Genomic DNA, 68184 nt, shown 5'->3' on the forward strand with positions numbered 1-68184 from the left:
GGGTTCTTGGGAATTCCTCTTTAAAGAATTACACCCTCTTGCACACAAAACTTAGTTAGAACAAGGTGATAGTTTATTTAGGAGCAAGGGAAGGGAAGGGTGGGGGGAGGGAAACCATGAAAGAAATCCTTAGACTTTTCATGGGGAGATTTGGCATAAAGCACATGGCTCAGAGGTACCAAATCTCCTCGAACAGGAGACCGGAAGGTACTTTTATAGAGGACTGATGGGGGTGGACCATCTGCCCGTGAAAAGTTCCTTTAATGAAGGTGGACCATCCCCCACTGGTGGTAGCTGGGGGAATTGGGTGAGGAGTGGAGGACCATCCCCCACTAGTAGTGACTAGAGGAATTGGGTGAGGGGTGGCTACGGATCCCTCTTCAGAACACAAAGGCCGAAGCCACACCCAAACTTATCTCCCCAGGATAAGGAATGAAGGGTAGGAAATCCGAAGCTAGCTCAGTCCGATTTGGTTCCTCTAGGCCTTATCTGTCCTCTGGTTTAGTTTCTCAAGGAGAAGATTCCTCGGTGTGCCCCAGAGAAATTCTGGGGTGCTCTGCGCCCCATGACACCCTCCTAACTCACCAACAGGTTTCAGACCAGTAGGTTACCCTCGACCTGGTTTTGGCTGTCAGCTGAAATGGTTTACTTTGGCATGGCTGGGGTGTATATGCCGCAGCTTCTTGGAACCACAGATGAGAGTTGGGTGACACTTGTACACACCTATTAATAATTCCATACAAACAAGATATATATACAGTAGTATACTAGCAGGTAGGTAGATGGACTTTAGAAGATCTTTATCTTATGGGAGCTTAAAGGGAGGAGGAAGAGAATTCCAGGTAGTCCCCCAGGCAGGGGGGACAAGCCATATCAAAAACTCAAAATTAGGAGATGGAATGTGATATGTGAATAACAGCAAATAGATCAGTGCAACTGTATTGAAGAGTATTGGCCATGCTGCATGTCTAGAATGCTCTCCCTCTTCAACACTACTGCTAAATTTCCCTGGCTTCCTTCAAGATAGCTTAAATCTTATCTTCTGCAGGAGGATTTTCCTTCTCTCCAGAGCTGATAGTGCCTTCCCCATGTGATTACCTTCCATATACTTTGCATTTTTCTTTTATGTACTTATTTACATTGTGTAAATTACTCGATATAATTTTTGGCTTTCTTTTTATTATCATTACTTAATACAGTACTCTATTTGCATACACACAATGTCAAAAGAAGGTTTCCAGGACATTGGCTGGACCTTGTTTGGAGGATTTATGGAGGATATAGACAAGAATTGAACAGACTGGGCAGGTAAAATGTGTTTTGATGTGCATTGTTGTAGGGAGTATCTGTGATAACCAGTACTTAGTATTTCATATCCATCTCTTTTTATGAGGTATCTTTTTTATGTCTTTTTCTAAAGAATCTCAAAGCTGACAACATATCAGATAAATGGTCTTCCAATCTTTGAAGACTTCTATACCTAAAGCATCTCATTCCTTTGAAGACTTCTATGCCTAAAGCATCTCATTCCTCATTAACTCTTTTTTGTTTTTGTTTTTGTGGGGCAATGAGGGCTAAGTGATTTGCCCAGGGTCACACAGTGTCAAAAGTCTGAGGTAAAATTTTAACTCAGATCCTCCTCAGGCTGGTGCCTTATCTATTTGTACCACCTAGCTGCCCCCAATTAACTCTTTTTCCTCCTTTTTTTGGGAGGAGGAGGCAATTGGGGTTAAGTGGCTTGGCCAGGGTCACACAGCTAGTAAGTGTCAAGTGTCTCAGGCCAGATTTGAACTCAGGTCCTCCTGACTCCAGGGCCGGTGCTCTATCCACTGTGCCACCCAGCTGCCCCCCAATTAACTCTTTTTTTTTTTATTTTTTTTTGGTGGGGCAATGAGGGTTAAGTGACTTGGCCAGGGTCACACAGCTAGTAAGTGTCAAGAGTCTGAAGTTGAATTTGAACTCAGGTCCTCCTGAATCCAAGGCCAGTGCTTTATCCACTGCGCCACCTAGCTGCTCCCCCAATTAACTCTTAACTGTAAGCAAGTTTTGTTTTGTTTTTCTTACATCACGAATAACTCCAACTTCATTCTGAGTCCAAGCAGAGCAAGTCTAATCCCACTTCCACATAGTGTCCCTATTCACATATTTTAATGACAGTGAACGTTTCATCCACAGTCCTTATTTTTTCGTTGTACCTGTTTCTGTCTCTGTTGGCCATCCCTTAACATTAGAGGCGCAATTCTCCCCTTACTCTGTTCTCCTTTCCCTTCCCCCACCTTCTTCCCCTTCACTTTTATCATCAAAATCTTTAGTAGATTCATCATTTGAAAGAGGTGGGAAGGCTTATAAATGTAACCAATTGAAAACGAGCTTTTCCACTGGTACTATAAATCAGCCAATCAGAGTGCTCTATTTTCGCGCTCAGTACAGTTTATAAGACGGTCATTTTGTACTTTTGCTGCATTGGTTTGAATTCTCTACTCCAATACTCAGAGCAACTTTCCATTTGTGACCATGTCTGGACGTGGAAAACAAGGCGGCAAGGCTCGAGCTAAGGCAAAGTCGCGCTCCTCCCGGGCTGGTTTGCAGTTCCCAGTGGGCCGTGTACACCGTCTTCTCCGAAAAGGTAGCTATTCGGAGCGGGTTGGAGCTGGAGCACCGGTGTACTTAGCCGCTGTCCTAGAGTATCTGACTGCCGAAATCTTGGAGTTGGCCGGCAATGCAGCTCGGGATAACAAGAAGACGCGTATCATTCCCCGGCATCTTCAACTAGCCATTCGCAACGACGAGGAACTCAACAAGCTACTGGGCAAAGTCACTATTGCTCAGGGTGGCGTCCTGCCTAACATTCAGGCGGTGCTTCTGCCCAAGAAGACCGAGAGCCACCACAAAGTCAAGGGAAAATAAGTCGAGACTGTCTCGTACTTTGTCTTTGATCCTACTGAAAACCAAAGGCTCTTTTGAGAGCCACCCACATTTTCAGAAAAGAGTTGATGCATTTTCAAAGTGATTATGTGATGTATAGCAAAGCAAAATGTACCCCAGTTTTTTTCTCCAGTACTTGAATGGACTTGTCCGCAATTTGTTAGGGTTGAAATCAATTTAAAATCTTAAATTTAAATCCCGTAGGGGATTTCCGAAAGCATTCTGCTTTCCTTTGTTTCTAAATGGCACCCCCCACCCCCAAGTCTTTGTTGAAGCACCAGGTTCAAGTGATGCCAGATAATCTCATGTGGAAAATACATAGTGATAAAGATGCCCATGCCTTAAGACTGGGCCTTGTGCCCGGCAGCCACTGAATTCAGAACCTTGGGTACTTAAGCGGCAAAGCTCTCCTTAGCCCAAATACTCAATTGAACATGAAGGCGCGAGCGATAAAACCACCTGGTTTCCATGAAAGTTAAGGGAAGTTGTAATGAGGGTCATCTGGTTCCACTCGCCATTCTATGTCTCCCCTCTTTGTCTTATAACCTCCCTTTCAGTGCTGGAGGAGGCCAGGGCTAGAGATGAGAACAGGCAAAACCAGCCTGATGACTGCAGCTCTGCTCCTGTAGGCCAGCTCACCCTGAGCAGTTGAGGGTAATCCCAGCTTTCTGTTTTCTCAGGAATTCTAGCTCGCCTTTGTTTCCCCTCCCACTTCCCACTTCCTTTGACTCTCGGGAAAAGAAAGCTATAGGTATTTGGGAAGAAGGGAGTATACAGTTATCTCTATTTCAGGCAGTCAGGCATTCTAGCAAACCAACCCAGTACTGGAAAGGTGGTCTAAAGGAAGAGGGGGAAAGCCGACTCGAAGACCTTTGGAACGTACCTCCATATCAAAGCTCCGCTTAAAGGAACGCGACGGGGGAGAGGAAAGAGGAACGAGAGGGGAGCGAAGGGAGGGGCAGAGGGAGGAGAGAAAAAGGAGGAAGTCCTTTCTTATTCAGCCTCCTTCGCCGGGGTCCACCACCTCCCACACCCAACTCTTCACTCCACTCCACCCCCACCCCCATTCCCATCCCTTCCGCCGCCCAGGGTTCCGGTGAAAATACTCTGGCTCTGTGTGGAGCTTGCAGTTTAGACAAATTGCCGCCTAAATTCCAGCTCCCACAAAGTATAACGCCGAGGATCTTAAAACATTTTCTGTGTGTGATGGACTGCTTTGACAATCTGGTAAAGCTATTATCAGAATGAATGTTTCTTTTTTAATTGAAGAATATGTCGAATTTTAGTTAGAGGTTAATGAAAATAAAGATGTATCTCCCCCACCCCAGTCCCCCACCCGCGTGAGCAAGTTCACTTACCCCCTGAAATCTATGCACGTACCATTTACAAAGTCCGTGAATCACAGACAAACAAGCTCCGATCTGGTGGGAAAGAACCCTGGATTTGTTGGACTGTATTTGACTTCTGGTAATTCGTTTCCTTATCTGGGAGTTAGTTTTCTCTTCTGTTAAATAACAGAGTTGACTTATGGCCACATCGCTAAGCTTCCTTACAGCTCGAGATATAATATTTCAATATAATATTGAAATGACTGAATTCACATAAAGACAATTAGACTTTGAGCTCTGAAATCTCTGGGAAATTCTCATCCAATTCGATACATGTAACTGGTGCTTATAAGAGCTAGGAAAAGTATTTTTTCAAATGTGATTTTATTAACCGTATCCCATTGTGCATCCTTCTCAAAAGCACATTTATGCCCCTCCACCTCCACCTCCACTTCCGGGTTTCCTTCCTACGAGATGTGATTTGGGCAAAAAAAAAAAGAAAGAAAGAAAAAGTAAATACTAAAAATAAAAAAGAATGTTTCTGTCTCCTCTGAGTATTGTTGGTAGTTCAGAGAATCTAATGATTTCTGCTTTAAGAAAGACAAAAAAACGCAAACAAAAGAAAAGACCAATCATAAACCATCGCGGCTTTTAAAAATGTTAAAGGAGGGGGAAGGGAATTAGTTTTATTTGGACGAACATTTTAATTCTAGAGGCAAGGAAAATCTTCAGTATTGATTTTCCTCATTAAACTGGCTTTTTACTCGGTGGACTTGGAGGATTGAATTAAAAGCCAGTTAAAACATAACGCGGGACTTTCGAATGTTGTTTTGTCCAATCAGGAGAGAGTCACTTCTATAAATAGAGCCCGAACCAACTCAATTGTACTTTTCTTACGAACGTCTTGTGTTAGGTGCTCTTTCGCAAAATGGCTCGAACCAAGCAAACTGCTCGCAAGTCTACGGGAGGGAAGGCACCCCGCAAACAACTGGCTACGAAGGCTGCCCGGAAGAGCGCTCCTGCTACTGGTGGTGTGAAGAAGCCTCACCGCTACCGGCCCGGCACCGTGGCGCTGCGAGAAATCCGTCGTTATCAGAAGTCCACCGAGCTGCTGATCCGAAAGCTACCCTTCCAGCGGCTGGTGCGTGAGATCGCGCAGGACTTCAAGACCGACCTGCGCTTCCAGAGCTCGGCTGTGATGGCCTTGCAGGAGGCGAGTGAATCCTATCTCGTGGGCCTGTTTGAGGACACCAACTTGTGCGCCATCCACGCCAAGCGGGTGACCATCATGCCCAAAGACATTCAGCTGGCCCGCCGCATCCGCGGGGAGAGGGCGTAAGCCAGAATGAAGCTCGAAATAATCAAAAGGCTCTTTTAAGAGCCACACGTTCTCACAGAAAGCAGTAATAGCACTTGAGTACGGTTTCTTAAGGGGTTTGGGGAATTTTTTTAATTAACTTAAAAGTTGCTTGAACCCAATTTTGTTGTACGTGTACTACAATGTAATTAGGATTAATTTTACAAAGCCTATTTGGTCTAGAGATTGTAGGTTTTTTTTCTTAAGTCTTGGTTTTCTATGCTAATTTTGAGGTGTAGCTTGTCTAATTTTAATTAACTTTTGGTCAGCATAAACTATCTCGGTTATGTTTTCTTGAAAGCAGCTTCTTGATTCGTTCATTAATTCTTCGGGATTATAATCTCGATTCTCTCCAAGGTTACCCTTTTGCATTTTTTGTGGGGTTTTTATGATACTCTTGAGTTCATACTCCTTTCTTCTTGTAAAAGGTCATTATATCTATCTCTTTCTCCACCTGACTCCTAACATAACTGTCTACACTTTTTGCCTCAATTTTTTTATCCTCTGACTTCAGAGGTTTGCAGTCTGATTTCTGGCCTCAAAACTGATATGAAACTACTCTAGGAGCAGCTAGGTGGTGCACCAGCTAAAGCACCAGCCCTGGATTCAGGAGGACCTGAGTTCAAATCCGACCTCATACTTGATACTAGCTGTATGACCCCGGCAAGTCACTTAACCCGCATTGCCCTGTTACCGCCCCCCCCCCAAAGAAACTAATCTCTACTAAATTACTAATAATCCATTTTAATTGCTGGATCTGATGATCTTTTTCATTCTTCAACCTTCTTGACCTTTCTACAGCATTTGACATTGGTAAATACCTTCTCGCCTGCATAATCTTTTTTTCTCTGGGATTTCATGACAATGCTCTCTCCTGGTTCTTTTCCTGTCTGGCTTATCCTTCACAGTGTCCTTTGCTGGATCAACATCCAGATCATGCCCCCTGACTGTGGGTATGTCAAAGAGCTATACTTTCTCACTTGGCAACTGCATCAGTCTCCATAGGTTTAGTTATCTCTATGTAAATGATTCCCAGATCTATGTATCTATCCCTACCCAGACTGTTTGTTGAGAAGAGAGTGGATGTTATTTTCTCTGAAATGAGTCTTGTCTGTTTTTCCTAACTAGTGAATAAACCTTTTCATGAAAAAGGATAAAGAAGATAATGATGAGAAGAATAATAAGGAAATGATATGAAAGAGACTGAAATGACGTGGGAAGAGATATGAAAGAGGAGGAGGACTCGAAGTCAGAGACTGGTTTATTTTTATATTTTTATCTTAAGCAATTACCATAGTGCAGCCTGGCACATAATAAGATCTGCTTTTTGACTAGTCTGTTTCACAACAGCTCTCCCAGAAACTTTTTTCAGTGTGGACTCTTAAGTGTTCAACATCCCCACAATCCTAGAAACCTAGAAATGAATCTTTAAATCAGGACTACGGGCCTTGAAGGGAGCTAGAGGTTCTAAAAGGCAGAGATGAGGAGGGAAAGCTTTCTAGGCACAGGGGATAGTTTTTGCCTAGGCAGAAGTAGAAGAATTTATGTCTTGTATGTAGGACAATGGGCAGCTAGGTGGCATAGAGCGCTTGACCTGAAGTCAGGAAGACCTGAGTTCAAATGGACATTTGACATACACTAGCTATGTGATCCTGGGCAAGTCAAGTAACCTTATTTGCCTCAGTTTCTTCATCTGTGAAATGAGCTGGAGAAAGAAATCTCCATTATCTTCCCCAAGAAATGTTAAATGGGGTTATGAAGAGTCAGACACAACTGAAATGACTAAACAACAAATGGGACCACAGAGTTTGAGAAGTAATGTGTAATAAACCTGGAAAAGTACCCTAAGGCCAAATTGAATGGGATTTTAAATGCCAATCCATTCGAGGTCTTACAGTTTAAAGGTAATGGGGAAACACTTAAGTTTCTTGAGCAGAGGAGAGACAGGGTCAGGCCTGTGCTTTAATATTCTCACTCTGGTAGCTGTGTGAAAGATGGACTGGAGATAGTGAAATTAGATATAGGGAGGTACTCTTAGAAAGCTATTGCAATATTTAGGGTGACAGGTGATCAGGATCTGGATTCTCAGAATGGTTTTTTCTTTTTTCTTTTGTGTGTGTGAGGCAATTGGGGTTAAGTGACTTGCCCAGGGTCACACAGCTAGTGTTAAGTGTCTGAGGTCAGATTCGAACTCAGGTCCTCCTGAATCCAGGGCTGGTGCTCTATCCACTGCACCATCTTGCTGCCCCTCTCAGGGTGATTTTGGTTGTGAGTAGAGAGAGACAGATGGAAGAGGTGAAGAAGTGGAACCGAAAAGACTCAACTGATTGGATATTCCAGGTTGAGTGGGTACTGGTGACAGAAATATGAAAGTTAGTAGAAGGTGAGTTAGGGATGAAGAATAATGAGTTCAGTAAACATTAAGTCTGAGAAATCTATGGGACATCCAGGTGGAGCTGTCCAGGAGACAGTTGGAGATGTGGGACAAAAATTAAAGAAAGGAGGGCTGAAGGCTTTGAGAGTCATCTGCATGGAGATAATAGCTGAGTCTGTGACCAAAATTTGTCAGATAATCTGCAACTAGGTACTGCTGCCAACCATCATTCAACTACTCAGAGATAAGAGTGAAGGCTTCACTGAATTCTTACCAATCGTTCATCAAACCTTGAGCATCAGGTTCAGCAACTTTATATAGAATGTGAATACGTAAGCAGGATAAGTACAATGGAATTTTGACGAGGGCAGACGGGGAAAGTAAGGGTTTACAAATCAGGAAACAAAAAGAAGGGGAAGATATGCATGTCTGTACCATGAAGGTCAGGGAAACAGTTGGTCAAAACTGGGGCAGTAATTTACTTCTCAAGCTTGATTTTTGCAAACTTCAGCAGAAGACATAACAAAAATGGTATCAGGAAGTTCAAGACTGAGTCTGACGCAGTTTTTTCTTAGCACAGTGGAAGCAAGAAGCCTGAGGCAGAAATTCTCTTATCACAAATCTGAGAGTGTTAGTGAAATCACCAAGAACAAGACTGAGTAGCAAGAAAAGAGGAAAATGAAGGGAATAAGCATTTTAAAAGTGCCTAATAAGTGCCAGGTATTATGCTGCTACTGCTGTTCTTCCTTAATTTTTTAAAGTGGATCAGTGATATCATCATAATTTGATGTCATGATTTCCTTATGAACTAGCTTTAAGTGAGGCAATGTTGCACAAAATCATCAGCCTCAGTCTCTCTTCCAGAGACATCAAAGACCAGCTGCAGGACAACTTGTGATGGCCTGGGATGCAATGGATGACCTTGGCATCTTTGATATCTAATCAAGCTCCACAGTCACCTTCCTGGCCTTTGAAACATAAATTGTTCTCATGCAACCAGTCTGTCGGGGGGAATCTTCCCCTGTGGGGTAGACATCTCCCTAACTCACTGAAGGGTTCGAGTCAATTACCCTCAACCTGGTTTAGGCCATCTGCTAAAAAACAGCTTACTGGAGTGTAGTTGCTGTGCATGCTACAGCTTCTTAGAGCCACAGGAGAGAGATGGGTGATAGGTGGACACCAAAGGTGAATACACAGCCCTAAAAAGGGCTCAGATATTCCTAATTTCAGGCACAGAACTCTATCCAATGCACCATCTAGCTCCCTCGTAAGAGGATACAGACTGGGTCAGTACATGCATGCAAGAGCATTGACACATCTATATAACATTTGCTAAGTACCAGGCATTGCACTAAGCACTTTACAGTTATCTCATTTAAGCCGCACAACAACCCTGGGGAATAGATGTTGTAATTAGCCCTCCCATTTTACAAATGAGGAAACTGAGGCAAGCAGGTTAAGTGACTTGGTCCTAGACTGGATTTGAATTCAGGGCCTCCTGACTCCAACCCCCAAGTTCTAACCCACTCCACCACCTAGCTACTCCAAGGACACAACCACAACGGAGCAGTGTCACGGAACCGCAGGTAGGTGAGAGGACCCCGTAGAAAGGGATGGCCCACAATGATATAGCTGAAGAAAGGTCAAGGAAATTTCTTCCACGCCCTCTGTCTCAAACCGCCCCCGGCAAAGACCCTAAACTTTCATTTCCCAAAACACTGTGACGATGCTGACGTCACCTGAAGAACGTTTTCCAATCCAAAATGCTCCCTTAGCACGCCGAGATCCCGTGATGGGAACCGACCAATCCAGAACGAAGCGGGTTGTTCCAAAAAAAAAAAAAAAAGCCTCGCGTCTTTCTGCTTCCGCCTCCTCCTTCTTTTCCTGCCGCTGCCTCTGCCCGTTGCAACCCGGACTCCCCTCCCGGGCGTTCGCGTGCCCGCCCCTTTGCTTTGGATTGTAGCGGCTGCTGGTCTTTGCGCGTGGCCTCTCCATCTTTCCAGCTGCTGGAAGCCGGTGCCCCCTACCCAGATCTGCTCGGCGGATCGCCCCTCCCATCTACCCCGAGGTTGTCACCCCTTCAATTCCCGGACGAAGTTACCCCTCAGCGGGGAGTTTGGACACTGTCTAGCGTTCCCGGGACGAGACGGGCTCCTCGCCCTTTTTTGCACCTCGGCGTCCTGGCTGGGACGGGCGGGGGGACGCGCCACTCCCTGCGCTCAACCCGGGGCTCGCTTTAGGAAGATTGGGTACTCTCAGCTTTGCCTCTCCGGGGTCGTCCCCATCCGCCGAGCGACGGACGGACTGACGGATTCCCTCCCGCCTCCTTCCCTTTGCAGCAGCCATGGCGGCCCCTGATCTGTCGGCGAACCTCCAGGAAGAAGCCACCTGCGCCATCTGCCTGGACTACTTCACGGATCCGGTGATGACCGACTGCGGCCACAACTTTTGCCGGGAGTGCATCAGCCGCTGCTGGGGACAGGCCGAGGGCCCGTTCCCATGCCCAGAGTGCAGGGAGATGTCCCCCCAAAGGAATCTGCGCCCCAACAGACCGCTGGCCAAGATGGCCGAGATGGCCCGGCAGCTGCACCCGCCGTCGCCTGTGCCCCAGGGCTTGTGCGGGAGGCACCGGGAGCCGCTGCAGCTCTTCTGCGAGGAGGACCAGGCGCTCCTCTGCCTCACGTGCGAGCGCTCCCGGGACCACTGGACCCACCGGATGTCCCCTGTCGAGGAAGCCGCAGAGAACTACAAGGTGAGGCCAAGTCCCAGGGCCGGGACCGAACGGGAAACTGACAGTCCCCTCACCTGAGTCTAAGGCCGGGGCTTAGCACCAGCCCTTTACCCACTCAGGCGCTGAAAGGGGTAAGGAACCCTGGGGCGCGACTTGACAGATTTTAATGGAACCCAGATCTCTGGGTCTGGGGCGCTGCCCTTTCTGTAGGGCTGGGGACGAGAGAACAGCAGATGAAACTTAGTTTTACAGCTCCTTTCCGAGAGTAACTGAAGAGAGTTCATCTTGGATTTCAAGGGCCAGGTTGACTGCACTGTTTTCTGTAGAGCACCACCTGGCTAAGTTCAGAGAGACTTCTCCCAATAGAATGCTAGATTTAGATCTGGAAGGAATCCCAGGAGCCATCAGAGCCAACCCCCTCATTTTCCAGATGAGAAAGCTGAGGCCCAGAGAGATACTGATTTGTCCAGGGGCAAAGAATAAGTGATGTAGGTTTGTTTCCTAAGACAGCGAGTCTGGGGTTTTTGGTTTTCTTTTTTCTCCTACCCTGTACTACTATCGTTTTTGCCTCGGCTTAATATATCTAACTGGCCACTGGAAAGTTCTGCTTGCATGACTAGGATCTTGAGTTGGTGGAGGAAGTGTCCACACCTAGAAGATCCTTGAAGTGTAAGGCGTGATGGGAGAAAAACCTGGGGAATTGGAGCAAGCAGAAGCTTTCAAGCAGAGAGCCTGCAGAAAGACTAAAGGCGCGTTAATCATTTAGTTGTCGGGAGAGCAAGAGACCAATTTATTTAATTCAGGGCAACTCGAAGCTGCTGCTGCTGCTGCTGCCTCCTGTCTTTAAGTTCTGAGTTCCTGTCAGTAAATGCTTTGAGGCCGCTAGGTGGCACCCTGCATAGAACGCTGGACCCCCGAGTCAGGAAGACCCCAGTTCAAATTCAGTTACTCTTACTAGCTGTGTGACTCTGGATAAATCATTTAACCTCTGTCGGCTTCAGTTTTCTTAACTGTACAGTGAAGATCTACCTCAGGATTATTGGAGGATCAAAATGAGATCAAGGGGAATATTTGTAAAATCTTTAGCATGTTCCTGGCACACAGTATTTGATAAATGTTTATTCCTTTCCTTGTTCTGCCCCGTATGTGGAGTGTAATGATGGATTCTTTTGTACTTCCAAAAGGCCCATTCCTGTGCTTAATGCCCACCAGGGGCTATTTTGGGATTATTGGGTAGCCTAAGCCATAAACAGTTAAATAAGATTCTTGAGTTTGTGATAATTTATTGAGCCAATTAGTCATTTCTTTAACAAGATATATTTATCAGCTATCATATAGCTGTACCATACCTAGTATATAGCTAGCTGTACTAGGTGTTACAGGAGAGGAACATTAAAAAAAAAGTGTTTGACAAAGCCTCTGCCCTCAGGGAACCTCAAGTCTTTTGTGAAAAAATGACTTAGGTACTTGAAACTTTGCATCATATACAAGTATATGATAGAGGGCCCAAATAAGTGGTTTGACAAATTGAAGTAGGAGGTCAGAGAAAGGACAAGTTACTATCATTTGGGACTGGAATGCCGAAGTGGAAAGTAGAGAAAGACGGATTTGACTTGAAATGGGCCATGAAGGATGGATAAGGATTTGAAAGCCAAGAGAAAGGAGAAATGAAAGAAACCATACCAGGCCTGACCAAGATAGATTTCAGGGTTGATGTTGGAGAGTGGTGGAAAGTAAAGTTCACTAAGGTGAACTGGAATATGTGGACAATGTCAAAAGCTATAATGAAGAGTTTGGGTAGTAGTCCTGCAAGCAGTGATGGAAATGTTTTAACATCCTTTTCCTATCATAAGCACTCTCAACTACACTCATTCCTCATCATTTCTCAATATTTTCCCCCATTTTCTCCTTCCATTCTGGGAAAGGATACCTATACCCATTAAGGCTAGTTATTAATTGTTCTGCCCATATACTTGATCTCCCCTGCATTCCCTAGAATTTTATTATCCTGCACACACATCCCCCCACTTCCGTTCTATACAAGTTCAGTAGTTCCTTCTCTGTTGGCTTCTTACCCACCTAAAAATATGTCAGTCCTTGGTCATTCTAAAAAACTCTGAACCTTTCAATTCCATTTGCCTGTTGTCCCATCTTTTTTTAAAATTCCCCTTATAATGGACCTTTGAAAAAGTAGTCTGTATTTCCTCACTGTCCTTCCTGTAATCTAGTTTTTGTTCTCCATCACTGTATTTAAGATTGGGGGGTGGGGGGGGAGAGACAAAAGTATTTATCTAGTTCCTTCTATGAGCCACACCTTGTGCTAAGTGCTTTACAAATACTTCATAACAGCTCTGTGAGATAGGTGCTGCTATTTTTACAGTTGAGGAAAGTGAGTCAAATAGTTTAAGTGACTTGCTCAGGCTCACACAGCTAGTGTGTTTAAGGCCTGACCTCTAAGCAGCATTTATACCTTCTTTCTGAATGTAAGCCCCTTGAGATTTTTGACTGTTTTCCTTGGACCTAGCACAGTGCTTGGCACACAATAGGCAACTAAGAAATATTTTTGGATTGGTTGATAAGCCTTCCCTTGATATACTTTCCTGGTACTTCTGCATCTTTGCTGAATGACTGCTTCTCTTTGTCTCAACCCATCAGGTCATGGTTCTCCTTTCTACTGCTTCTTGTATATAATTTCCCTTAGTAATCTCATTTACTTAAAGGATCAGCATTCACCTCCTATCACTCCCCAGTGCAACTTATACAGATTTCTTACCTGGATTACATTTATTGCCATATAAACATCTTCAAAACTAAACATTTTCATAAAAGCTGCTTCTCCTGATGTTACTTTCTGTGAGTGCCATGTTCAAAACAGATACTTGCTTTGGTTGATAATAATGTATAAGATCAAATATCAACTATGCTTGGCATTTAAAGTTGATGAAAAATATTAATACTAGGGGGAGCTAAGTGGTGCAGTGGATAGAGCAGGGGCCCTTGGAATCAGGAGGACCTGAGTTCAAATCTGGTTTCAAACACTTAACACTTACTAGCTGTGTGACCCTGGGCAAGTCACTTAACCCCAATTGACTCACCAAAAAAAAAAAATAATACTATACTTTGTTTTAGGCACAAGTTTAGTGGAAACAGTTTTTTTTTATTAACATTATTTGAAATCCAAATATATCCAGCTTAGAGAGAGGAATGCCCCAATTGATAGTCTCCCTTCTCCATGTCCTCAAACATCTCTCTCCTCCAAAACAACTTGAAGTAACTTGGGAATCTTGAACAAGGAAGGAAGATGTCGCAATTATGATTTAAAAAACAAACACACAACCCCCAAACAGGTTTTTTGAGTGTCCCCATTCTGGAAGAGTTAGTCATTTTCAGGAACTCTGAGATAATCAGAACCACTCATCCTTCTTTGCTTTCCTTAAGGGCATTTCCATCCCCATCCCTCCTGACTCCCAAGCTGGGCACTGGCTATTTTTAGTAATCAAAGGGACCTCTTTCCTCTAATCAATAACCCTGATCCTTTCAGGAAAGAGAAAGAGAGGACACTGCTTAGATTGGCCCTAGTACCCTTCATTTCCAGAGGTGGGGAACAGTGATCTCAACTAGACAATTTTGTTCTTGCCCTCTGTTTTCCTAAGGGCAACAGTCTGGAAAGGATTTTTTAAGTAGAGAACTATTTTGATTTTTTAGTGGAAAAAGGAGGTTTTTAGTATATTTCTCCAAACTTTTCCCCAGCCTACTTTTCCAGCATTATTCATGACTCCCTTCACACATACACTACAGTCCAGCCAAACTGATTCAGACATAAAACTTCATTTCCTGTACCTTTGCACTCACTGCAGCACTCACTGCAGCACTCACTGCTGCTTCTTTGAATACCTAGTTTTTCTTCATGGCTCCCTTCAAGTGCCATTGTCTACATAAAACTTTTCCTGATTTCCCCCTAGCTGCTATGGCATTTCCTTTCAAATTTCCTTCTAATTTTGCTAATACCATATGTATATGTTTACCCAGTCACAGATTCTTGAGGGCAGGAGGCTATTTCTTTTGTCTTTGTGTCCCTAGCACATCTATTAGCATTTATTACATGCCTGATATATATGTGCTTGATACTTAATATATAGTTTTTTTCTTCTTCTTTTTTTTTGTTTTAAGTGAGGCAATTGGGGTTAAGTGACTTGCCCAGGGTCACACAGCTAGTGTTAAGTGTCTGAGGCTGGATTTGAACTCAGGTACTCCTGAATCCAGGGCCAGTGCTTTATCCACTGCACCACCTAGCTGCCCCTCTTAATATATACTTGATTGAATTGTGACAGAGGAATGAAAGGGAAGACTTTAACTTACATCTCTCTCCTCTGTCTTGCTACCACACTCTCTTTACTTGCCTAGACTATTAAAACCTCTTCATACTTCTGCTTTCTTCCTTCTCCAAATCATCCTTTGTCATACTATTGTCATGATTAATCTTGTTGTCATTTATTCTCTTCAGTCGTTTATTGGCTACCTATTTCCTTCCTAGGAAAATCAAACTTTGAATAATCAAGACATTCATCATGTGCCTTCTATTTGTGCCAGACACTATTCTAATAGAGACCATAAAATAGAGGACAGCCCCCCTCCCCCCAAAAAAAAATTTCCACTGGAGGAATGAATAGAGAGAGGGGGAAAAAAATCCTAAACTCTGGTGAGAAAAATGCAAATGACAGTCTTTGCCCACAAGAAGCTTACATTGTAATAGGGGGACACAATACACATAAGAAATGGAAACTAGAGAAGAACACTTTTCTGGAACTTACCAGGATGGTGTGCAGCCACTGGGGAAGAGATTGTCATACCCCTTCCAGGAACAATGGAAGAGATGATCATGTTTCCATAACTATAAGGTCAGACTTCAAAGATGATGAGAGAAGATAACTGGGGAAGAGAATGTTAAATGAACCATGAATGGGGCCTATCTGAAATCATGGACTAAGTGAGGGAGTCACCATTCAGGATCATGAGACCCCAAGGCCGAAGTTCCAGAGATGAAAGAGTTAAAGGAAGGAGATTAAGGAGCTCACATTCTATGGGAGAGACTATACATATATAAATATATAGACTGAATACCAAATAAGTGAAAAGTGGTTAGCAAGAGTATCAGCATTGGGATATCATTGGAAAGGTAACATGTAGAGCTGGGTCTTGAGAGGAATTCTTTGTACATTCCAAGCATGGGGATGGCCATTGCAAAAGAATGGAACAGAGTGTGTCATTGTACATGGAATATAGAAACCAAAGTCTAGTAAGCAGAGATACCAGACTAGACCTTGGGTTAAGAAGTTGGGCCTTAAAACTACAGGGTTATGAGCCATCTGTATAGAGATGAAAAAGGAAAGTATAAAACTGAATGAATTTCCCCTAAGGAACGGGGAAGGATTGGGTGCTCCTGTATTGCTCAGTGGTTAATCAGTCTCATCTCTCCTCTAGGGAAAGTTGGAGAAATCTCTTGAGCGCCTGAGGAAGCAAATGGGAGAAGCCCTGCAGTTTCAGACCCAGGGAGAGGAGACCTGTATTATTTGGCAGGCAAGTGACTGGAACTACAATGGCATCTGTCCTCCTACCTTGTGAGTGACTGGAGGGGAGCAAGGCTGGCCAGGGAACCCCCAGGCACAGGCCCTGGAGTATGTGCCTTTGAGGAATGTGCTTAAGTAGGAAGAACAAATGTGACCATGTTGGAATAAAGAGGGAGAAGTGCAGAGGTGACTTGAGTCAGAGATTTCCTCTCCCCTTCTTGATCTGCAGAAAATGGTGGAGAGCCAGAAACAGAACGTTACAGCTGAGTTTGCTAAGCTTCGACGCTTCCTGGCTGAGGAGGAGCAGAGGCTCCTGCAGAAGCTGGAGGAGGAAGAGAGTGAGACTCTGCCTAGGCTCAGAGAGAACAAGGCTAAGCTGATTCAGCAGAGCCGTTCCTTGGAAGAGCTGATCACAGAGCTAGAGGAAAGACGTCAGCGTCCTGCCTTGGGCTTGTTGCAGGTGAGCCTTAGTTCCTTTTCATTTCAAAGGCACAGAGGTTAGAGATGGCAGAGAGCCTGAGTTGAATGGGTCATTGGTCTCCTGTAGGTAGAAGAGGTAGCTTCATTTAGGTCTCTCTTTTGAACAACCTGTTCTCTTTCCCTTTTTTTTCCCTCCACCTATCACCCACCTTGTTTGGCACTGCTTATTATTCTGATTGGGATCAGTACCACAGGCCTGTCAGAAGTGGAGGGAGGGAGAGAACAGACATGAAAAAAAGGCTGGAGAAGATGAGGTCTGGGGAATGGATTTCAAGTCATATAACCAGGAGAAGTGACTGAGAAAAAGGAAAAACGATTATAGTTATTGCTCCCTCTCCCATATATACATCATGTTCTTTAGCTGTCTTGAACATCATAAATAATTAAGTGTTTGTTGAATTGAATCGAATTTCTTACTCAGCCCCAGTTTCTCAAAAAGAGATTCCCCAGTGATAAGAAAGGAAAGATGTGCAGAGGAGAAAATTTCATTCCAATTTTTGTGTATGTTCTTGTTCATACCCTGATGTCTTATCAGATAATGTGGAGGTTACTGAATAAGTCTGGCCAGAATATACTATTTAGAGCCTGTCATTTAAGAATCAGCTCCAAGGGGCAGCTAGGGGGTACAGTGGATAGAGGACCAGCCCTGGAGTCAGGAGTACCTGAGTTCAAATTCGGCCTCAGACACTTAACACTTACTAGCTGTGTGACCCTTAACCCTAATTGCCTCACTAAAAAAAAGAAAAGAAAAAAAAAAGAATCAGCTCCAGAAGGTAGAGGCATAAGAGAAATGAGAAAGACCTTTCTACCTATCTCCACACTACATAGATATCAGGAAGAATTCTGAACTGGGGGTGTCAAGGGAGCCCAGTATATTAGAAAAGGTAGGGGCGGCTAGGTGGCACAGTGGATAGAGCACCGGCCCTGGAGTCAGGAGTACCTGAGTTCATATCCAGCCTTGGACACTTAACACTTAGTAGCTGTGTGACCCTGAGCAAGTCACTTAACCCCAATTGCCTCACTAAAAAAGTAAAAAGATAGCCCAAGTCTCTTTGTTTCTTGCCCTGCAGGGGGATTATCTTTTCCTAGAAGGTCCACTAGATCAAAGTGTCTTAAACTGGGTCTCAACCCCATATAGGATCACGTAATTGAAAGTGGGGTCACCCAACCAGACTTCCTTATCCTATGCAGCTACTATCTTTATCCTTCAGAAAGACACCAGTGAACACAGGGGCTGGCTATTGGTTTGCTCTCATTCTTGCTCCATGACCAGCCCAGCTCCTTTTCCAGGAATACATTTCTGATGAGCTCCTCTTCTGTGCATCTCTTCATTGATAATTTTTTTAAAAGTATTTTGTTATTTTCCAGTTACATATAAGGATAGTTTTCAACATTTGTTTTCACAGGATTTTTAGTTTCCAATTTTTCTCCCTCCCTCCTCCCCGAGATGGAAAGCAGTCTGATATATATACAATCACATTAAACATATTTCTATACAAGTCATCTTGTGAAAAGAATCAGAGCATAAGGGGAAAACGTAAAAAAAAGAAGGAAAAAAAAACAGTCCAAAAGTAGAAACAATATGGTTCAATCTGCATTCATAATTCACAGTTCTTTTTTCTGGACATTTTCTATCATGAGTTCTTTGAAACTGTTTTGGATCATTGCACTGCTGAGAAGAGCCAAGTCTATCACCATTGTTCTCATTGATAATATTTTATAGTGTACTCACTCCAATGCCTCACCATTGCCCTTCAGGTGTAACTTTAATTCTCCTGAAGCTGTAGTGCTCTATGTCTGACAGCCATACAGTGTCACTAGAAGAATCTTGAAGACAGACATTTGGATGAATATTTGCTTCAGAGAAATGCTTGGAGTTATTGAAAATACAGCTCAACTTCCCAAAGGCAATCCAATCAATAAGTCAGCAAGTATTTTTAAATGCCTGCTATGTGTTAGGTATGGTGTGAGGCAATGGGGACACAAAAACAAAAATGAAACAGTCCCTGCCCTCAAGATGTGTGTGTGTGTGTGTGTGTGTGTGTGTGTGTGTGTGTACACGTGTACACGAAATAAGTACAGGGTACTTTGTGGAGGGTTCTCTCCTGTGCTTTTCTTCTTTTTTCCTCCTTTTCTTTCATTTAGTGATATCATTAACTCATGAATTTAATTACCATCTCTATGTAATGATTTTCAGATCTACCTATCCTGTCCAGATCTCTCTGCTGACCTCCAATCACTCATCTCCAACTGCCTCTGAAACATCTCAAACTGAATGTCCAAAATGGAATTCATTGTCTTCCCTCCCATGCTACCTCCTCCTACTTTCCCTATTACTGTAGTGGCAGAACCACCCTCCCAATCCCTCAGGCTTGCAAGCTAAGCATCATCCTGACTCTTCACTACTTCTTTCCCGAGCTATATCCAATCTGTTGCTAAGGCCTATAAATTTCATTTTGGCAACATCTCTCCAGTATGCCCCCTTCTCTCCTGACACTGTTTTAACACTTTGTGCAGACCTTTATTACCTCATGCCTGGACTGTTGAAATAACCTAATGGTGGGTCTACCTATCTCAAGTCTTTCTATTCCAATCCGTCTTCCATTCAGCCACTAAACTGATTTTCCTAAAAGCTGATTGTGTTCCCCTTCCCTCCCTCCTACTCAGTAAACTCCAATGGCTTCCTATTGCCTCTAAGATCAAATATAACATCCTCTGCCCTTCACAGCCTAACCCCCTCATACCTTTCTAGTCTTTTTACACCTTAAAACCTATTGTTTACTCTTAGATCCAGTGACACTAGTCTGCATGCTGTTTCACCAGCAACACACTCCATGTCTCTGCTCTGGAAGTTTCTCTGACTGTGCCCCTTTCGTGGAATGCTCTCATCTCAAACTGGCCCCCCTGGCTTATGTTAAGATCCAACTAAAATCCAATCTTCTATAGGAAGCCTTTCTCAGCCCTCTTATTTCTAGTGCTTCTCCTGTCTTAATTATTTCCTATTTATCCTGCTTGTTTACACATATTTGTTTGCTTATTGTCTCTTCCATTAGATTGTGAACTCCTTGAGGGCAGGGACTATCTTTTTCCTTTTTGTATCCCCAGTACTTAGCACAGTTCCTGGCACATAATAAGTGTTTAAAAAATGCTATTAATTGACTGACTGGAGAGAAGAAAAAGTACTAGCCACTTGTGGTTAGGGGTTTGGGATTTAGAACGGTTTCATATGGAGAGTGGTGCTTGATCTGAGTTTGAAAAGAATTCTAAGAATTGGAGGTGAGGGGGGTGGAGTTCATTCCAGGCATAGACAGAAGATCAAATGTCATATGTGAGGTACATCAAGTAGGCCTGTTTGGCTGGAGTATAGGAAGGGGAGTATTATATAATGCTGAAAAGGGAGGTTGGAACCAGGTTGTGAGGGGCTTTAAATGGCAAAGAGAGGAGTTCATATGTGAGCCTAGATGCAGTAAGAAACTCTTGTAGTGTTTTTGTGTAGGGGATAACATGACCTAGCCCTTAGATGGAAATTGGTTTGTCAGCTGTGTAGAGAATGAAATAGAGAGGAGAATGAGCCATATTTGAGTCAGATACATCAGTTAAAGGGCTCTTGGAATATTCCTGGGGCCAAACTAGAGTGGTGGCCAAGTGAGTAGAGAGCAGGGAACAGATAAGGGAGATGTAAAGGTAGATATGACAAGATTTGGCAACTGATTAGGTATGTAAAGTCAGGGAGAGAGAAGAGTTGAGGTTGTTGCCAAGGTTGGAAATTTGAGTGATTGGGAAAAGGTGATAGAAATAAGGAAGTTCCTTAAAAGGGAGGGTTTTTTTTTTCTTTTCTTTTTTTTAGTGAGGCAATTGGGGTTAAGTGACTTGCCCAGGGTCACACAGCTAGTAAGTGTTAAGTGTCTGAGGCCGGATTTGAACTCAGGTCCTCCTGACTCCAGGGCTAGTGCTCTATCCACTGTGCCACCTGGCTGCCCCAAAAGGGAGGGTTTTTAAGGAAAGATAACAAGTACTCTCCTGCAGGTGTTGAGTTTGAGATATCTCTGGGAGAGTCTGTTTACAGTATCCAATAGGCTAGATTTAAAGATCATGGGCTAGATGTATAGATCTGGGAAACATCTGCATAGAGATGACAGTTAAACCCATGGTTGTTGATAAGGTCACCAAGTATGAATGTATCTAGAGAGAAGAAAAGAGGTCCTAGGACAGAAACTTGGGGCACACCCACGCTTAGGAGGTATAATATGAATGGTGATGTAGTAAAGGAAACTGAGAAGGAACAGATAGGTAGGAGAACCAATAGAGAACAGTGTCATGAAATCCCAGAAAGGAGAGAGTAATCAGAAGGAGATGCTGCTCTACATTGCCAAATGCTTTAGAGAGGACCAGAAGAATGAGGATTAAAATAAGATCATCACTAAGAAATTTGGACAGAACATTTTCAGTTGGGTGATAAGGCCAGGAATCACATTGCAGAAAATTGAGGAGTGTCTTAGGAATATTAGAGATATTTCTCTCCTGCCTGCTCTTCCTCTCTAATTGAATTCTGGGTCCATCAAAATTCATACAAAGGTGAAAGGAGGGAGAGGAAGAAAAAGCAACTTTTGGAGATAGTATCTTAAAAGTCCAGCCCACCAGGGTGAAAAAGAGATTCACCCAAAATAATTAGTGGAATTTTTTAAATTAGCTTTTGGCTTTATGCTGTTTTTGTATCTCTAAGGAGTTAGATTATGAGCAAAGGTAATTAGCCTCTGATATACTAGTGAGAATAATGGGAGTTCCTGTCCTCCCTGCTCACTGTTGACTTTCTCTTTTTCCCATAGGATGTGAGAGATGTACTGCGTAGGTATGTGGTATCCTTTACTTCTGTTAGAAGGGTGGGTGGGTGGGAGAGTGGGAAAATGCTCATTGGCTGAGCCAGGTGGGACCTATGCTTATCCTAGGAGTCAGGATGTGAAGTTGCAGCTGCCAGAAGTCGTTTCCATGGAATTAAGGACTGTCTGCAGGGTCCCCGGGTTGGTAGAAATGCTGAGGAGATTCCGAGGTAAGTGGGATCCTGAATTGACCAGTTTTTAGGCCTATTAACCTACTTGAACCCATAAACACACACATTTTCTTGAAGACCAAACAGAGGTATGTGGAGGGAAGTGACTGGTTTTCATTAGGCTCAAATTCCTGCTAGATTTCTTCCTGGTCTATTTATTCTCATGCTTCTTCTGGGGTACCATATAGAACATCCTCTGGGCTTTCCGTGATAAATTGTAGGCAGGTGACTCAGCCCTTCAGTTTTCTACACCTACTCCCCTGCTTTGTGTGACGTATTATGCTAGGCACTGCAGTGGGCAGAATACAAAGAACCATATGACAGCATGTAACCAACCCCTTTCTAGGGAACTTACAGTTTAGATGGAGAGATAAGACATGTAAACACTGTAATTGAATAATTAAGTCTAGTGCATGTTAGGGCAGGGATGGGAAAGATCACTTGTTTCTTGTTTTTCATAAGCCTGGAAACTTGCTCATATTCATGTGCTGAATTTCAACCCATCTTTTTTTTTTTTCAAGAATAAAATAATAGTTTATTTAGGTGCAAGGGAAAGGATACCAAGAGAGAAGTCCTTGGACTTTTCATGGGGAGAAGGCATGACACAGAGTCATGGCTCTCTGAGATACCTTTCTCCTCTACCCATCTTTTAAAGCCCAACTCTCCAATGCCACTATTCTACATAACCCTTTCCTAACCTGTCAAGTCAGTGATGACCTTTCTACCTTCAAGAGTTCCCAAAGTACTTGTACCTTTCTAATGTACTTTTATGTTATTCTTTTTATCATTGGATTGTCATTATATATACATTATCTTCTTCTCTTAGACTGTAAGTTTAATAAGGGCAGGAACCGTGTCTTAGGCAAACTTGATCTGTCAGTATCTAGCACAATAATAGAGACACAGTAGTAGGTTCTTAACTAATTTTATCTTAATAGGGGCAAACATGTTTAATCTCTTCCCCCCACACTGCCATTTCTGGTTGGAGAGATCAAAAGGGAATGCTTTGGGGAAGAACTGACATTTATTTAGGGTCTTAAGGAGAGGTAGATATTCAGCTGGTAAGGAAGCCAATTTTAGGTGGAGACAGCAAGGTGAGCAAAGGCACACAGAGTTAAGATACTTCAGGGTATATTTAGGATACAATTATAGCATGAATAAAGTAGTGGAAGATCAGTCAGTCAATGAGCATTTTCTATGTGCCAGGCATTGTGCTAAGTATTGGGATACAAACACAAAGAGACTACCCCTACCCTCAAGAAGTTTATATTCTAATAAAAGACAACATAGATAGACTTGTGGCCATGGAATAGAACTTTGTTCAGGGTAGTCACAGGATGGTGGGTTGACATATAGAAAAGTCGATCGATAGTCCCTTTCCAGAAATTCTGTTGATTTAATTACTGTGTTGCTGCTCAGAACATGAATTGCAAAGGGCCAAAAAGGGGATTATACATCCTGTGGCAGGTGTTAGGTAGAATGATCTAGATGAACAGGTATACGAGATGTGAAGGTGAAGCATTGTCTGAATTCCTAGGTCATCTAGATAGAAGTGGCACTTAGTTTGAACTCACTCAAAACAAAGGTTTAAACTTTTTTTTTGCTAATATTTAGATTTTTGAACAAGGCAACAACTTGATTCTGAGCCATACTTTAGGAAATTAATCTAGCAATGATATGTAGGCAGATTGCCTGTAGGAAAAAAGGCCATTATTAGAAGGCTAATTGTAGTTGTTGTAGCTTTATATCTTGATTAATAAGGTGAACAGAAGACCAAAACTAGTGATGGCAGTGTTAAAAGGATGTCACTTAGTCACTACATGTGGAAGAGAAAGGATAGGGAGTAGGTTTGGGGGGAAGATTATTAGGTCAATTTTGGATGTGTTGAATTTAATTTGTTGATCCATGTGGAAGTATTCAGGAGACAAATGAAGTAATGATCAAACTCGGAAAAGAGATTGGGAGTCATCAGTATAAAATTGATATTTGAAGCAATGGGAATGGTTGAAATAAAAAGCAAATAAAAAAGCAAATAGGGAAAAAATAGATTAAGGATAGGATAATGGGAAATTCCATCATTTAGTGTTTTGGAAAATGAGGCAGTGGAAGAGAAACACAGAGATCAAAGAAAAGGGCTCTTAAGAGTAGAGGGTCTTGGGAACTCAGGATAGAGATTAGTTAAAAGATGGAGAGAGTAAACAGTGTTAAATGAAGCAGGGTAGATGAGAAAATAGCTACTGTATTTGGGAATTGGAAGGTCAAGGAGTTTGAGAGACAGTAGTTGTAACAGAAACAAGATTGGAGTTGCTTAGGGAATGAATCTGTTGGAAGAAAGAGAAAACAGAAGTAGACTATTCCTAAGAAGTTAGGCAGTAAGAGGCAAATGAAAGAGATGGGAGTGAAGGTAAGGGTTGCAAGATGGGGTGGCGGGGGGAGTAGGTTATAAAGACTTAAAGGTTCAATGGGAAATTGGGATCGATGGTACCAAAGACCATGAGAAAGAATATAATTGAGAAGTTATAAATATGATAGCATGTCAGAAAAGGTTCTGAAGACAAGTGGAGAATTAACCTTGGAAGGGAGAAAATTCACTTTCTCTGAATCGGGAGGAAAGAATGGGATGGAAATAGAGAAATTGTCAAGAGGAACATTGAGGAAGTTTACATCTGATGACAAAGCTTTTTTGTCCTCAACTAAAAGGGAATTGCAGAAAGAGAAGGAATGGAGGGAACAACAGTCACAAACCAAGGAATGTAGTACACGGCTATGAAGCAGATGTTTAGGAAGAAAGAGAGGTGATAGTTGGAAGCCTTGGTTAGTGGATTTTAGGTGGAAGAAGGGAAGATTACTGAGTCAGATGCCATGATCCATTTCCTTCTTTAGGGATCTGTTTGATCATATAACTGGGAGAAAATGAGAGCAAGATCGTGACCAACAGCCTAAGAAAGAAAGTAAGGAACAGAACTAGCTTAAGCATCAAAGATTCTGAAGACACTAGCTGTTCACTTGCGGCCCTACAATCTTTCCTTGGCTTATGTAGCTTTTTTTTTTTTTTTTTTTGCGGGGCAGTGAGGGTTAAGTGACTTGCCCAGGGTCACACAGCTAGTAAGTGTCAAGTGTCTGAGGCCGGATTTGAACTCAGGTACTCCTGAATCCAGGGCCGGTGCTCTATCCACTGTGCCACCTAGCTGCTCCGGCTTATGTAGTTTTTAACAGTCCTCTAATCACTATGAATGTCTCATTCTATGTGGTTTCACTACCCAGAATGGAGAACTCCAGAAGCCATTTTTCAATTAACATCTGAAATGGAAGCAGTTTCCCCATGAGGAAAGACATAAACATAAAATTTTAATTATTTAATCTGGGAGGAAAATGACTTCAGAGGCTTATTCTTCTTAGGATTGTGATTTTTATCAGTGTGGACATTCCCTCCAACAGTGTAAATTATAATCACTGCAACTTAATCTTTGTTTTTATCAGTTGCAGTGGCTGAAAAAAATTAATTGCCAATATTACGTGTTTTCTTGTTCTTGAATATAGTTGGATTTTTTCATGATTCCAGGGTTACGTGTAAAATGATAGGATTGGCTTCCTTTCAACCCTAAATTATGTTTCTCTAATCACTATGAATGTCTCATTCGTACCTAGTTTAGTATCTCTACCTCAGCTGATTACCTTAGAGACTGAATTAAGTATATCATTGCAAACACACTGGACTCCAAAGCTTCTCAGTTCTTTTTTTTTTTTTTTTGGTGGGGCAATGAAGGTTAAGTGACTTGCTCAGGGTCACACAGCTAGTAAGTGTCAAGTGTCTGAAGCCGAATTTGAACTCAGGTCCTCCTGAATCCAGGGTCGGTGCTTTATCCACTGTGCCACCCAGCTGGGGGGGGGGGGGGCTCGTTCTTTTTGCGTATGGCTTTTTTGGCGGAGCCATGGTACATTGATTTGGTTAGTACAGAAACTTTTTAATGTTATGTGATCAAACTCATTTTATCTTTTATGATCCTCTTTATCCCTTGTTTGATCATGATCCATGTTAATCCATATGTCAAGGTAATCCCCTGCTTTTCTATTTTTTTTAAGATTACAAATATTTTTATATTTATCTGTTCCCTCCATTTATGCCACCCCCATTGAGCAAATTAGAAAACCAAGCAAAAATCTTTCAGTATGTATCTATATAAAATTCCTACATAGGCCATGTCTGCATGTCTGCCAGTACATCTTTCTTCATTTTAAGTGCACCACTGCTCTCCCAGGAATTGAGTGGTGTGTTTCATCTTCATTCTTTTGGAGTCAGGGTTTATTATTACATTGATCAGAGTTGTAAAGCCTTTCAAAGTTGTCTTATAACTTTGTTATTGTATAAGTTGTTTTTCTAGTTTTTTTAACTTTTCTTTGTATCAGGTCATAAACATCTTTCCAGTTTTCACAAAAGTTGTCTTTTTCATAATTTCACCTACCACGGTTTTGTTTAGGTATTCTATGGTAAGACAGCCCCTTCTTTTCCAATTTATTTTTGTGTGTATATGGGTGTTTTTCTTCTTTCTTTGATTTCTTGGGCTCTAAGCATAGTGGTGATATAGCTGAGTCAAAAGGTATACACAGTTTGGTCATTTTTCTGGCATATTTCCGCATTGTTTTCTAGAATGGCTAGAATGAACTTCACAGCTCCACCTATTGGTGCGTGATTATACCTGTTTTCCCATATCTGAATATTAGTCATTTTCTTCTTTTTTTTTCTGGAGCAGTGAGGGTTAAGTGACTAGCCCAGGGTCACACAGCTAGTGAATGTCAAGTGTCTGAGCCTGGAGTTGAACTCAGGTCCTCCTGAATCCAGGGCTACTGCTTTATCCACTGTGCCACCTAGCTGCCCGTCATTTTCTTCTTTTATCATCTTTGCTAGTTATATCTATCAACTGGGTCTAGGACAGATTCATTATATTTTTCAGTCAGAACCTCAGTGATGCATTTTAATACTTTTATTCTTCCTTAATTGACTTTTCTGTGACAATTGCCACATTCCAGACTTTTGTTTCCCAAGCTCCCTGCAGCATTCCTCCCTCTTCTCCCCTACTCTATACCTCAGAAGCTTTCTACACTGTCCCCAGTTTTGTTCCTGTCTATAACATATGGAAGAAAGGGCCATTCTCCTTGCTGAAGTCACTCTACTTGTATGATTGATCGGATCAGATAATGGATTTAGAGCTAGAATGGATCTTAGAAATCTTTTAGTCCAACTCTCTTTTTACAGATGAGGAACTGAAGCCCAGAGAAGTTAAGACGCTTGCTCAGGGACACACAGTGGTAGAGTTAATATTGAACATAAGTCCTTTGATTCTAAAATGAGCATGCTTTCTATTAGGCCACATTGCCTTCCTATCTTCTTACTTTTCATTTACTTGAGAATCATCCCCTGTCTCCTCATCTTCAGTCTCTCTTTTCCCATGAGCTTCTTGCCTTTTCTCTACAAACATACCCAGATCTTCCCCCTCTCCCATCTTTAAAAAACCTTCACTTGACCCTGACTTCTAATCTACTGATCCACCATTCAACTGAAACTGCTCTCTCTGAAGTTAACAGTCTTCTCTTAGCTTCTAAATCCAATTGCCTTTTGTTTCAACTAGTTGAGGCAATTTTTACATAGTCAGTAGTTAAACCTACTATATGCCAGGCACTGTGCTAAGTGCTGGGGATACAAATCCAGAAAGAGAAAAACACTCTCTGCCCTTACGGACCTCACAGTCTAAATGGGGAATACACAACACAGAAAAGGAAGCTGAAAAGGTAGGGAACTTAGGAGAGGAGGCCCAAAGTAGTGCAGCCAGGTGAGAAATGGCGAAATACCTGAGCTGATCTTCAAAGATGGTTTGGAGTTCATGCCCTGACCCTCCAATCTGAGAGGCAGTGATATGAGGTCTTACAAGTTGAGAAGTCCCAAGGTCTTGCAGTCAGATGAGAAATGTCATCATGACAGTGCTGGTTGGTTTTTGCTTAACTGTTTTTCTTCCAAGGAAGGATTTAGTGTTTGAGTGATAGGTCAGGAAATAACCATGGTTTAAAAAGAAACAAACCAACACCAAGAGCCTTCAAATGAAACTTAAAAAAAAAACCCTAAGAAGCCTTTTGGTGACCCTTTCTCAGTTATAGTCACCATTCTACTTGGTTTCTGTGATACTTCTTTCTCCTGGTTCTCCCACCTTACTGTTAGTTTTCAGTCTTCTTTAATAGGTCAACATCCACTTAGTGTGGGAGTTTCTCTTCTCTTTGGTGATCTCTTTAGCTCCAGGGGGTTCGGCCATCCTTTCAGTGCAGATGACTCTTAAATATCTATCTCCAACCCTAATCTCTTAAACCTTAGTCCCACTTGGCCTGCTGGACAGGCATGTATGATTGACCTATAAACTTCTCAAACTTGGCATATTCAGAACCAAATTGATCCTCTTCCCTCTCCTACCTCCCCCCGCCCCCCCCAAAAAAAAAAACAACAACAAAACATTTCACTCCATTCCGATCTATCTCTCCTCTACATTTCCCTATTTCTGTTTAGGGCATGACTCAAGTTCACAACCTTATTATCATCCTTGATTTCATTTTCATTTAACCCCCTATAACCACTCAGTTGCCAAATCTTGTCAATTTTACCCCCACTGACATCTCCCAAAGATATCTCCTTTCCATTCACATAATACCCTAATTCGTACTCTCATCAACTCTGAACTGCACTTTCAAAAGGATCCCCTAATTGACTCCCACTAAAAGACTTTGATGAGGCTCCTTTTTTGTCTATGCCCCCCACAGTTGTCAAAAAAATCATCCTGAGGCACAGATCTAACCAATGTCATTCCTCTGCTAAGAAATCTTCATTAATATAGCCCTCCCCCCATTCCACCCCTATCCCTAAGTGTCTTTGCCACTTAGGATAAAGTAACAACCTCAGTCCAGCATTGAAAGCCTTCCACAAACTGCTGCACTCATCTCTTCTGACTCACTCTGCTATTACCTCTCTTTGTTTTTGCTTTAGCCAAACAACAAGAAATAGAATCGCGTTCTCCAGAACTCTGTATTTTAACACCTACCTTACGTGAATTCACTCCCTCATCATCTCCAAAATCCCAAGTTTCCTTCAAGGCTCAGTTCAGGTGCCACCTTATACTTGAAGCCTTTCCTGATTCCCTCTGTTGTTAATATTCCCTCTTTCATCAATTTATCTTGTATTCATTTATCTGTGTAGAAGGTTAGCACCGTGAGGGCAGAGACTACTTCATTTTTGTCTTATCTTCAGTGCCTAATAAAGTGCTTTCCTTATATATCACTCTAATAAATGTTTGTTGAATTTTGAGGATATAATGTGGAAGGACTAATGTGATGCCACATTAGACTTGAGTTAGAGGCTTACTCCTACCTATAAATAGGAATCATAATACCTACTCTTCCCTCTATAAAATGAAGATTACAATACCTTCTCTTCCCCCTACCTCATAGGGTTATTATGAGAAAAGAGCATTATAATACTTTTTTTTTTTTTGGTGAGGCAATTGGGGTTAAGTGACTTGTCCAGGGTCACACAGCTAGTAAATGTTAAGTGTCTGAGGCCGCATTTGAACTCAGGTCCTCCTGACTTCAGGGCCAGTGCTCTATCCACTGCGCCACCTAGCTGCCCCAAGAGCATTATAATACTAACATCATCATATTATCCTTCAGTACCCAATAAAATATTCCTGAGTTGAATTTACTTTACGACCTAACCCATTTTAGCGGTTCTTATGTTCTAAGACCTCAGAATGGCTATTGGCTTCTCTCTACAGGAGATGTGACTCTGGACCCAGATACAGCAAATCCTGAACTGGTTCTCTCTGAAGACGGGAGAAGTGTGAGGCGGGGGGACATCCGGCAAGCATTGCCTGACAACCAGGAGAGATTTGATCCTGGTCCTTGTGTGCTTGGTCGTGAAGGCTTCACTTCTGGGAGACACTACTGGGAGGTGGAGGTTGGGGAGAGGGTTGATTGGGCTCTGGGAGTTTGTAAAGAAAATGTGAACAGAAAGGAGACAGGGGAATTGTCCACTGGCAATGGATTCTGGATCCTAGTATTCTTTGGAAACTATTACTATTCTCCTGACCGGACTTGCATTCCGCTTAGAGAGGCTCCTCGGCGAGTGGGGATTTTTCTAGATCATGAGGCTGGACATATCTCATTTTATAGTGTAACTGATGGCTCCCTCTTATTCATGTTCTCCCAAGTAGCCTTCTCTGGGACACTCAGGCCCCTGTTCTCCCCCCTATCCTGTAGCACAGTCCCAATGACCATCTGCCAGGTAATAGGGGGAGCTGGGGAATCTTTTACTTCCTGATTCCCCTGACATTTTAGTTCAACCTACTTTTTGTGATCAGGAATTCTTAAGTTGCCTGGGTGCCTTAAAGTTCCTCCCAGGGCTGGTCCTTTCCATTTGTCTCAGCAGTTCAGAAGGGTGTAGAGATTGTAAAGAAAGATTCGTTTTTGTTTTAAGCTAGTGAATATGGACTGTGATACCACTGAGATAAATAGTTTGGTGCCAAAACATTAAACCTTTCAAATTTGTATGCACTCTACCCAAACCAGTGGTTTCCCCAACAATGTCCTAAGTGGTATGAGGGAAAGATTTTTGATCTGAGTCATATAATCAGGATTCTAATCCTGACTTTAATATGAGGTAGCTGTGTGTCCTTGACAAATCATTCCATCTCTGGATCTTGTGGTGAAACACTTGGGCCAGATAATGTCTGAGGCCCTCAGCATCTTTTTAATGTTCTCATTTTCACACCAAACATCAAAAACTATCTTTAGATGCAGAGAAATCTTGGTTTTAGTGTAAGCATCAGCCAGTGTGGTTGGGGCCTGGGCTACTGAAATGTCTTTTGGGCCCAGGGCTACTACAAGAATGCCAGATGCCCTTGATTTTACCAAACCAGACCTGCCTGTGGAGAAAAGCCAAGGCAGCTAAGCTCTATACAGACACAGTGTCAGCTGCCCCATAACCCAGCTTTGATATAAATGAGTTATCTGGCAAGTCACTTCACCTCCCTGGTACTCAGTTTCCTCACTTATAAGATAGCACTAGATTATTTCAAAGGATACTTTGAGACAACTGAGGATCAAGCATTGTTATGTATCCAAGGAGAACAACTGGGAAAGTGGGGATGTGATCCAAACTTTTGACTTGAAATCTAGGACTTTATACTGTGCCACACATTTTGAGAGCTTGAAGCAGTCTTCCAGTTCACCTAGGCTAGGCAGTCGCCATGCCTATGAGGTTGGTATGAACTTCTAATGTGTTCTTTTGTGATATCCATTGTAAAGCTATGGTGAAGATGGTGATGAATGTGTGATGTAAGTTATACAGGACCTGTTGTCCAGAAAACCAGTTTCAAGTCCTAATTCTGTCACTAATTGACTGATCTTGAAGAGGTCATTTCATTTCTCTGGACTCAGTTTCCTCAGTTCTAAAATGAGAGAATTGGACTCAACAGTATTTGCTCACTCAATCTGCAGCATGGACTGGTAATTCTAATTCTTTAATTCTCTACCGAATCTTCAAAATTATATAGGTGTCTTTGAAGGGGGCAGGTTAGAATGATTTATTCATTGTGGTTCCTCCTTATAATCTTCCTTTGATTTGGTAGGTGGTTGAACTTCTGTGGTTGAAAAATTAGTTTATAGCTGGTATGATGATGAGTTTCTTCAAATTTAACTATACTGGTCTTCATCCAGCAGACATAGAGTCCATGACCAGGCACATAGCTGAAGTCTTGCCACAACTTATATTTTGTAGGCACAGTTTTTAAGAGCCCAGAATCACTTCCATATGATATTATAGTAAGACTTCAGTGAGGGATATATGTTTTTATTAAGGTCTTCTATACAGCAGTGTAAATCTTTTAAATTTGTCATCAGCTATAGACTAAGATATTTCAAAATGTCAGTGTGTATTATGTAGTAAATTTTTAGCTCATGAAGAAACATGTACTCCTGATATTCTAAATGTGAGACCCTTAAGCATCAACCAGTGCCTTATACTGCTAGAGGATGTAAATCATCGTTGACGTTCTTCCTGGCAAAGTAACCAGATGATAAAAGGAACGTAGGTTCTCTTTGGAGAGACAAATAAAGTCTAATGGTAAACAAGAAACACTTAATGGGATACTTGGTCATCTCTCTTCACAATGCTTTTGACATGCATAAACAAAATGAACTTGGTCAAGGTATTTGGGGATAGGAATGGTAAATAATTCTACAAAGAACTTTTCATTCAATATGCTTTTAGTGCTCTGACTTTAACCCAAAGGTAGGTATAGTTTTGGTGATGCTATAAATTGGCATAGCCATTCTAGAAGGTATTTTGGAACTGTGCCTCAAAAAACTTGAGGCCTTTTGACCCAGAAATATCTCTAATAGGCCTATATGCAGAGATAAAAGGAAAAAAAAGGACCCATAAACTGGAAACTATGGGAGTGTCTATAAATTGGAATAGCTAAACAAATTATGATATGTTATTGTAATGTCATACTATTGTGCCACAAGAAATAATGAAAGGTAGTTTTAGGAAGACCTGATAAGGTATGTATGAACTGAGGCAGAAGGAAGTGATAGAACTAGAAGAATAAATTATAACTATATTGTAAAGACAACTTAAAAATTATACATCAATGCAATGACCAAGCATGATTCCATAAGACTGATGATGAACTCTTGCTATCCATCAGCTAAATGAGAAAGATTGAGGATGAATCATAAGACATGAAATTTTGAAGCATGGCTAATGTGGGAATTGTTTTCTTTTTGATTTTTTTTCGTAAGTTGGAGGTGGTATAGAAAAACTGTTAGTTGAGAAAATGTAAAGGATGGTGGTGAAAAACCAAATTAGAAGATAAGGTTTAGGATCAAGAAATGAAAGCAGCTAAATACTTAAAGAACACAGGAACTTAAGCACATGTCATACTTGATCCAAGAGGAGTTACAGTATACTCTACATGACAAATACTGAATATTCCAATGAATTTCTGATCTTACTAATACAGGTATTTCTTCTGTTACTGATCACAATCTACCCAGGCCTGCTCATCTTGTTTGACTCCGTCTTTCCATGAACTTACTAGAAGGGATTTACCTTACTTGCTAGACAAATGGTGATCACTGGGTGTATTGCAGCATTTACTCTGTGTGTGGTCCCACTTCTAACACTTTGTTGTATGACCCTGTAGTTTCAAGCACTCTTGGCAACTCTTTAAGTTGCAAGAGAAGGTGCCAGTCTATATTAGTAACGTAATAAAAAGCCCTAACTAAATTAATTTATGTCCCTGCTGTAAAGACTGACTATATCTTTACATATCTCTACCCCAGGACTCAAGCTCAGGCCAGATAAACTAGCATCAAACCATCCATTCAGGCTTCTCTTGAACTATGGCTCATAATCCTACTTCATGATAGATCTCCAGGAAAAATCATTTAAAGCTTCATATAAAGTTGGTGCATTTCTTGGGTCCATCCCTAAAAGGATTAAGATCTTTTCTAGAAAGTTACTTAAATGTATATAGTAGATAGCAGGGTGAAGATAGCTGCTTGCCTCATACACAGACAAAAAGTAAAGAAATGCTTAATATATTAAAATACTCATGGACATGTGCCTAAAATAAAAAATACATAACAAAAGGCTCATAAAAGCCCATCATCTCCATAATCCTTTCATGAGAGGTAATGAATCCAGGGAAATTTGCTTGACTCTTGTACAGGTGTCACTTTCACCTCGGTCCACACTGAGCAGCAAGTTAGGCATTGTCAGCCAAGCATGTCTAGCAGTGGCCCTCTTCTCAGGGTTGTACAGAATCTGGATCTCAATTACATCAGACGTCTCATGATTGCTGTTAAATCACCTATGCTCTGAGAAAGGCAGCTAGAGACAAGATCTTTTGAGGGTCTTTCAGGCAAAGAAACTCATTGCTATGTGTATACAGCTATCAAAGCTGCCCAACAGGGAACAGGATGGGAGTTCTTAACACAGTTAAAGAGAGGGAGTTGTTAAGTCTGAATGGGTAGCTCCAGACTCTAATTAATTTTCTTTGGCACAGTCCCCACTCTACCCCCTTGACACAGAGGTACCTCTGGTACCTGTACCTCTGGTCTTGCATATTCTTCAGCAGCAGGCCAGATCACGTCATCAGAAGTGGCCACAATGCACGCTCCATGCCTGTCTCCCACCATGGGAACTAAGGAACCAGTCAGGAATCTCTGGTCATGCCTTCCTTTGTTACCAGATGTGGCCTATTTCTTCAGCCCATCACTTTTTTTTTTTTTTGGTGAGGCAATTGGGGTTAAGTGACTTGCTCAGGGTCACACAGCTAGGAAGTGTTAAGTATCTGAGATCGGATTTGAACTCAGGTCCTCCTGACTCCAGGGCCAGTGCTCTATCCACTGCGTCACCTAGCTGCCCCCAGCCCATCACTCTTGACACACCTCTTTCACATGAAAGCCTTTAGATACTTTTGAAGGTACTATCATGTTTCCCCAAGTCTCCCTTCTATAGGTTAAACTTCCCACTTTTTTCTTAATTTTGTCATTTATTTCACCATCACAGTACCAGTAAATTCTTTTTGGGGGGCGGGGGATGGGAGTGAGGCAATTGGGGTTAAGTGACTTGCCCAGGGTCACACAGGTAGTGTCAAGTGTCTGAGGCCAAATTTGAATTCAGGTCCTCCTGACTCCAGGGCCGGTGCTTTATCCACTATAACACCTAGCTGCCCCAGTAAATTCTAAATTGTGTTGCACTCAGAAAAAAAATTTGACATTTACAATAGAGAGAGTGGAATGTTAACCATTTTTAATACACTGCAGATATTTTAAAAATTTTCCATTTTTTTAAAAGCATTGCTGTTAAATGTTTCTACAGCTGATCAACTTGGTTTATAGTCTGTTCTTTCTTTCCTTCTTTTTTTTTGCAGGGCAATGAGGGTTAAGTGACTTGCCCAGGGTCACAACAGCCAGTAAGTGTCAAGTGTCTGAGGCCGAATTTGAACTCAGGTCCTTCTGAATCCAGAGCCAGTGCTTTATCCACTGTGCCACCTAGCTGCCCCTATAGTCCATGATTTCAAGGAAGGCTTTAAGTTGTTCCTTAGCCTTCTGGCCTAGATTAAGAATTGCTGCTTTTGGTGCTGATTTGTTTTCTTTGAGGATCAAGGTTGGTGCTTTCAAACAAAATCTTGGTTTTTTATTCCTTCTTGGACAATTCTTTGCTGGATTCTTTCCTTTGAATATCTACAAGGAAACCAGCATCCTAAAGTTCCCAAAGTAAATACACCCACTGCAACATCACAAGATCTTCTAACTCTACTAGTAAATAAAAATGACAGATCCTAAGGAGCCATAGAGTATAGAGTCTCATGCACAGGGTACATTTTGGACGTCCAGAATTCCTAGAAGCTTAAAGGGCTTCCCCTTCCCAGGTTCCCAGCCTCAGTCTCACTTGCCATGATAACAACATCCCATTTTTTAAGGTGATCTTTATATGGCATGATTTTGAAACCCTTCACTCTCCAATTTGCCTCCCTCTGGATACTCTCCAGCTTGTCAATGCCCTTCCTAAAACATGGAACTCAAAACTGAACACAATTTGACCTTAAGGAAAGTTAGATTTTACTGTAAATTATTAGCTTGCTACCTGCTATCATTCATCCCCATCATAGACAGCAATGACAAAATACAACATAGCCTTCAACAGAAGTGTAAAGCAAACTTGCTAATAACATTCAAAATGAATTTATTTTGAGAAACAAACTTATAAGCCAAACATTCTACTCTCCAGTTTTCTTCTCTGATCCTGTGGCCTTCCAGGTACTTCCAAACTTCTTTTGGACCCTAAAGGAAATAGTATAAGCTAGACCACTATACTTGAGGTTTATGTGTACAACATAAAAAAAAGTAATTTTGGTGGGTGGTGGTGCATGGCTGTTCTTAGTTGGTGGAGCGATTTGTCTGGTTAATTCCGATAACGAACGAGAATCTGGCATGCTAACCAGTTACACGACCCCCGAGCAGTCGGCATCCAAAAAAAAAAAAAAAGGTAATTTTGGTTTCCTCATAAACAAATGTACAGAAGCAGTCAACGTTGATAAATGTTTTATTTCTTCTGTTTTTCTCATCCGATAACAGTACAGGCCCTTTTTATTGCTTTTGTGCATTGTTGGAATACTGGTTTTTTGTGGGGGTTTTTTGGTGAGGCAATTGGGGTTAAGTGACTTGCCTGGGGTCACAGAGTTAGTATTAAGTGTCTGAGGATGGATTTGAACTCAGGTTCTCCTGACTTCGGGGCCAGTGCTCTATCCACTGTGCCACCTAGCTGCCCCTGGAATACTGTTTAATTAATTTGTTTCATTAGTAGAACCCCCACAGATAGTGAAAAAGGTTTTGTTAGCTAATGATTTGGTGTATGAAAAACACTACCATTTCACCTTTAGAAATTCCCTAGCTCTTAAATTGATTAGCCCCACTTTCAACAGTATTTTTGCTGAATTTTGAATTAAAGTTCTTACCATGTCTAAATCCCATGATCCCCACTCTATGCAAATAAAGGACATGGGTTCCCCAACTTTGGACTACGAGTCTTTAGTCTTTTCCAGTACTTAGAAGGCTAGACTTCTACCAGGATATGGTGTGCATTGCTACATCTACTGGTGGAATATGGAGCTGCAATCTGGGTTTATCAATCTTGACCCTGGGTACCACCCCCACTGTAACTATAAGGGCAGTATTTTATTGTGCTACAAGGAATGAAACATCCCAGTTTTTTTTTTTTCAGTGAACCTTATATTTGTTAATAACCATTAAAAATAATTTTAGAGGACTTTACTAGAAGGATTCTACTATTATGGAAAAAGTTGAGAACCACTGCTTTAGGTGATTCTGGGTTCCAAAGGAAGGCTTAGGGAGGAATAACAGGAAAGAAGGGAAAGTTTTTTGTTTTTTTGTTTTGTTTTGTTTTTGTAAGAAGGGAAAGTATTTTGTTAGGAAATTAGAAGAGTCCACAAAACGACATCTTTTATGTAACATTTTATTTTACTCTTTTAAAAAATTAACAAGCATTTATTTTCTCCCACCTGCCATTTCCTCTCTTTGGGGCAGGGGTGGGGGGAGGGTAAAGGGAGATGTGCATAGTCAAGCAAAACAAGTTCCCACATTGTCCATGTCTAGAAATGTATGTTTCATTCTGCATTTTGAGTCCATCGCTACTTCCTGGAATAACAAGGTTTATACCATTTTTCTGGAGTCCTGGTTGGTTATTGCATTGATTAGAGTCAATAATGGACTTTCAAAGTTATCTTTACAATGTTATTATTATATAAATTGTTCTCTTGGTTCTGCTCACTTCACTCCGCATTAGTTCAGAAAAGTCTTCTCAGATTTCCCCAAAACTCTTCCTTTCATCATCTCTTATGCTAAGTATAGTATTCATATACCGTAGTTTGTTCAGCCATTCCCCAACTGATGGACAACTCCTTAGTTTCCAGTTCTTTGCCATGGCATAGCTTTCCATTCTCTAATTGAGGTGCTTTAGCAATAAAACTGCCAAGGCAATATGATTATTGTAACATTATATGACAGAAGAAACAATTGACAGAAAATCAAGATCTGGGTTCACGTTCTTGGTCTGCATATAAGTTCCTTTATGACATTGGGTGAATCAATTTACTTCTATTTCCTTACCTATAAAAGGAGGGGTTTGGACCATATTCGTATCACAAAAACATGTACCCAGAAACTCTAGTGGCTTGAAATAAAGGATTGGCTCAGGCTTCTTTGAGGAAGTCATTCCACAAGATATAGGGCATGAAACCAAAGACAATTCTAATAACTGAGCATAAGGGCACCATAAAAATATATGTGAGATGGGCCTCCACATGCATTTGTATTAGAAAACATGTCATTGCTTTTATGGTCCTCTGACTTTTCTCCACAGTGATTAAAACATTTCAGAGGGCTTTTAGCAAGCAGGGGGAAAGCTGAAAATCATGGTGGGACGCACCCCTCCATATATCCTGGACTTTACAAATTGCACTTTTAGAAAAAGTATTAGAATTCTAGTACAAGGAAAAATAATGTTAATAAGTCTTTCCTAAACCAGAAAGGAAACTGATCTTGGCTCCTCCAGCTAAACTTTCGTCATGCCCCTGGGCAGGATGGATATCGGTTTCTCATCTACTTGATGGGAAGAGAAAACCCACCTTGGTAATAGCTGTGAGGGCAAATAAGATCATCTATTGAATTTCAGGGCTGATCTGCCCCACTGGTACTAGTAAGGTTGAGTTCCATATTCACATGGCGAACCATACATCCCGTCTAGCCCTCTCTTAAATGGATACTGCTGACAAGGCATGGTGCATGAATGGCTTATCTGAACATAAAAGTCCCGTTGATGATCTCTAGGAGGGTCACTGGGCAAGAACAAGGGGCGTGTCTCTTTATTCTGGAGGTTTCTCTGGAAACTCTCTAAAATGAGTCCTCTGATGCTTCAGGAGATATGAGTGGTGCCCAAAACTCTTCCCACACTTGCTACAGCTGAAGGGTTTCTGCCCTGTGTGAGTGGTCTGGTGGATGATGAGGCCAGACCTCTGGTTGAAGCTCTTGCCACAGTCACTGCACTGGTAAGGCTTCTCACCAGTGTGTGTCCTCTGGTGTATGACAAGGTCTGATCTACGCACATAGCTCTTTGCACAAGTCGTGCACTTGAAGGGCTTTTCCTCCCAATGAGATTTCTGGTGTGTACGGAAATTTGAACTATCACTGAAACTCTTGCCACACTCCACACACACATACGGCTTTTCACCTGTGTGGATGCGCTGGTGACGGATGAAGGCTGAGCTGTCATTAAAGCTCTTGCCACATGTACCACACTTGTAGGGACTGGCACCTGTATGGATGCCCTGGTGTCTGGCCAAACCTGAGCTGTCCCGGAACCCCTTGCCACACTCGGGGCACTTATAGGGCTTCTCCCCAAGGTGAGTCCGCTGGTGCAGCTCCAGATGGGAGCTACGGCCAAAGCATTTTCCACACTCCTTACACTTGTAGGGCCTTTCACCTGTGTGGATCCGCTGATGGCGAATAAGGGCAGAACCATCACTGAAGCACCGACCACAATCCCCACACTTGTAGGGCTTTTCACCAGTGTGAGTCCTCCGATGGAGACTGAGATGAGTGCTTCGGCCAAAGCATTTTCCACAGTCTAGGCACTTGAAGGGTTTTTCCTCTGTATCAGGTCTCTCTTGGCCAATTAATTTTCCTTGGCCCTTTATTGGGGTGTTAGATTTACTCATTTTTCCTTCCATTGGTGGGGACTTCAATTGTTCTTCCAACTTAGGCTCCTTGGTCTCACCATCAGCTCTACCCCAGTCACGAAACAGATGTTGGGCCCTGCCTGTGGCAGATTCTGCCAACAACCCACTGGAAGATTCCTTCATTTCTGGAGCCTCTTGCTTCAAGATGCTCTCTGTCCTGTCTCCTGCTGAAGCCGTAAACCTGAAGAAGTGAAGAAATCAACTAAGTCATTCAGCTCAAATTGAGTGGGAAAAGTATGGCTGGGAAGTAGAAAAGGACCAAGGCAATTGTAGGCATTTTAACTTTCTATATGTAAATCAGTTACTTTGAGATTACTTATTTCAGCAGTTTTCAAGACATGGTCTAAAATCCCTTACATGCTTCTCAGCTATGTCCTTATGATGAAGCTAGTTTATGTTTAGGAGATGCAAATATATTCTATGACATAATCAGGAAGGTAGAACCGCTGGCAAAGTAATTCATATATGTATGCCCCCAAAATCTTTAGTGTCTTGCTTGGGAGTCAAGTCCCAACTTCAGGGACAATGCTTTATCCACTACACCACCTAACTTCCCCTGGAGGTTTAATCAAATTGGGAAATATGACAGAAGATGGATTTGGGAAAGAAGGATACTCTGATTTAATGATGGTGGAACTGTGAATTGATTAACCAGTGTATAAAGTGTCTGAGGCTAGATCTGAATCCAGCTCTTCCTAACTGCTTCTACTTTTCTAACCACTGCACCACTTATATTGTTATTTATATGTTGCTTGTGTATGTTTTCTTCAATAGTTCCTAAAGTGCAGGGACTATGAGTTATACCTAGCACTTAGAAATGCCTGGCACAATGCAATAAATACTTGAGTAAACGGGCATGCCCAAAGGAGAGCTAATTAAGGGAGACTTCTTGGAGGGAAATTATGAACCCATGATTGGGAGGACCAAGGATTAAAGAGAGTTACTGCTGAGGTTGTTAAATTCCTATTCATTTTCTCATCCACTTCCCTTTGTAAATGTGCTTAAATCTAGACCTGCTCTAAAGCAAGGCAATACTCCAGACCCAGAAGCATTGGTAATGGGTCTCAACAAAGAAGAGTGATATTGGAAGGGCTTCTCTGGTGAACACTGTTCAACCCCCACCATCCCTCCAGCTGGGACCATCCATCCACTTAGGGTCTAGGGAGGTCTAAGCCAGCTGCCTCTCCCTGAAAGTAAATATTACTCTAACACCTTGGATAGCTCCCACCCAAGCTAAGTCTAGAACTGGGACGTGGCAAGGGGTACAGTGCAGTTTCCAAACTCGAAACAGGGAATGGGAAGTTACTCTGCCACCAAATGGCAGGTTTGAATAGAGCCAAGTCTCTCCCTCCTCAATTCCACCAGCGGTAAACTAGAGGCTAAAGGGTTGGGGACAGAGCCAGAGGCTTGTTGAATGGATGCCTAATGCCTGCTACCCATGAGTTGAAGTGAGAGGGGGGTACCTTATAGTCACCTGATTGAAGTCACTAAGGCATGAGCCTGCTGTTGGCAAGTAAACTCCCTCTCTTACCACAACTAATTTGGAGCCTAGGCCCAATCACCCTGTTCCTTTGCCAATGGGGGGGGGCAGGGAGGGGGTTGGGGAGGCCTCACCTACCATCAGTATGAAAAGGGAAGGTTTGAATTCTCAAAAAGGGGCAGCTAAGTGGCACAGTGGATAGAGCACTGGCCCTGGAGTCAGGAGGACCTGAGTTCAAATCGGGCCTCAGACACTTGACACTTACTAGCTGTGTGACCCTGGGCAAGTCACTTAACCCCAAATTGCCTCACCAAAAAGAAAAAAAAGACAGAATTCTCAAAAAGAACTGCAAACTATTAACAACCATATGAAAAAATGCTCCAATTCATTAAAATTAAGAAAAATATATATTTTTTAATTGAGGTTTAACCTTCTTTCTTTGTTGTTTGTCCTTCGTTCTCAAAGAGGACCATGGCATCAGGGTGGTGTCATGACTTGCAGTGAATTGGATTTAAATGAGGGAGGGTTGTGCAGGGTCACCAAACTCAATCCTCCAGAGCCATCTGGGTCCAGTGGCAAGATATACATCAAGACAACTGGAGATGGTCTCAGATGTTTAAGGTAATTAGGGTTAAATGACTTGCCCAGGATCGGGTCCTCCCAACTTCAGGGACAATGCTTTATCCACTACACCACCTAACTTCCCCTGGAGGTTTAATCAAACAAATTGGGAAATATGACAGAAGATGGATTTGGGAAAGGATACTCTGATTTAATGATGGTGGAACTGTGAATTGATTAACCAGTATATAAAGCAATTATGCTAAGAAATTGACTAAAATGTCTATACCCTTTAACCTAGAAATTGTACTGCCAGGCATATGCCCCCAATGAGTTCAATGATAAAAAGAAACGCCTCATGTACACCAAAATATGTGTTGCAGTATTTTTTATAGTAGCAAAGAACAAGAAACAATGTATATAGCCATCAACTGGGAAATGATATTAAAGATCAGAGGTGGAAGAGAACAAAGAAGCCATCTAGTCAATCAACAAGGACACAAATACAAAGAATGAAACAACCTACTCACAAGGAGCTTACTTTGTTCTAATGGGGAAGATAAGAGTACATACCAAATAAGTATGAAGAGAAGAAATGTAAATACAAAGTATTTAAATAGAAGGTTTGGGAAGAAGGGCACTAGCAGTTGAAGGGATCAGGAAAAACATTTCTCAGAAGGTGGTGCTTGAACACCATCTTGAAAGAAGAGAAGGACTCTAAGATGGAAATGAAGAGGAAATAAGTTCCTTCTAGGCATCAAGGATGGCCACTGCAAATACACAAATTCAAGAGGCAGTGTTAAGTGTCTGAGGCTGGATTTGAACTCAGGTACTCCTGATTCCAGGGCCGGTACTCTATCCACTGCGCCACCTAGCTGCCCCTGTAAATGGTTTTAAAAGCCAGAGTTTATATTTTATCCTAGATGCAAAATGGAATCAATGGAGTTGACTGAGATGGGGAATGACATGGTTAGATCAACATTTAAGGAAAATGACTGGTCGAAGAGTATAGGATGGAATAGAGTGTTGAAAGACCAGAAGAGGATCAATTAGGAAGCTGTTGCAGTAAAGTAGGTGGTGTGGGTCTGAACTAACTGCTAAATTAGATGGTCTTGCTTGCCTCATTTCTCATCCCTCTCAACCCCTCTGCAGCACTGACAATTGGCTGTCCCATAGGAATCTCAAACTTAACATGTCTCCAAAATAGAACTCACTGTTTCCCCCTAAATCTACTTCTCCCCCAAGGGCACCATCATCCTTCCAGTCATCCTAGTTCCTAACCTGGGTGTTATCTTTGACTCTTTCTACCACAGCCAATCAGCTGCCAGGTCTTGGAGATCTAACTCCATAATCATCTCTTGTATCTATCGCCTCTTCCCTCATTTCCCTCTCACCTCTTCCTATGTCTTATTTTGTATATGATATCCAACTTCCAATTTCCAGTTTCTCTCTGTAATCCCTCCTCCATATGGTTGCCAAAGAAAAACTCCCAAAGCATAAATGTACTCAAAAATCATCTAGTCTGTCTAAGTTAAAAAGACCCTTAATGTTCTGGATCCAGTCCACTTTTTTCAGGAGTATTTCACATTATTACCTTTCATGTACTCTAGAATTTAGCACAATTTGCTATTCCCAGAATTTGACCCTCTCTATGCCTAGAATACAGTCTAATTTCCTTCAAGCCTTAGAGATGCCACCTCTTATTACTACTCTAGTTGATTGTCAGTCAACATGCATTTTTCTTTTTTGGTGGGGCAATGAGGGTTAAGTGACTTGCCCAGGGTTACACAGCTAGTAAGTGTCAAGTGTCTGAGGCCGGATTTGAACTCAGGTCCTCCTGAATCCACAGCCAGTACTTTATCCATTGCGCCACCTAGCTGCCCCCAACACACATTTATTAAGTATGATATGCCAAGCACTGTGCTAAAACATGGTGACACAAAGACAAAAAACACTTCCTGCCCTCCCAAAGCTCATATTTTAATGACAACATGTAAATGACATACAAAAGTACTTAGAAGATAATTGGCAAGGGGGAGGCATCAGCAATTATGGGGATTGGGAATGGCCTCCTGCAGAAAGCACAAAGTCCTACGTGAAGAAACTCCATTACAGGTTGGTACCTTTTGTGCAACTTAGAGTTAGAAAATCACCCAGAGCACTGAGAGGTTAAACAACTTGCCCAGAGTCACACAGCCAAAACATTTCAGAAGCAGGACTGGAACCCAGATCCTTCTCTATCTACTATGGCGTGTCTCTTCATGCATCTGTGTATGTACACACACTACATGTTTCTCTTCAGTAGAAATGTAAACTCCTCAACCACAATGACCTTTGTTTTTGTATCCCCAGCACCTAGCGCAGGGATTTGTACATAGTAGGTGCTTAATAAATTATATCGGTCAGGTGGATACAAGATGATCACAGGGATCAGGGGCCTTCTCAAAGTAGTGTCCCCAGGTCTCTGTCTCCACCCTCCCTTACCCCCTGTAACTAAGGGCTAAAGGGTGATTTTCCAATTGTTTCTCCTAGGTACAGAAATTCATAGTTACATTTCTAGTTGCTTAAATCCAATTGCAAAATTTAGGGTTCAAAAAAGTACCCCTAGCAGCAAGTAAAGTGGGGGCCAAAGGGATAATTTCCGCTTTATTATCCCTCGAACACAAGTAGTGTCTGTGAGGTTCACTGGTCCACCTAAGACACAAAGAAGGAAAATGAAAGGAGAGGGAGAGAGAAGGTGAATGTGTTACAGTTATCCCCCCATTCCCGTCCCTTCCAGTTCCCAAACACAGTTACTTAAATATGTGAATCCCACATATTAATCTATGTAGAAACTTCGGTCTGGAGAAATTCTATGGCCATAGTTCTTCCACAGGACATCTTGGTAGCAGTCCCTGTGGGTGGGATTCAGTTGTCCACATTCCTCTCGGGATAAATAAACTGCCATGTCCTCAAAAATTAGACTCCTGGAATAATGTATGTTCTCATTTCTGGTGGCTTGGGCAAGTACTTCACCCATATTCCATCAAAGGGATATTTGCCACAGCTTAGATCATTTGTTTGTTTACTTCTCTTTGGCTTTAGAATGCATCTCTGTTTATAGCAAGGGCCACTGAAGGCACTAAATATAGTTACCACCAGTCTCTGTAGCACTTAAGGGCCTATGATAAAGATAAACTTATTTTGGAGCTAAAGGTTAGAGAAAGGTCCCCTTCACAAATTTTTACTTAAGGTAACTGCTAGAAGAGTCAAAAAAGGGGAAAATACATGAAGAAAAGTATATAACTTGTACTGTAGCACCCAACTTGAATTACAACAATCACTTTAAAAGAACCTTTGAAAATTCTAAAATAGGATGCTGAGTCTGGTAGAACACTTTTGGGGTTACCATGTCCTTCTACTTGCCTCCAGGAGGGGAAGGCTACACATACCCCAGTTAATGCTCATATAGGATCTACAACCTATATCACTTCACCCGTTTCAGCATCTCTCAGCTTTCCAACAGTCAGACAAAATCCCTATTCATATAGTACTAATATCTTTCCATCTACCCCATCAGTGATGGCTTTCTACTAGTGATAACAATTTCCTTGAAATTCTCTGCAATGAAAGCTATTCATTCTCCCCTTCACTAGGATTCAAAGAGACTACATAAGGCATCATATATTCCTTACTCTTTCCAGACTACTGTCCCACTGCACAATATCCTCTCCTTTGAAATGGATATAAAACACAAAGACCCAGGGGGTAAATTAGATGATTTAGCCCAAGAGTCCACACTTTTACAACAGGCATACAATATGCAGTCAACAAAATTCTGCCAGGACTAACAGGATTAAAATGACTGGTCCTGCAATAAATGAAAGGTTAATGATATTTTTTGAAATTTGGAACAATTTACAAGCTATCTCTTCTTTCTATAATAAGGTTTTTTTTGTTTTGTTTTGTTTTTGCAGGGCAATGAGGGTTAAGTGACTTGCCCAGGGTCACACAGCTAGTGAGTGTCAAGTGTTTGAGGCTGGATTTGAACTCAGGTATTCCTGAATCCAGGGCCGGTGCTTTATCCACTGTACCGCCTAGCTGCCCCTCTACAGTAAGTTCTAAACCTCAGATACATGACTTCTCTAAAATAATGTCTGCAAACAGCTAACCTGAATTTGTAGAAAGGAAACAAAGTAGAGACTGCTGAATCAGCAGTCAAATGAATTAAAAGTTAAGATCTGTGAATAAGGGCCTTTTGAAAGGTAGGTGTGAGAATGTTTTTTGGATAAAGTTAAGCAAATACATAGAAACAAATGTATACAAAGGTCAAGAGGAAAGGCAAAAGCATAGACTAGGACGAAGAATGCTTACACATCCCCACCAGAAGAAACCAGAAGAGTCAATCCATGATGCAGTGACTGAATGTTAGCTTAGGAAAGCCACAGCCTTTCCTCATTTGTATACCAAGAAACAAGTGGACAAATGAGAATAAATACTTTTAGTAGGAGGTAAAACATACATAATACTATAATGTTTACAAAGCACTTTGCTCACAAGTTCATACTGCAAATGTTATTGTTCTGACTTTAGAGATGAAGAAACTAAGCCTCATAGAGCTACTATAAAGTATCAGGGCCAGGATTTAAAAACAGGTTTTCCGAATGCACATCCAATATATTTTCTACTACATGACACAATCTAACACTACTTACTGCCATGTCTCAGTATTGAATCTGTGCATTTCTCTCTATCAAAACAAGTATTATAAATGACATAAAGGTACTTTAAGTTTCTGTTCACAATGGCCAAACTTCAGAGGTTTATAGTAAGTAAAATAGAGACTGAAGTACTAGGGTTGGAACCTATGTTTGCAGATTCAACTCAGCATCAGACCATTACTAGATACTGCTTGTTTTGCCCTACGTGAATCTACTCACTACCCAAAGGGCTTTCTAGGGAACATTCATCCAACCTTGATAGAACAAAATGAGAGAATATGCTGGTCCTGAGATTGCCCTTATTCTTAGAAATGAACTGCTGCTTCTCACAAGCAATGTGAGTACACTTGCAGTAGCTAAATATTATTACACTTCAATCTGGCCTTACTGCATATTCTACAACCTATGTCATTGAAAAAGTCTCATTTCTTCTTTCTAAACTTTATTTAGCGAGCCAATACTTATAAACATTCTGAAATGTATAAATGCTGAGGGCCAATGAGTAACAAGCAATGCTAACTGGTTCATTATGTGAGAAGAATTGGAATTTAATGTTGCTCATGACACTATATACAGAATCTACCAATAAAAAATGTGGGATAGCTCTTGAGGGTGTCCTTATTCAATGAAACCATGTCATAAAATTGATTTCTAGATTTAATGATATACCATCACTTTTACCTGGAAACTGAAAAGAAGTAAAATCTATGTTAGGACAAACTTTGGCTAGCATCTTCAATGTGGAATCCTTTCAATGAAAATCATCAAAAGTTATCATCTATATACGTACATACTTATGGCTGATAAGCAATTGTTGCCTTGAAAGGTACACTGTAAATTTATTCAATATGTCAAACAAGCCAGACAAACTTAGCCTGAAATTTTGTTTGGCAGTAGATAATGAGAACAATTGTTTGTTAAATGAATCCCCTAACTTGAGAAAAGACAATACTAGAAGCAAAGATGGTAAGTGTGCCTACAGATGTGGTTAAGTACATGAAACCACTGACAAAGGCTACAATGTAACATGTGGCAATTATTTTATATCCTTTGATCTTTCCTTGAGTTACAAAGCAAAGGTGCAGCATAGTAGGGACTATTCATTAGAATGGTAGAGAAAGGTTCCAGAAGAAATTCAGACACAGGCCATTGCATGAAACACTGGTTTTGAAATCTAAAGAGAAGCTGACGGTGACATTGTACCAGTGCAAGAGATTTGAGTCTGTAATTTCTATAAGAACCTTCCATCTAGATGTTGAGATTCCAACAGAGAACCCAAAGCCACAGCCAAGTAGTATCCTACTTTACAAGAATAGTTGTAGATGTTCTTGACCAAATAGCAAGGTGTTACGTGAAAGCAGCAAGAAGAAAATGGTCTATATATAGTCGGTTTAAAAAAATTCTTTAGATAGGGCCCTCATCAACTGGTAGATAATAAATTTAAAAGTCTATAATTCAAATATTAGCCATCAAGAGCGAGGAATTCACTAGCGATTGTCCAAGTGGCAAATCAGAGGTTGCAATGATCAGGGCTTAAGACATTTGTCTGCTCCCTCAGCCAAAATGCACTTCATTTGTGACACAACAAAGTACAGAAACAAGACCACATATGTATGCATCATTTGCAAAAAGAAAAAATCTTTGCAGCAAACGCAATAACAAAGAGGGATGCAAAACTCAATTCCTAAGTAAAAAATTACAAGGAAACACATTTGATAATATTTTCTTTCTCCTATCTGTACAAATGTACTTTAAATAAAAATAATTACAAGCAGGTATTGTACTTTTTTCATTGAAAAAAAATTTCATCCTATTATCCTCCATGTTCTTTGCCTTATGAATGTTTTTTTAAAAATGAACTACATCGATTGATGCAGCTTGGTATTGTAAGTCAATTTTAAATTACAAGCTTTCTAGTACAAAATTACCTTTAATTACCTTTTGTTTTTATACTACAAACATGTCTCCATATTCCCCTACCTATACAGCAGCCTCCCTTGTCACAAAGGCAAACTTAGGAAAAATCAACTGACATAGTAACCAGATATAAAACATATCAAATGAGATAATATATGTAAAGTACAATGTCAGTTACTGTTATTTATTATGTAACATCCAGCATCCACAGTCTACCACTTCTCTATTAAGAGGAGGGAGGTGTGTTTCAACATTGTCTTCTGAAACCAATGTTGACTATTGCTCTAAGTTTGGATGCCTTCTTTTCTTTTCTTTTTTTGCAGGGCAATGAGGGTTAAGTGATTTGCCCAGGTCACACAGCTAGTAAGTGTCAAGTGTCTGAGGCCGGATTTGAACTCAGGACCTTCTGAATCCAGGGCTGGTGCTTTATCCACTGTGCCACCTAGCTGCCCCTTGGATGCCTTTTCTTTCTTTCTTTTTTTTAGTGAGGCAATTGGGGTTAAGTGACTTGCCCAGGGTCACACAGCTAGTAAGTGTTAAGTGTCTGAGGCTGGATTTGAACTCAGGTCCTCCTGACTCCAGGGCCGGTATTCTATCCACTACGCCACCTAGCTGCCCCTTGGATGCCTTTTCTTAAATGAACTTTCCTAAAGTCACACAGGTATTAAGTAGAGCTAAAATTTGAACCAGATTCTTTGACTTCATAATTAATGTTCACTCTTCTTTTTATCGAGTAAAAGAATTTCAAACTTAATAAAATATCAACATAACAAACTTGCTTTGTTAACAATTTACATTTATTATTTTCATTTATTTACATTTAAATTAAATTCCCTAACTCTTCAGTCACTTCTCCCACACTTCAATTAGGTTTCTGTCTATTCACTTTTCCTTTGACAATGTCATAGCATGTGTTCTTTCTCCTTTTTACTATTTCATAAAGCTCTTTCCAGATTTCTTCATAGTCCTCAGGCTTTTCAATAGAAATAATAACTGCATTTTACAAAGGAATTTAAAATTTGCAAAGCATTTTGCATACAATATTTCATTTGAATTTGGGCAGTGTCCAAAGGATAAGGATGTTAAATGGTCTTGAGGTCATGCCATGAGGATCCAGTTGAAAAAAACTGGGCATCTTTAGCTTAGAGAAAGTTGTAAGAGGGTGGGGGGGAATAACACAATTGTTATCTTCAAGAACTTGAAGAGCTGTCAAGTGGAAAATAATAGTTAGCATTCATATAGTGCTCTAAGGTTTGCAGAACACTTTACATTATTTCATTTGATCCTTGCAATAACCCTAGGAGGCAGGTGATATTATCATCCTTATTTTATATAAGGGGAGACTGAGAGAATAAGTAACTGTCTGAGGCAGAATTGAAACATATCTTCCAAACTCCAAGTCCAAAACAGTAACTATACCACCCACCTGTTTCTAGGAAAAAGAATTAGATATGTTTTTGGCCCCAGAGTGAAGAACTGGGAACAATGGTAGAAATTGCAAAGAAGCAAATTAGGCTATATATAATTATAATATAATAATAAATATATAATTTAGGATTTATAGGATGTATATGATATACATGATATATCATGCATATCATTATTATCTTTTTAAAATTATGATATACATAATAACTTTTAAAAGATAATGATATAATGCATTCAAGATGGAGAAACAACCTGGCATGGTTGATAGAATGAAGACTTGGAGCCAGAAAGATCTGCATTATATCCCACCTCTGTCACTTATTAACTGTATTTCCATAGACAATGAGACTCAGTTTGTGAAGATCATAGAGTCTCAGGAGTTGGAAAGAACCATGGGTCACCTCTTCTTGGCAAAGACACTAGAGTGGTTTGTCTTTTCCTTCTCCAGCTCATTTTACAGATGAGGAAACTGAGGAAAACTGGGTTAAGTGATTTGCCCAGGATTATGCAGCTAGTGTTTGTGGCCAGATTTGAACTCAAGAATTTGCATTTTGGGGCAGTTAGGTGGTACAGTGGTTAGAGTACTGGCCTTGAAGTCAGGAGGACCTGAGTTCAAATCTGACCTCAGATACTTGACACTTACTAGCTGTGTGGCCCTGGGCAAGTCACTTAACCCCATTGCCTCACCAAAAAAAAAAAAAAATGTTTTACTGACTAGGCCCAGAACTCTATCCACTGCTCCACCTAGTGGCCTATAACATAAGTGAGAAGTGGTGATCAAATCTTTGCTTGGATAAGGGGGGAAACCACTTCTTCCTGAGCTATACTGATTCCATATTTGGATATCTTTAAGTTTTTCTATATAAAATGAGGTTAGACTAAATAATCTCTAAAATGCCTTCCAGTCCTAAATCCTAATTTAACATAGGATGATACTATGTTAACATAAGGCCACGCCCAGATTCTTGTAAGTCCACTGGAGATATCCCATGGTCTAGCCCACAGGTCTCTATCTGTCCACAAGCATAGTAAAAGACCCACTAAATGCTTCTCAAAAGTCTAGGTAAATTATATAAGTTTAATTTGGAATGACCTGTTTTTGTTTAGGCCATGATGGCTTTTTGTAGTCCCTTATTTTTCTAGATTTTCACTAACCATCCCTCCTAATAATATATTCTATCATTATGACAGAAATTTAAGTTCATTGGTCTATAATTTGCAAAAGCCATTCTCTTATTTTAAAAATTACAGACATTTACCTTTCTTTAATCCTACAAAACTTCTCCCAGATGCCAGGATTTTTTGAGCCTACTGACAATGGCTCAGTAATCAATTCTGCCAGTTCTTTCAAGATTCAAGAATATAGCTCATCCAGGCCAAATGACCTGAATTTACCAAGGGCATCTAGGGAACCACTTATATATTTTACTTATTTGGGGTATCAATTCCTCATCAGCCATAATTGATTGCTCTGTTCATTTTTTTTTGGTGAGGCAATTGAGGTTAAGTGACTTGCCCAGGGTCACACAGCTAGTAAGTGTTAAGTGTCTGAGGCCGGATTTGAACTCATGTCCTCCTGAATCCAGGGCCAGTGCTCTATCCACTGCACCACCTAGCTGCCCCTGATCTGTTCATTTTCATCTAAAGGTCATTTTCCTTGTCAAAAAAAAGAGAAGCAAAATAAAAATTAAACAGTTCTTCCCTCAATTGTCAATTAACATTGTCCCAGTCACCCTCAAAGAGGTTCCATCCCATCTTTGCACTTCTTTTCTATAATATAGCTAATATATATATATATATATATATATATATATCCTTTTGCTGTCATTGTTTTCCCTGAAAGCTTCAGCTCATTCTCAGCTTTAGTTCTCCTGATTCTATAGGTCTATGCCATGTTTTATAGTTAATCAAACTACCACTCAATAATTTATTAAGTATTTAGCATTGTGCTAAGTGCAAAAAAATGCAATGAGAATGATAGTCTCTGCTCTCAAAGTGTTTACATTCCAAAAGGAATAAAGAATAAATGGAATAGATGGAAAGTAACTTTAAAGGAGAAAGAACCAGTAACCAGGCAGACTGGGAAGGACCTGCAGAAGGCAGCATTTCAGCAAAGTCTTAAAGGAAGCCAGGATTCTTAGAGGCAGCGATGAGGAAAAGTATGCTAAGTAGAGGCAACTAGATGGCGCGGTGGTAAAGCACCAGCCCTGGGTTCAGGAGGACCTGAGTTCAAATTTGACCCCAGACACTTGACACTTACTAGCTGTGTGACCCTGGACAAGTCACTTAACCCTCACTGTCCCACAAAAAAAAATATTCTAAGTAAACAGGAGAGCCAGTGCAAAGGCACAGTAACGGGAGGGGCATTGTATGTAAGAAACAGAAGGTACACCAGTGTAGCTAATTGGAGAGAAATGTGTAAGAAGACTGCAAAGATAAAGGGCCAGGTTGTGAACAGCTTAAATCTCAGATGGGGAATTTTTCTTCTTGTGTTTCTATTACCAAGAGGTGGTAATAATAGTAATAGCCAACATTTTTATAGTATTTACTACATGCCAGACACTGTGCTAAGGACTTTACAATTATCATCTCATTTGATCCTCAAAACCCCATTTTACAGATACAGAAACTGAGGCAAACAGGGTTAAGTGACTTTTCCAGGGTCACAGTTACTAAGCATCTGAGGCCAAACCTGACTCCAAGCCTGGTACTCAATCCGCTAGGCCACCTAGATACTTAAATGAATAATAATTATATAGTGCTTTAAGATTTACAAAGTACTTTACAAATATTTTCTTTTGTCCTCACAACCCTGGTAGGTGCTATTATTATCATCCCCATTTTACAGATAAGAAAATCAAGGCAGAGGCTGATTTGCCCAGGGTCACACGGCTAGTCTCTGAAGAAAGATTTGAACTCAGAATTTCTTGACTCCATGCCCAGCACTCTTGTCTACTGCCCTACTTAGTTAACTTATAATAGAAAGTCATTGGGTTTTATTGAGCAACGTGGGGGGCGTTAGATGATCAGACTTGTACTTTAAATCACTTTGGCAGTTATAAGGAAGATGAACTTAAGAGAGTATTACAATAGTCCAGGTGAGAAAGCCTAAACTAGGATGGTGGCAGACACAAGATTTGGTGCAGAACCAGAAACAAGATTGCACAACTGATTGACAATGTGGGGTGAATGAGAATAAGGAGAGAAGATGGAACCAAAATTGTGAACCTAAATGATGGGAAGGCTAATGGTCTTCAATAATAAAAGGAAATATTCAATCTCTGTTACCTGCTCACTTCCATCTTCTATATGTCTCTTTTAAATATCAAAGTTGTTAAATGGCTTCCCTGTGCATACACATTTGTTTCTTTAAATCACTCCTTTTTATCACCAATGGAATATTTTCTCTTGGTGTCTTCAGATCAATGAGAATGATAGTCTCTGTTCTCATTCTAGAGAATGAAGTTCCTTCCTGAGGATCCCAAAGATTCTCTATATAAGGAGAAAGCCCAGGGCAGACTTCATTTCCCTCCTGGTTGCTCACCCGGACTTCAACCTTTGTCTCCACAAATCCATCTTTCACTAAATAAATACCTCTCTGGAGCAAAACTGTATCTTTGTGTGATTCAGTTTCCAGGTGCCTAGATCAATGACCCTCAACAAATTTTCGGTGCAGCAGGTTTTAAAATAGTAGATCATTAATGTCATTAATTCCTCCATCAGTCCCTGCCACAGGGTCCCAAGTTGTTCCTCTCCCTGGTCTCTCATTTCTAGTATTTATATATCTTGCTTCCCCAGGCCACTTTACTTAGGATGCCGAGTACCTATCCTCTAGCTCTTCTTTCAGCCCCTTAATTCCTCAGATGTCCTGAGTGAAAACCTATGGACTGTCTCCCTCAAACGCTTAAATCTTGGAAGTTTTCCAACCTTTCTATAGGTCTTTCTCTCATCCCAGACCCAAGTGCAACCTCCAGGATTCAGTCAATCCCCACCTCCATTCCTTCTCTCTAGGACCCACCCCCCCGGGGACCTGGCCCTCCACTCGGCCCCAACTCCTTCATTCCTTCTCCGCCTGCGTTCCCAGCAGCTGCTCGACCTCGAGCACCAAGGTGTTTTCTTCTCCCACCATCCTCACCCTGCCTCCAGCTGACTCCAAGCATCCCGTCCTCCCAAGTCCCAGGTGCTCACTGTCGGCCCTCGCCCGCACCCCACATTCTCCAGCCCATCCCTGGCTCCATCCCGAGCCCGGCAGCTCCGGGCCTCGCCCTCCCCGGCAGGAAGCAACCCGCTCCCGTCTTCTGCAGAGCTCCAGCCCTGGTCAGCTGCTTTCCCCAGCCTGGGCCCGGCCCCTCCCCAGGGCGCGAGAGTGCCCTCCGCCCGGGCTCAGACTCACAGGCCGGGGCCGCCCCGGGGCTGAGTCTCCTCCTCTTGGCGGTTCCGGGTAAGGGCACTCGTGGCCTCTCTCTGGGACCTAGAGGCTCAGGGCACGCCAAGGACAGCGAAAGCTTCAGCCGAGAACAATGGACAGGAAGTGTACGGGCCCGAGAGGCGGGACCGTCCGCACTGCCATGGCGCACTTCCGGGTTCCCTCTAGGACCGCGTAAGTGTTATCTCGCTGGTTTTGTGTCTTCTTGCGGAATATTTGCATGTTTCCAGAAGGCTTGCACCGGATCCTTTCAAGACCTTTACTACTGATGTCACTTTTTTTTTTGTAAATTTTAAAATGTATTTTAAATTTACATACAAAATGAGAAAAGAAAAAAAATACCTTTGCCATGTACACAGCCGAACATAAGAGAGGATTCAGTATAAAACAATAAATTTCCATTTCAAGAAAACCTAAATAATAAATACTATGCATTGTTTTCAAAGCTGCTCAGCTTTTCTTTGCTTCTTTGCTAGTTTTCTTTCGTTCTTTGTTGTGCACTTTTTACTTTATTTTGTAAAAAACTTTTTTTTTTACTTTCCCCCTCCCAGCAAGAAGGCTACAATTAAGTGTGGATATATGCACACATATACATGTACATGTACATATACATATACATATACACAGACATCTATAAACATGCACATATATACTCATACATATATATGTAAGACTGTACTATATTTATTTACACCTTTCATCCGCTTCTCTGAAGGTGAAAACAGTCTTTCTATGTTTCTCTAGATCAACCAGCTTATGATTTCCTATATCACAGCAATATTCCAACCCAATCACATCCTATCCAAGAGTTTATATATTAAAGATTCTCTCCCCCACCACCACCACCAATTTTCTGCATTCCTTCTATTCTTGGCTTGCATAGGTTTTATTTGTACAAGAAAAGTTTAATATAAAATAATCACAATTATGCATTTTACACTTCAATAATGCTCTCACATTATAATATAGTTTAAGCTGTGATACTGCTGAATCTACTTTCTTTACATCTTCTTTCCCCTGGTTTCTTTGAAGTTCCTGACCTTTTGTTATTCCAAATAAATTTTGTAATTTTTTTAACTCATAAAAATTTTTTTTTGTAATTTGATTGTGATGACTTCAAATAAATAGATTAATTAGGTAAAATTGTCAATTTAAAAATTATACAGGCTTTACCTACCCATAAACAATAAATATTACTTAAATTATTTGGATCTGACTTTATTTGTATAAGAAGTGTTTTATGTTTCTGTTCATATAGTCACTGTGTTTGTTTTGGCAGGTATACACTCAGGCATTGTATACTGTCTAGTTATTTTAAATGGCCTAAAATAATACTGAATACTATTGCCTCTAGGTAAGTTCAGCAAAACCAGGATTTACCAAGACACTCTTCTTAGCCTTTTTTTAAAAAAGGTATTTATCAAGTTTATTTTAATTCATACATTTCATAGAAAAACAGTAGAAGACACATCCATGATGTATGAAAATAATTTAGGTCTGTACAAATTCTTCTATTTACAGGCAAAGGGACGTGGGAACATCAATGGTAGCAGCTGCAACTCTCAGACTGGGGGGCTTTGCAGACACAGCCCTGGGCACCCTTGGCACATCCTTATGGGCAGTAGGAGCAGCAGCTTTTCTTGGAGGAGGTGCACTGGCACGATCTGCATTTGCAGGAGCCTGAACAGGTGCAAGAGCCATCATTCTCGCAATTACATTTGGGGTCCATGGCTGGCAGGTAAACATCAGACACACAGTTGTCAGAGGAGAAGAATGTTGTCTAGCCTTTCAAGTCAAGAGATACTGACCCCATCACTGTAGCTGTGAGCTGTGGTTCTCCCATGGTAACTTTTGCTTTCCCAATATCCAACTCTGCTGCTTGTTAGAACTGTTTCCCTGGGGTCAGTTTCTATGTATATGACTCAATAATCTCTATATCCAGCCTTGGTCTCTTTCCTAAGCTGCACTCTTTTTTGTGTGTGTGTGAGGCAATTGGGGTTAAGTGACTTGCCTAGGATCACACAGCCAGTAAGTGTTAACTGTCTGAGGCTGGATTTGAACTCAGGTACTCCTGACTCCAGGGCCGGTGCTCTATCCACTGTGCCATCTAGCTGCCCCCTAAGCTGCACTCTTAACATCACTGGCTGCCTAATGGACATCCTGGATGGTTTGCAGGCACTTAAAACTCAGTATGTTCAAAACAATTTATCTTTCTCCCAAACCCACTTCTTTTCCAAGTGTCCCTATTTTTGTCAAGAGTACCATCATTCTTCTAGTCCTCCAGGTTAATAGCCTTGCTGTTAAACTTGACTCTTCGCCACCATATCCAATCAGTTTTCAACTCTTGTCGGTTCTACCTCAACAGTATCTCTTACTGAAATATCCATTTCCTTCTCTCTACCCATATGGCTACCTCCTATAGTTCAGGACTTTATCATTTCTGCTCAGGACTATTATAATAGTCTCCCAAATGGTCATTTGTCTCAAGTTTCTTATCTTTCTAATCCATCCTATGAAGAGATGGCCAAGTGATTTTCCTCAATTTCAGGTCTAATGTTCACTTGCCTACTCAGAAAAAAAAAAATCTGCTGGCTTCTAGGATCAAATATAAACTCCTCTGTCATTTAAGGTCTTTCACAACCATCACAAATTTCACCAAACAATGTTTCTAACATGTAACATCCTCATATTTCTAGAATTTATTATATATTACTCCTATATTCTATAGGAATATATTATGTTTCTCAAATCTAATATTCCATCTTCTATCTTCAGGTCTTTGTACTGTTTGTCTCCTATGTCTAAGATGTATCCCTTCAGCATCTCTGACTCTTGGAATTTCTCATTTCCTTCAAAATTCTACTAACTCACCACCTTCTACATCAGAGGGCCTGTGGGCTTCATATAACACAAGTTTTACTGGAATAACATTAAAATGTAACCAGTAAATGTTTAACAAAATAAAATAAAACATAGACAATATTATATCTTAAAACTTAGTTTATATGCAACTCACAGGGATCCTTCTGTACAGATTAGTGATCCCCTTTCTATTTGACACCACTGTTCTACATAGGAGTTCTTCCTAAACATCACCCCCTCAGGTCCTGGTGCCCTTACTTACCAAAAAAAAATTTTTTTTAACCTTGTATACAATTTGTACATACCTACTTATGTATATATTGTTTCACTAATATGTCAGCTTCTGGAAGGCCAAGACTATCCCATGTTTGTCTTTGTATTCCCAGTGCCTGTTACAGAATAGGTCCTTAATAAATGTTTGTTTATTGATTCATCTTGATGAGTGTTTAGAAGGAGAAGAGAAAAGGGCCCCCGGATACACTTGTGTATAAGGAGTGGGACAAGGATGATGACCTAGGAAAACAGACTGAGGACAGGTAGGAGGAGGAGAACCAGAAGAGAACAATAGAATATATTATTCAGGGAAGAGAGGGTATCTAGGAGAAATGTGCTGTTAACATCAGATATGCACAAAAGTCAAGAAGGATAAGGACTAAGAAAAGGCTATTGGATTTCATAAATAGACAATGTATTTGGGAAGAACACTTTCAATTGAGTGAAGAGGTCAGAAGAGAGAGTACATGAGCTTGGAGGTGAATTTGAAGTGAGAAAATGAAAATTATGAGGAAAAAAATAGGTAGCATTTTCTCAGAGCTTGGCTATGAATGAGAGGAGAAATATAGAATGATAGCTTGTACAATGGAAGAAATAAGGAAAGAGTTTTTTCTTTTTCTTTTTTTAAGATAAGATCTGTGTATGTAAGCAGAAGGAAAGTTGGTGGATAAGGTAAAATTGAAATTTGTAGAGAAAGGGCATAATTGAAAGGGTACTAGAGGTGAGTGGAGAGAATGGGATCAAGGGCACAGGTTAAAGGATGGCATTGGCAAGAAAGGCTGATTTAAAGAGAAAAGAGAAGGTTTGGAATAGATTCTGAGGGGAGTGGAATAGAGAATCAATCAGAAAAGAATACATTTGGATGTGTTGATAATAATGAATGTCCAGTTGAGTTGACATAACCTAAATTTGAGTGAACCCAGTCAGAATAATTTTTTTTTTTACTTCCTTCACCTGCATTCAGCAGCACATAAGTAGAAGTAGAGGAGAAGGAGAGTGTAATGAATTAAGGGTTTTGGTTTGGAAAGGGATGGATGATGATTCAACAGATGAGGAAAGGTGCTTAGGAATAGAGGACAGTGTAAAAAGTTGAACTGGTTAAATTTGGGGTCAAGATTTTGAAGGAAGAAAAGTAAGTCAAAAGAATGGGTGATAGACTGGGAAAGTAAGGAGAGATCAAAGTGTAGAGAAATAGGCATATCTCCATCTCTTGATATGAGTAACTTCATATCAGTTAAAACAAGCGGTCACATAAAATTATCTGCCTTTGAGCTCTCCCTCCCCACCCCCCCAAGTATTCCCAAGGCCAACCACATATAAAGAATAAGTCTCTTTTCCTGATCTCTCCTGAGTCCAACAAATTTCCTTTTTCTACTTGCAAGGCCAGAAAGAGAGAAATATGTTGCCCTGTTACATTTACAGAAGCAATTGAAGTAATTAAAAACCAAAATAATAATAATAACAACAGCAGCAGGAGCAGCAAAAACCAGACTGTTTTCCTTAGTGTATATAAAGCTAACTATAGGCCTATGTCAAGGGAGATCTTCCCTTTAAATTCTCCCCAGAGTTATGTGTTTCTGAATTAAGCTTATTCGGGCTTTATTCTAAATTATGAATTGATTTCCACCCTCCCTCCCACAATGATTGAAGGAAAAGAGGTTATGGTCACATAGAGGAATATCACAATTATGAAATATAGGGCTGGAGCACTTAGTTTATGACAAGATCAAGGGTTTGACTACTACCATGAGTAGCTACTATAGAGTAATAGTTCAGATAATGGACACTGATGAAGTCTATATTTGATGAAGTCGGTATTTGAAAGGAAGCCAAGAAGGGAGTAAGCATTTATACATTACCTACTATGTGCCAGACTCTGTGTTAAGCGCTTTTGAAAAATATTATCTCCAGTTTTCCCACAATTTTTACAAAATAATAAATTCTTATTGCAAAATCTTAAGTCTTTATTACTTGGAAAATACAAGGTTATTATGTTTATTTGCTGCTATAAATTGTATGCCTACTCTATTCCATTGATTTACCAAGATGAGGTCAAAATGGATATATGACCTAGATATAAAGAGATTACAAGAAAATTAGAACATGGAACATATTACTTATCAGACTTATGGAGAGGTGAATAATTTATGAATTAACAAGAGATAGAGTACAAAGTTAGGTGTAAAATGCATCATTGTGATTACATTAAATTAAAAGGGCTTTTGTAGGGGCAGCTAGGTGGCTCAGTGGATAAAGCACCAGCCCTGGATTCAGAAGGACCTGAGTTCAAATCTGGCCTCAGACACTTGACACTTACTAGCTGTGTGACCCTGGGCAAGTCACTTAACCCTCATTGCCCTGCAAAAAACAAAAAAAAAAGGCTTTTGTACAAATAAAACAAATATAGCCAATATCAGAAGAAAAGCAAAAAATGGGGGGGGCCTGCAATTATACACATTCTCATATATGAAATATATAAAGAACTTTGTCAAATCTATAAGAATATGAATCATTCCCCAATTGATATGAACAGACAATTTTTCAATGAGGAAATCAAAACAATTTATAGTCATATGAAAAAATGTTCTGTCACTATTTATTAGAGAAATGCAAATTAAAACAAACTTGAGATATCATTTTACATCCACCAAACTGGCTAAAACGATTGAAGATGAAGGCGACAAATGTTAGAAGAGATAGAGAAAAATTGGTACACTAACTCATCATTGGTGGAATTGTGAACTGATCCATCCATTTGGGAGAGCAATCAATCTGGAATTATGCCCAAAGAATTATTGAACTGTCTATGCCCTTTGGCCCAGCAATACCACTATTAGGTCTATTTCCAAAGATGATTAGAGAAAAAGGAAAAGAACCTATATGTTCTTTTTTTTTTTTTTTTTTTGCAGGGCAATGGGCGGTTAAGTGACTTGCCCAGGGTTACACAGCTAGTAAGTGTCAAGTGTCTAAGGCTGTATTTGAACTCAGGTACTCCTGAATCCAGGGCCTGTGCTTTATCCACTGCGCCACCTAGCCACCCCTGAACCTATATGTTCTAAAATGTTTTTAGCAGTTCTCTTGGTGATGGCAAAGAACTGGAAATTGCAGGGATGACCATCAGTTGGGGAATGGCTGAACAATTGTGGTATAAAATGGAATATATGTGATGGAATACTACTGTGCTATAAGAAATAATGAGCTCAATGATCTTAGAAAAACGTGGAAAGACTTGCATGAAATAATGAAGAGCAAAATGAGCAGAACCAAGAGAACATTGTATACAGTAATAGCAAAAGCAACATTGTTTTAAAAACAATTTTGAACCAATCATTTGACTATTATAAATACCAAATTAACTATAAAGGACATAGGAGGAAAGACTATCTATATCCCGAGAAAGAACTGATGTCTAGAATAATTTTACATATATACCTATTTGTGTCTAATGGTAGCTATCCCTATGGTGGTGGTGGTGGGAAATGGGAAAGAAAATAAATTTACATGATAATTTTAGTGTATATTTGAAAGGAATAGCAAGTTCTGCATAGTAGATTTGCAGTTTCAGGTGCAATCTCTTTTTTTTATTGTACTATGTTATGGAAATGCTTTTTTTATTCCATGAATTAAAAATTAAATTAAAAAATAATCTCATTGAATCTTTGAAATAATCCTGAGGTAGCTGTCATTATCATCTCCATTTTAGAGTTGAGGAAACTGAGGCAAACAGGTTAAGTGATTTGTCCAGGTATATAGCACCTGAGACTGAACTTGAACTCAGGTCTTCTGATTCCAGGCCTGGTACTCTATTTGAACTTTCACTCTCTGGTTCACAAGACCAGTGCTCTAACCCCTTCACTATGGACTATATAAATCAAAGTCCCCAAGTATATGGTAGAATGTCTGGGAAGGGAGGAACACTATGAGCCATGGAACTGATGAGCAAGTATTCTACAATTTATAATCTTAAAGAGTTGACTGAGGCACTGAGGAGTTAAGTGATTTTCTCATTGTTACAAACCTCCTATTTGTCAGATGTACTGAGATCTTCCTGACTCTTGCTGTCTGGATTATACTACACTGCCTTTCAACATTCATACACATGTAGTTGTTTTTTGTTTTGTTTTGTTTTGTTTTGTTTTGGGGGGGGTTGTGAGGCAATTGGAGTTAAGTGAACAGTCTTTTTTTATTTTGTTTTGTTTTTGCAGGGCAATGAGGGTTAAGTGACTTGCCCAGGGTCACACAGCTAGTGTCAAGGGTCTAAGGCTAGATTTGAACTGCCCCTATACACATGTCATTTTACAAGCATTTCCCAATCGTTTGGCCACAAAATTTTCTTCACTCTTTTTTTAAATCACAAGTAATGGTGCTAGGAGTGCTTATATAGATATTTTTTTCTCCTCCCATTAATAACAGGAAAGATAACTCACTTTAGGGTTCAAATATTACCCCAGTACTACCTATGTGACCTTGGACAAATCATTTAACCTTCCTAGGCCTCAAATTCCTCATCTATGAAATGAGAGTTGAACTAATTGTCATGTGAGGTCTTTCCAGTCATATGTCTGTGAACTAATATCATTGGGTCTTAGTGTTACTTAACACAAGACATATATTCTGTTACTTGTAATATTAAAATACTAAATTTGGTCTATGGGGGAATTCCACACAGATATTTCCTCCTCCCTACTCTCTAATTCCCTAGTTATTGAGGGCCTATTTCAGTGAGTCTTGTCAACTAGTTGATTAGCATTGTCCTAATAGGCATATCCTACTACCATAGTATTAACTATCAACAAATAAGCAAAATAAATAATATGAGATACTTAAATGTGTATTACTATGGCCTCCAGAAGATCTTAGCTTCATAATAGCTGGAAGAATTGTTCGACTAGACATTATTGGCATATGTGTCACTAGGCCTTGAAAACTAACTGATCAAAAGCTGACTGTACCTCCAGAGATAAAAAAAAAACCAACAACTTGAATCCAAGGAGGATACCCCAAAATTCTATCTAACAACTTCCTGAATGATAACCATTTTGGATGAAAGAACACTTACACTGCAATAGCATATGAGTGGCATCATTTTGATTTCACTTGAGGTTTCCACGAATTATGAAATGTCTGTGGCATAGGAATAGGTAATGAGTATTCTCTGGCTCACTACCTCAGAGTCAATTTGTCTACATCCATTTCTCTGAGTTCTAGTAATACCCTAAGAGGTTGAGGGTATCTCTTTTTTACTGTAATCAGCCTGAGTCCCTACTGGTTGTGTTCCCTTCCCTGTTCTAGCACTGCTTTAGCCTAACATCCTAATACTTAATATAAATTATTTTTTTTCTATTTAATATTTTATTTTCCCCAATTACATGTAAAATAAATTTTAATGTTCATTTTTAAAAGTTTTGAGTCCCAAGTTCTCTCTCTCCTTCCCTCCCCTGTCCCTCCTTGAGAAGGCAAGTAATTTTATATAGGTTATACATCTGGAGTCATGCATATTTCCATGTTAGTCATGTTGTGAAAAAAACCACACAAACCAAAAAAAGAATTAAAAATAATTTTTTTTTAAAGTATGCTTCAATCAGCATTCAGACTCCATTAGCCAATTAAGTTCTCTGGAAAGTTATTTCAATTAAGTTCACTTATCAAGTGACCCCAATTAAGGTCCCCAATCAGGAAAACTAAGGTAACCAATTAAGTCCATCAGTGAAGTGATTTCAATTAAGGTCAATTATCAAGTGACCTCAATTAAGGCACACAATCATATAAACTAAGGTAGCCAATTAAGTTCTCAAATGAAGTGACTTCAAGGGGACCCGAAAGGTCCCCAATAAGGTGAATTAATCTCCAGTGAAGTGATTTCAGTTCATTTCATTTTTGTTGTTGGTGGTGGTCCTTTGTTCTGAGGAGGAAGGACCATGACATTGGGTGATGTCATGACTTGCAGTGAATTGGATTTAAATGAGGGAGGGCTTAGGTCACCAAGCTCACTCTCTCCTCCAGAGACATCTGGGTCCAATAGCAAGATATATTTCAGGATGACTAGAGATGGCCCCAAATGTTTAAGGCAACTGGGGTTAAGTGACTTGCCCAGGGTCACACAGCTAATAAGTGTTTGAGGTGAGATTTGAACTCAGGTCCTCTACTCCAGAACTAGTACTCTATCCACTGAAAAACCTAGCTGCCCCTAATTAATTTCACTTATCAAGTGACCTCAATCAACATCCAGAATCAAGTGAATTAAGTTAGCCAATTAAGTTCTCTACTGAGGTGATTTCAGTTAAGTTCACTTATCACATGACCTCAATTGAGGTCCCCAGTAAAGTCAACTAAGGAAGCCAATTATGTTCTCTAGTAAAGTGATTTCAATTAAGTTCATGTTTCAGGTGATTTCAATTAAGGTCTCCAATCATGAGACCTAAGGTAGCCATTAAGTTCTCTACTGAGGTGATTTCAATTAGGTGAACTTATCACATGACTTCAATGAGGTCCCCAATCACTTGAACTAAAGTAGCCAATGAAGTTCTCCAGTAAAGTGATTTCAATTAAGTTCACTTATCAATTGACCCCAATTAAGGTCCCCAATTAAGTGAACAAGGTATCCAATTAAGGTCTCAAGTGAAGTGATTTCAAATAGGTCATGAAACAGGTGATCTCAATTAAGGTCTCCAATCAAGTAAACTTAGGTGGCCAATTAAGTTCTCCAATGAAGTGATTTCATTTAAGTTCACTTATCACTTTACCTTAATTAAGATCCCCAGTCCTGAGAACTAAGGTAGCCTATTAAATTCGCCAGTAAAGTGATTTCAATTAAGTTCATTTATGTCCTCAAATTTAATATGATTCTGTTTCATCATATTGAATTATTTTCCTTTGTTTTGCAGTACTTATTCATAAGAGCCTGAACTCATTTACTAGATCCAAAAGGTTCTATTTCCTTCTGAATTAAGTTGAAGTGTGGGTGGCCATTTCTTGCTATATTGCAGATAGGGTTCCTAGTTATTTGTGGGCCAAATCAGATCCCCACTGAGACCCTTTCAAACTGGGACATTTAGGTGCTGTGTTCATCATTTCCTCATAAGCATTATGCTTACAATACCAGGAACTGACAATGTCAGATAATCAGAGGTCAAATTATAAATTTAAAACTAAAAGAGAACTCAAGGATCACCTAGTTTAATCTTTTCATTATACTGATGAATAAAAGGCAAGAGGGATGAAGGAACTAGCCCAAAGTCACACAGGAAATAAGAAGAGTCACCAGGTTCTCTAATTTCATTACTCTTTTCATTATATCAGACTCTTGGTACCTAATCTTGAGTGTACAGACCCAGCTGGGAGGCTGGGATGAGAGCAGCAAGAACACAACAATTAGTGGTGGGCTTATTTTTTGCCAGAAAAAAGAAAACTCTTTCTCACCAAACCAGTCACTCATTCAATAAACATTTATTAAGCGCTTACTCTGTGAAGGGCCTTGTTCTAAGTATAAAAGATCAAAAGAAAGACCAAAAAAATAGTCCTGCCCTTAAGGAGCTTATAGTATAATGGCAAATAAAGCATATAAATGCATAGGTACATGCAAGTTATATACAATATAGATAAAAGATAATCTTAGAGAGGCAGCTAGGTGGCACAGTGGATAAAGCACCCACCCTGGATTCAGGAGGACCTGAATTCAAATCCAGCTTCAGACATTTGACACTTACTAGTTGTGTGACCCTGGGCAAGTCACTTAACCCTCATTGCTCCACCAAAAAAAAAATAATAATCTTAGAAGTAAACCCTAAAGCATGGTAGGGGAAAGGGACCTCTTAAAGATGGTGGTATTTGAACAAGAACATAAAATCAACTATATACAAAGAGAAAGATGCAACATAAGACAAGAGGTAAATAAATGTGAACACCTAGGTACAAATTAATTCCCTTTTCCCACTACATTGCTTCAATAAGTAATTACCTGACAGGATACCTTACTGTATTTTTACCGTTATATATCATTAGCATGAGGAATAGTTTCCCATTGCATTAGCTTTCTTTGTTCAACTTCATCCAAGTTTCCAATTACAAATTCTACTTTGATTTTCCTTCTCTCTGAACAAGAGAAAAAGAAAATCTTTATTTCATATTTTCTCCCTGGGACTCTTAAATCCCATGATGACTACATTTTATTGAAGAAAAGTAGTTCATGGAAACTTTTACAATGATGACAAATAAATATTTTTTAAAAACTGGAAAAATGCATGTGTTAATAAAGGCAGCCCCTTATTAGGACTCTACATTTACATGGATCAAGTGCAATCTAGTAGTTTTATTGTGAATGATTCTTTGGATCATGCCCTACCACTGTGACCTTTGGTTTCCTCATCTACAAAATTGATTGTACAGTTTGGTATGAGTGACTAAAACCACACATATAAATAATGTACGATTGGCAGGTATGTATCCTCTGAAATATCTTGGAATGGAACCAGAATGGAATTCTAGTCTAGTCTGATCATCTAGTCTAGTGCTTCTTAAACTAGGGTCCACAGTACATTCGTAGATTCAGGATATCTGTGAACTTGCCTAGGAAAAAAATGCATCTTCATTTTCACTAATCTTTGGTTTCCTTTATAATCCTATACATTTTATTTTACTACACATTTTTAATTTTTTTTTTTTTAGGCAATGAGGGTTAAGCGATTTGCCCAGGGTCACACAGCTTGTAAATGTCAAGTGTCTGAGACTGGATTTGAACTCAGGTCCTCCTGAATCCAGGGCCAGTGCTCTATCCACTGTGCCACCTAGCTGCCCCCTTTACTACACATTTTAAAGATATTTTTCTGAGAAAGGATCCATTGGCTTCAAGCACACTGCCAAAGAGATCACACACACACACACACACACACACACACACACACACACACACACACACACACACCATTAAAAAAAAAAAAAAACCCTGAGCTAATTCAACTGCACTATTTAAAAAATGGGAAAATTGAGTCTCAAGGAATTTAAATGGGTTTTTCATGGTTGCATGAGCCATGAAGCAGGCCTGGAATCCCTATCCTCTGAAGTTGTTATAGATAATACTGAGGCTTTTGACACTGTCCATCACCTTCTTCTCCATGGTAGAAGGTTCTCTAGGTTTCTGTGACAATGTTCTCTCTCTACTTGTCTATTTGCTTCTTCTCAGTGCCCTTTCCTGGCTCCTCACTGACACCACACCACTATCCATAAATGTAGCATGAGAATCCTTCCTGGCTCCTTTTTTCTTCTCCCCATATGTTATTTCACTTAGTGATCTCACCAGGTCCCATGAATTCAATGATCGTATCTATGCAGATGATTCTAAGATTTATTTATCCAGTCCTATTCTTCCTGGTCTTCCATTTCTAACTGTCTATTAGACATTTGAAATGTATTATCATTTCCCCAAAACTCCCTTCCTAACTTTTTTATTACTATGGAGGGTGCCACCACCTTCCCTGTCATTCAGGTTCACTACCTATTTGTCATTCCTTAATCCTCATCTCCCTTACACCTCCCCCATATCCAATCAATTGCCAAGTTTTATAATTTCTACCTTTGTAACTTCTCTTATATATTTTCCCATCTCTCCTCTGACACTGCAAAGACCCTAGTTCAGGCCTTCATCAACCAACACCTGGACTATTGCAATGACCTGCTGTTTGGTCTCTCCCCACTCTTGTTCATTCTCCATTCAGCTATCAAATTTATATTCCTGCAGTACAGACATCACCATGTCAGTCCCAAAATCTTCTAACTCTGGACATTTTTACCTTCTGTTCCCATCTATACTTCCTGGCTTCCCTGGCTTCCTTTCAGTCAAAGTCCTGCCTCCCCAATAAATTCTTATGTGAGGCCAGAGGGTGGTAGGACCTGAAAAGCATGAGAGAGGTATCAAAGTGGGAGTAAACTTGTCTGGTTCTGCATTAGCTATAAAAAGAGAAACTGTGCCCCTTCCTTAACAGGAATACCCTTCTTCAATACTTAGACATAGCCCATGACAGAAGAAAGGTCTAGCAGTGCCACCTTCTGGGAGATTCGTAGAAGTGCAGGTGAAGCTTGAGAAAATTTGCAGTGTACGGAAGCCAGCCAACCAATTGGATCGGGAAAGAAAATCAATAATGGAGAGAGGAGATGTGAGTGCCTTGGGTTCTCTGGCTAAAGATGGCTCACTGGAATTTGTGGTTGTTTTCCATCAGCTCTAATTTCAATTTGTCATAGATGGAAAAAAGGTATTTTTGGTTGAATTTCATAAATTATGTGCTTATGAGGAGGGTTATGATATCATATTACATGGTACCATATAACAGGCTCCTTGTTTGCAATACCAATGCCTGGGGAAAGAGCAGGGATGAGGATGGAGCCAGGGGTGGAGAGACCTCAGGAAGAAACCTCTGATCTCAGGACACAAGGCCAGGTAGCAGCCAAGACCTGAGATACCAGGAGACCATTGCTAGGGAGTTACACCTAGTTATACCATATAGTGAGGTTCACGGATGTTCTGGATGAGAGCAACAACACAAAGGGAAATTCCCTAAACTACACTTGGGTATTTTGTTTCATTCGAGAATCTCTGAGTTGAAAGAATCATTTCTCTATAACTTACTTTACATAAGTGTCTGTGGAGAAAGGGAAGTGTGACCAAAACTCAGGTATTTTAAGAAAGAAAGGTCTGCTTTCCTGGATTGCTATGACTGAATTTTGTGATCAGAAAGCAATTGTATTGTAAAAAGAAAAAGAAAAGATGGTATTAGGGGTATGATGGTAAAGGTTTATCAATCACCTTCCTGAAAACCCAGGATACACTTTTAAATTGAATCTGCATTATTAGCAACTTTTGCATAATTTTCTTAGGTCTAGACAATCAAGACAAAAATAAATCAAACCCTGATTTGTAATGTTTGCTGATTTCCAAGTTGTAAATGCTCACACTGAAAATTTATCAATTAAAGCTAGTTTGAGCTGGATGGGATATAAGGATGTGTCAATGGTCAGTAAGATTCGAGAAACAGAAACAGAAAAAGAAGGTGAGAAACTTTGTCATGAGGTAAACTCCGTTCTGCAATAATTGTGACTACAACCAATGCAAGTCAGCATCTCACTGCAAAATATAGTCTTAATCACCTAGGGGACTGGGAAATTAAGGAACACAGCCAGTATATGAGAGAGGCAGGGCTTGAACCCAGGTCTTACTGGCGCTGGGGCCAGCTTTTGTTCCATTCCCCAAATGGCTACTCAAAGGATCAAACTAAGGGCTCTTAATGAAAAACTTCAATGTAGTGAGACCAGAAGCTGAAAAACCTCAGTTCCAACAATCTTGGGACTTAGGGACTCAGTCTTAGGACTTCTGTAAACT

At 40.6% G+C, this 68184-nt stretch overlaps 4 protein-coding genes and 1 pseudogene across 5 annotated transcripts; 3 read left to right on the forward strand and 2 right to left on the reverse strand.

The window, feature by feature from the left end:
- The first annotated feature begins 2514 nt into the window (after positions 1-2514).
- On the forward strand, positions 2515-2907 carry LOC122755367 (histone H2A type 1-like). The gene has a single exon (XM_044003707.1). The coding sequence runs from the start codon at positions 2515-2517 to the stop codon at positions 2905-2907; it is 393 nt and encodes a 130-aa protein (XP_043859642.1).
- A 2260-nt stretch (positions 2908-5167) lies between these two features.
- Positions 5168-5599, forward strand: LOC122725580 (histone H3-like). Its single transcript, XM_043962772.1, has one exon. It carries the CDS (start codon positions 5182-5184, stop codon positions 5590-5592), a length of 411 nt encoding a protein of 136 aa, XP_043818707.1. The 5' UTR covers positions 5168-5181; the 3' UTR covers positions 5593-5599.
- Positions 5600-9876: 4277 nt separating this feature from the next.
- On the forward strand, positions 9877-32839 carry LOC122752597 (E3 ubiquitin-protein ligase TRIM11-like). Of its 2 annotated transcripts, XM_043999430.1 has the most exons (6): positions 9877-10736; positions 16197-16292; positions 16512-16742; positions 21589-21611; positions 21709-21809; positions 29618-32838. In XM_043999430.1, exons 1-6 carry the CDS (start codon positions 10329-10331, stop codon positions 30160-30162), a joined length of 1404 nt encoding a protein of 467 aa, XP_043855365.1. In that variant the 5' UTR covers positions 9877-10328; the 3' UTR covers positions 30163-32838. The 2 variants fall into 2 exon arrangements, with proteins under 2 accessions (XP_043855365.1, XP_043855366.1); XM_043999431.1 differs by lacking the exon at positions 16197-16292 and having other exon boundaries at positions 29618-32839.
- Positions 32840-36928: 4089 nt separating this feature from the next.
- On the reverse strand, positions 36929-53800 carry LOC122726356 (zinc finger protein 239-like). Its single transcript, XM_043964027.1, has 2 exons — positions 53649-53800; positions 36929-39350 (listed from the first exon to the last, which is right to left on the reverse strand). Exon 2 carries the CDS (start codon positions 39290-39292, stop codon positions 38297-38299), a length of 996 nt encoding a protein of 331 aa, XP_043819962.1. The 5' UTR covers positions 39293-39350; positions 53649-53800; the 3' UTR covers positions 36929-38296.
- A 1421-nt stretch (positions 53801-55221) lies between these two features.
- LOC122726199 lies at positions 55222-55410 on the reverse strand (annotated as a pseudogene).
- Between the last annotated feature and the right edge of the window lie 12774 nt (positions 55411-68184).

Source organism: Dromiciops gliroides, chromosome 4 (genome assembly GCF_019393635.1).
Source record: "Dromiciops gliroides isolate mDroGli1 chromosome 4, mDroGli1.pri, whole genome shotgun sequence".
NCBI classification, from domain to species: Eukaryota; Metazoa; Chordata; class Mammalia; order Microbiotheria; family Microbiotheriidae; genus Dromiciops; species Dromiciops gliroides.

Excerpts from the sequence above, each read along its gene's own strand:
- LOC122755367 (XM_044003707.1), top strand. The coding sequence starts at position 2,515 with ATGTCTGGACGTGGAAAACAAGGCGGCAAGGCTCGAGCTAAGGCAAAG.
- LOC122725580 (XM_043962772.1), top strand. The coding sequence starts at position 5,182 with ATGGCTCGAACCAAGCAAACTGCTCGCAAGTCTACGGGAGGGAAGGCA.
- LOC122752597 (XM_043999430.1), top strand. The coding sequence starts at position 10,329 with ATGGCGGCCCCTGATCTGTCGGCGAACCTCCAGGAAGAAGCCACCTGC. Across the intron at positions 10,737-16,196 it reads AAGCCGCAGAGAACTACAAG|GGAAAGTTGGAGAAATCTCT; the intron begins GTGAGGCCAAGT and ends TCTCTCCTCTAG. Across the intron at positions 21,612-21,708 it reads GTGAGAGATGTACTGCGTAG|GAGTCAGGATGTGAAGTTGC; the intron begins GTATGTGGTATC and ends TGCTTATCCTAG.
- LOC122726356 (XM_043964027.1), bottom strand. The coding sequence starts at position 39,292 with ATGAAGGAATCTTCCAGTGGGTTGTTGGCAGAATCTGCCACAGGCAGG.